At 30.3% G+C, this 66,728-nt stretch overlaps 2 protein-coding genes across 2 annotated transcripts; both read right to left on the reverse strand.

Annotated features, from left to right (window-relative positions):
* Nucleotides 1-23,956: 23,956 nt before the first annotated feature.
* On the reverse strand, nt 23,957-37,087 carry LOC129966022 (chitin deacetylase 8-like). Its single transcript, XM_056080363.1, has 5 exons — nt 36,642-37,087; nt 33,590-33,897; nt 30,970-31,189; nt 29,439-29,592; nt 23,957-24,205 (listed from the first exon to the last, which is right to left on the reverse strand). The coding sequence occupies exons 1-5, from the start codon at nt 37,046-37,048 to the stop codon at nt 24,086-24,088; spliced, it is 1,209 nt and encodes a 402-aa protein (XP_055936338.1). The 5' UTR covers nt 37,049-37,087; the 3' UTR covers nt 23,957-24,085.
* Nucleotides 37,088-40,600: 3,513 nt separating this feature from the next.
* LOC129966835 (uncharacterized) lies at nt 40,601-51,296 on the reverse strand. Its single transcript, XM_056081419.1, has 3 exons — nt 51,238-51,296; nt 48,195-48,432; nt 40,601-41,490 (listed from the first exon to the last, which is right to left on the reverse strand). The coding sequence occupies exons 1-3, from the start codon at nt 51,250-51,252 to the stop codon at nt 40,604-40,606; spliced, it is 1,140 nt and encodes a 379-aa protein (XP_055937394.1). The 5' UTR covers nt 51,253-51,296; the 3' UTR covers nt 40,601-40,603.
* Nucleotides 51,297-66,728: the final 15,432 nt, after the last annotated feature.

The following is a 66,728-nucleotide window of genomic DNA, read 5'->3' on the forward strand; positions in this document are numbered from 1 at the left end:
ATTTGTCATTGCATCTTTGAGTTATCATATTTACATGTTTTTGAAAGTATAGACCGACAGATGGTCAAACTCTAGTTGAATTTGGCTATGAATATGATAGGTATTTAGCTATTGATACTAAATATATGTACCTATTTTTTTTATCAAATTCTTTCCGTTTTACAGTTATAATATTAACTTATACTCGAACCGCTGGATAGACAGATTTCCTCTTAACTGAATTTGCTAGAAGTCGAATCCAGAACTTAGCATAAAGACTGTATACCAAATTTTATCCGTCTAGCTCAAAGCGTTGTCGGTTTTATCACAGACAGACAGAGAGACAGACGGAAAATTTTTAAAAATTTGTTTTTCGAACTCAGTGAGATCTGAAACAAAGATTCCTCAAAATTCCGAGTTCAAAATTTTTGACGATTATTATTATTCTTTTTCTTTACTATGAATACCAGAACCCAATGAACCCAAATTCTCTCAAAGCTTCCGTCTGCAACACATGATAGATTTCTTATACCAAAATTAATCATTTCTTTTGTAACCTTATCCTAAACTTAATGGAATTAATAACAGAGGTAAAATATATTAAGAGAAAGCGTGGCTGGCCAATTCCAATCATCCAAATCTTCAATCAGTTCCTTGTCTAAATCGAACAGCAATTTGTTCTTCCTAGAATGCGGAAGCCTCTCACCTTTGTTCCTCTCGGATATGAGCAATTACGAGATCTATTTTTATCCGTTCATTTCCTCGCTGCTCTTTCAGGTGACTCTCGGTAATTCATCGAGCAGATTTCGGGGTAATCTTGAAAAGTGGAAGAGCTGGTAAAAGGCAAAAATCAGGTAACACTAAAATGACGAGTGAGACCACAGGAGTGACTTGATATTTCACTTTCCGCACCCCGCTGTGACAAGTGAAGATCTCGTGCGCAGATTTCGAGAAAGAAAAGGGGGAAAGATAATATGCCTCTTACTTATTTTTTTACATTCGTCCTTCGGGCCATAGGTAAAAAATTAGTCATTACACTTTATATGCTTCCATAAATAATAGTTTAACAAACAAGCTGCTTGTCTTGCGAGCCTAAGTTCAATTGTCTTTTCAAAGTCTGGCTCAAACTTTCAGTTGGACACGCTACAAATGCGCTTGTCATGTAATTTTCAACAGTAGATTTATGACGCTACGGGTGTGGTAATCTACGAACGATTAATGGTAATATTTCGAGAAAATTTCTGAGTCAAAGAATTGGATAATCGGAAGGTTTACAATTATTTACAAGCTTGTGCTGTCTGTCATTCTATTATTTCGCTTCGGTAAATGTACATAAATTTTAACAATATCGATTCTTTTTATCAGCAAGAAAAGTAAAGGAAGTGAATATAGTCATAATGCAATTTTTGATAGATTATAGTTTGAAAAAGAAAAACAAATTCTATTTAAATTGTTACGGAAAAGTAATACAGCTAAGAAACAAATCTAAAATTTTGTGGTCTTTTTTTGGTGATTTTTTTAGATGTATTGTATTTATATTTTTAATTCACCAAATATAGAAGAAAACACGTCAGCATTTTCATTTATCTATGCCTGTGTCTATAGAAGAAAACCTTTTATTTTAATAATTTATTAGATTTATAAAGAAGTATTTAATAATTTAAAAATAAATGTAACTTCTAATAAAATTTTTACTTATTTATTGAAATAAATTATTTCAAAATATTTGCTTCTTGAAAACTAGCTTCGTGCATTGCCTAGATGTTAAGCTTTCTGCGAAACTGGTGTACTCTAAATAGTGCTTTGTGTGTTAACAAATTTCGCATTCATTTTCTTGAAATATAATCAAAAAGGTGGTTCCCTAATATATTCTAAAAAGTTCTTCAAAAAATCATGTTTATGTTTTATTTGATTTTCTTATTTTATAATATTTTATATTTTCTTACATATTAAATGGCGATTTTAAGTAAAAAAGCCTGAATTATAACAGAAATTTTCAGCTTCAAATCATTTATTATATAAATTTCCGATTTCAAATTTAAATTTGTTTGAATACATTATTTTTTCAATATTTTCACATAAGCTTTAGGAAAAAAAATGAATTATTATTACTGCTCATCGCACAGGAACCCATTTCTTCCTTTAAAAATTTTTCAAGGCTCCCATTTATGTTCATAAAATATTTTGTAAATCAGGATGCATGAAATAATGCGGAAATATTTCCTATTTTAAGTCGGTATCAACAGTCTAAATTGTCCTAATGCAAAAGGCAAATAAGGCAGAAAAAGTTGCAATAAGAATTATTTTTATTTGTCTTCAAATAGTATCTTTTACATGTTATTCAGCAGCATAGAAAAGTTACAATATTCGTCATACTTATTATTTGAAAGATTAATTAATATCAGCAAATGAACATCGACATCTGCTGTTAACAAAATGAAAGATTGCTACTTTACTTAAAATCAAATCGTTTATATAATTGGCAGATATAAGCTGATTATACGTACAGTTAAAATGCAATTTAGCAACGAAAAGAGACATGATTAGTTTTGAAAAAACAAAACAAACAAAACAAAAAAACCCTTCAATGACCGAACCCTTTTTCAGTGCTTGATGAAGTTTTCTTGTATTGCTCGTAATTGCTACCCGTAACAAGACAGATATCACTGACCAGCTCATTAAGAACAAAGATCGCGATATAACTGCGGGCACTCCTCAAACACAATTAAAAACTTCTGGACTTATATTTTCCCGAGAGTCCCCAGCTGAAAGGCAATCAGTACCTGGGAAAGTTGTATTTTCGTCTTGCTCGGGCTGCGTCCCGCTGAGCGAGCCGGTGATTGGCGTGTCAATCAAGCTCATTGGGTGTTCACTCCGTGTTGTTGTCCACGGATAGAGAGACCACACTCGATCGAAGAAGGTAAAGTGCACCTGTTTTCTCCAACGCTACCTGCATACCGTTCCCAAAGGAATAATTCTTCAAGGATGAGGTGGGCAGCCAATTACCCAAGTTCGCATTCTTTTACCTCAGAACGCATAATGTCTGTAGCTTTTATGAAAGGGTGCATACCAAGGGCGATGCAGAATGGCGAATACTTTTTACACACGTGAATAGTATTATGCACTCTTATTTTCTTCTACACGATGTTCGAAGAGAAAATATTGCAATTGCTAATTAGATCTCGATATTGTAATGAATCTTCACGCTTTAAACTTCTCTAAATCAGAAAAAAATAATAATTTTGGACTTTAAAAATAATAATTTTAAGCTTTTTTGTCCGTCAATACAATAACTAAAATAAAATAACTCAAAGGGGTATAAGGATGAACCATTATACCCCCTTGCCATGACGTTTTTGTCACTAAAACTGAATCAAATTTTGAACCAAATCAATCAATAGGTTGATTGTCATTTAACAGGTCTATTTGAGCATATTTAAAAGAAATAACTTAAAAAAGCATAAGCTAAATCCATAAGTTACATTATTAGATCTCATACCACTCCGTTTAGAATTACAGTACACTCCCGATTATCCGCGGAATTGGGTGGCGCGGCCGCCGCGGATAACAAAAATTGCGGATAATCCGAAAAAAGCTAAAAACGGGTATAGCAAAAGAGAAAACAGTCATCCCAACTTTGAAAAATCGTTTTATGTACAATAAAACGTAAAATAAACAGCAGGAAATGTTTAACTAACGCTTAATATTTTAGCGTTATTAACTAACGCTTAATACTCAAAACTAACCTAAAATGCATTTTGTTAATGAAAACAGAAAAGTGCTTTGTACTTACGAGAGGCGTCAAGGTTACACAGAAAAATTAATACATATGTACTGTTTTAATACTGTAATGTATTACGTAATTACAAAAACATAACTGTAAAACTGCACCTTTTTGAAAAAAAAAAAAAAAAAGTGCGGCAGGCGTGGATAACCCGCCCGCGGATAATCGGGAGTCTACTGTAGATTTTGGGCTGAGCGTGTAGAGGCACTTTTACGAAAAGCTCACTATACAGGGAAGCTAAATACAAAATAAACAATTTGGGGGAATATTCCAGGAAAATAGAACGAAGAACATCACTGCTAATTTAAACTATGAAATATAAGAGAAGGTGCTATATTTTGTTGTATAATATTTTTTAAAAAATTTGAATAAAATTTAAAGTTGTGCTATTTAAACACTGTGAAAGAGGCCAACCATAAGAAACGTGATATATATATTTTTTAATTGATTATTGCCATATATAAAAGGGGAAAATAATGTTTTATTTATTTTCACTATATTTGCAAGTTCTCCATTGTGCTATTGCTATCTCTTTAAGCTAGGACAAAAAAAGTAAAACTTTAGTAAAATAAAGTAAAAACCTTTATTAAAAAAGACAAATATTTTTTACGATTTTATAAATAACTAAATACTGTAATCATTATTATTGGCAGTTTTGATATTTTTTTCAACCTAAAGAAAACAATAACTTTTTTCATTCATAACAAATTATTTAAGAAATTATTTATTAAGAAGCTTTTTTTAATAAACTAAATCAGTATATGTGTTTTGTTATGAAACCAAATAAGGCATATTCAAATTCTTTTGTACTTTGTCGCATCCTTAGGTGTAACGTATTACTTGTCCCCAAATGCAACAGAGTGCCTTCATACAAAAAGTGGCGTGAAACATTATATGGAATTTACTGCACGGTAGAATTAATCCTATCTTTATATAAAGCACATTTTAAAATTATAATTCGCTATTTAATACTGCACATACACAGAGCATTAAAAATAGAAAAATCAAGGTTTAGTGACAAAATATTTTCTTATCATCATGTAGATTTTCATTTTCTTAATTGCAACAATAAAATATGCGATAACAACTATAACTTGTCAGTTGATTTCGTACATTCTAAATGACTGAAGAATACCTCTTGTTCAATACAACAATTTTTTAAGGTTCTTTAATTTAAACAAAATTATGCAAAAGGCTTTAAAAATCTTGAACTATTTTACACATTCCTATTTACATCTTTCTGACTGTGTTAAACTAGAATTCAAATTTTTTATATTATTGACACAAAATAAATAAATAAAATATTTTAATATTTCTTCTTCATTTCTTGTTAATACATTTTGCTATTACTATTTTGCACTATGTCGGTGGTTCCTTTCTTACATTTGTAATAGGAATCGTCCTGAAAGCTGTAATTGAAATATTTCATTTAGACTTTTGCTTGTGATTTTCTTGATATCAGTACAAATATGCAGTTCTCTAACAAGTTCTGAATTCTGTGAACGTATTATCATGAAACAGAAAAGAAAAGAAGTCAATTTTCCAATTCTTGTTTTAAAAAAAACTAAGAAAAATAATAACAGCAAGAATCAAAATTTTTAAAGCCTTCTGTCTTAAAAGCAAAATGGTATTAGAAACATGCGCAAGGAAAATATTCTTGAAATGATTCAGATTTGCCTTTTGCATATTTTATTAAAAATATTTTATTTTCGAAAAAAAAGAAATGAAATAGTTGTATAGAGAACTTAGATCCACAAAATTCATTTTCTGTATTATTTAGAAAATTTTCTAATTCTTCTATATACACGTTTCCTTCACAATTAACTATAAGATTCGATGTATCAAAATTACACACATTTTGTAACAGTCACTATATGAATTCTCTTTTACAATTTTGAAGAACATACATTTCTATATATCCACATCAATTGATTTCTTCTCATTGAAAAAAATATATATATTTTTCTTTTTTATGTCAAGATTCTTTCGTGGATATTTTTAGAATAAGACAGAAAACTTGTGAGAAAGTAATGTATATTTTGGTAATGGCGATTAAGATTATAATCATAACTCGTCGTCTTGGAACGAATTTTATACCATTACTAATTCCGTCTTCGTATACTAGTTCGTTAACCCCCCCCCCATTATTTCACGGTCAATTATGTTTAGTGTTAATCATATTAATAACTCTAATGTCCATTAATAACGTTAAAGAAGCATACCACTGAAGACTATAGAGAAAAAAACTCCTACCTTTTAGTGTTTTTTATGAAAGATTTACGACTCTATATTGGCCACGCTACAAAGCTGTAAAAAAAAAAAAAAGTTCCTTAAAAGGGGATGTTCCAAGTCACCACGCTTGAATAATCTCCAGAAAAAGTAACGAATTCCAAAGAAAAAGCCATTCTGAAGGCGGGAAAGGGGCGGAAGATTTGATAACGGTCGATCCATTTATTAAGAGCTACGCAATAAAATAAAAAAAAAAATCCCACCGAATATTTCATAATTCAAATCTCATTTTCGATAAGCTCTTTAGTAAATACTAAGTGGTATCGAATTTCGTATACGAAGGCCTCTTCCCTCCGGTTTTCCGATCCCTCCCTCCCCTAGCGGGGTTAAAGCGTCCTTCTGATGGAAGAGGGAGATAGCTTCAGCGTCTCTTGGCGCAGAGTGAATTTATTAAAAGAAAACAAGTCAATTAACTTCGAACTAAACTCCAGTTGACGGGTCAATGGTTAGTTTTCTTGCAGATAAGAGGGGATTGGATGTTGTTTCGGTAGCCTAAACGTGAACGGTACTTTTGTACCCAGGTAGGACAGGATGCTTTGCTCTGTAGGTACGGTTTACGAGAAAGATGGGAGATTTGAAAAGACCCCCCTTTTTTCCGTTGCATCAGAGCGGAATCTTTCTTTTGTATCCTTGGGTTTTTCTTATTCTTTCATATATATATTTTTTTTCCTTCTTTCTTTTTTTTTTTGCTGTTGTATATTTTCTCGCGAATACTCATTTTGTTTTTGCATGCATTATTATGCAAGATTGAATTTCAATTATACCATTCAAAGAAACATTGATGCTTTCATGAAAGTGTTATCTTCACTTTGGTAATAGGTGTATCAAGTTCTTAAAAAGTATTGTTTCAATCAAGTTCGTGATTAGATTCTGATAATTTAAAAATCAAACCATCATATTTTGACTGTTTCATATAAGAAATATACATATACATTGTGGTCCATAAAGTCAGAGATACTGTATTTGGTTAGAAAAAATGCATTTTAACAGTTTTATGCTATTAAAAGTGCAAACAGATTAGAAACAAACTTGAGCAAACTTAAAAAATAGCCATTTTTTAGAAATATGCGTTAAGTACAGGGTCCAAAGAAAAATTATGTTATTTATGATTTTTGGAGAGAAAAATTAAAGGAAAACATGAATTTGCTTACAGTTTCATTTATGAAACTTGAATAAGATATGTTCCAATCTTTCATTGCTTTGCGTTCATAATATCTATTTCGCAAGGCGTTGACCAGAGTAATCAGAAGAATTCAACGTAAATTCCGCCAGGTCATGTTTACTACGCTAAAATACTAAGTAATGATAGTAGCAAATAATTTACAAGGCTCTCTCTCAAGAACACCCCTATGTGTTCTATGGGAACAAGTTCATATGAGTATATAAGCCACTCTATTCGAATTTTTAAGAAAATCATCAACAAATGCTGCATTATGACATCAATCACTATCATCAATAGAAAGGAAGAAAATTCGAACAGTATCACAAAAATTGCATTCTTGAGGTAATTGAATACCTGGTAATAGTACCTAATACAGAGAGAAAGTTATGTAATCATTAAAATAATTAGAATTCGAGATTTTACCGAATCTTCATGTTTCAAACTTCCCTCAGACCGAAAATGCATTTTTGAAATCATGTCTTTCTATGAACCTGAAAACTCAATAATTCTTTGAATTAGATGGATGAAATCTGGTATTGATCTTTACACCGAGTGTATTGATTTCTATCAATTTTTGAACAAACTCCACTCAAGAGAAATCTGTCTGTACTGTTGCCCAAGTACTAGTGAACTCAATAACTACAAAACCTAAAGAGCTGGATCGATAAAATGTGTGCAGCGATTTAGCACCTAAAATATAGATTCGTTCGAAATTTTGAACTAAATCCGGCAAGGAGTTAATCGTCGTCTATCTGTACATTTACATGCATGCAAACGCGACATTTAAAAAGGTAAGGTAAATGAAATTTGATGCGCAAATATAGCCTCTAAAAAGGATTTTTATAGTCAAAGCTATCCGATAGTTAACACTTGTTCATTTAATGTTGCATATATCAAAAACGCAAACTCTTACATAACTGTGTGTGATCTCGCGATTACAATTCTGATTTTATGTCAAATTTTAGTTTCAATCGGCTGGAAAGAAGGCTTCAAAATAAATGTTCGTTTTTCTGGTATTTATGTATTAAATGTATGCCAGTGATTAATCGCCAAAGGTCACACACTAGATTCAGTAGAAAAGAAAAATTCAAGCCAAAGATCGATATTTCAGTATTATTATTTGTCACTGCCAGTGCACTATATTACAAAGCGTATACGACTCTCATACGTGGGAATTTTGGACACAAAAATCTGAATAATCGTAGTATTCAAGACCTTGCGAAGGTCACCAATTTTTTGTGACGTGAGAGGTTTATTAGAGAAAAGATTTTGGGAGGCCACACTCGCTAGTTTATCATTTTGTCCTGTTTCACCTTTTATTCTGGTGAAAGGACGAATGAGATGCCTACCATCCAAGTATCAAAGTTTAAAATATTTATATATTCAATCAAGCAATCAGTAAAGTTCAGTTCCCGACTAAGAATGATCTCCGGATGTACCTCAAATATGGGGATGAGAAACTTCTGGGATTGTGATTGATTCTCTCCTCCCTGGTGGGAAAAAAAATGGTGTGAGGTGACTAACTCCTATCGATGATGGGACGTGCCTCCTATCGATATTGTGGCCATTGATGACCATTAGGATTTAGTGACTTCCTGTCTATGCTGTCGTGGTATCTGGTCATCTATATTTTTCCGTGCGCTTTTGAAGGGTTGTAATAGTCAAATATGATTCTCTAGTAGGCATTAATATCAGCTTCCTATAATATTCTATTCACAAATTACATTTTTGAATAAAAACTTATGTGTGTATCTATGATATTCCTTAATTTAATTTAAATCTTAATTAATATTCCAAATTGTTTGTTTCATACAAAAAAATATCCATTTTATAGTTTAAGAAAAGTTTTATTTAAAAAACGTACTATATTTAGATAATATAATTCATAATTATATGAATATATTATTTGTTAATATCATTTCCTTATTTTTAAATATATATTTACATAATTATATGAATTATATTATTTGCATATACGCTAATACTTATATGCAAATGACTTAGTATATAATATTATATTTAAGCAAATACTCTACCTTATTTAATAATTACAACTATTACTTGACTGATATTAGTATGTTCATTTTAATTGCAAATTTTTAACTTCTTGAATATTTTTGAATTTTCGTCATTACATATTTACAAAATATAAAATTACGAAATCATTATAACGCTATAAAATAGACAACTATCTATTTACAAATTCTAATTCTAATTTTGTTTTCAACTTATTAAAGATTATATTAAATAAATTTTTGGTTCAAGATTAAAATATAATCAGTATCTTAATTTTTTTAATTCTCTGTAGCTACAGCCTAATTAACCCATTGATAAAATGGTCTTGATAGAAAAAGAAATATTGTAATCATAAAAAATTGCGATCTTGAGTTTTTAGCATTTCTATATTTTACATCGCCTTGAGTCCGAATTTTATCAGTCTACTTCTAAACAAGATAGGTGGATGAAATTTAGTATATAGAATTCACACCAAATTTAACACAAAATGTGTCATTTAATGGAATTATACAAAATCAAAGGAAGAATACTAATGGTAATGGAATTTATCACTTAGACAAATGATTTTATTAAAGCTTTTTTTAGAAAAATAATAAGATTTAAACAATGTTTCCTTATTCATAACTACGCAACATTGATACTAGAAAAAGTTTTCATCTGAGAAAATAGCTTCCTCTGAACTTTGCAACTTTGTTTTGACTTCAATTAAGTTCATTTTCTAATAAATCTGCATTGTTTGACTCTGGTTTTAACTAAGCTCAGTTATAAGATGCTAACCACATGTGCGGTTGTCTCTTAAATTTCAATTTTCTTTTAGAGGAAGCATAATCATTTAAGAAAAATAATATCCACTGTTTGCGGAAGCCTAGATTTTCTTAAAGATTTAACATTATAATGTTTATATACGAGCATATTACCTAATAATTATGGCCTATGGCATATCTATATAAAATATATTAATAAATAAATAATAATATATAAAATATTTTGTAATTAATATGATTCAAACATAACAAATAGCTTCCTAATGATCGTTATATATGGACAGACCTTGAATATAAAATGTATTATAAGATTATTTCAGAAAATGTTTAAAAAATAAAGTATATAAAATTGGCTCAAAAATTTTTATGCTACATTTACGTTGCTTTTTTTTTTTTAATTTGGGAATTTTATCCTCTCTACTTTGGATAATATAAATAAAACACAAATAAAAAGGAAAATAATTGTTAATGTGGGAATAAAATTAGAGGAATACAAATCAAAAATGATTAATTTTTATATCGTACTTAAAAAGAAACATAAAATGTTCACGAATTTCTTAATCTATCAAAAATAAAAGAATATGTGCAGAAATAATAATGAAAAAATTAAATATATTGCTTTTTGCTATTAAGCATTATTTTAAAATTTGAAATATTGAAATAAATCCCTTGATAATACATATAAAATCGTCCGGAAACCATGATAATTAACTTAATAATATCTGTAATAATATGCAGAATTATTCCATGAATATCGTTAAATTTATCCACAAAAATTTACAATTATAAATGTTTAATAATATATCTAGTATCCTGTATTAAAATGCATTGCCTGAAATAAAAAGGTATGCAGTTACACAAAAAACTCAGAGATCTGATTCAAAGATTAATTAAAATTAGCACACTATTAATTTGTCTGTGACATCTAAAATTGCACTTAGTTATAATTTCAGTAAAAATTATTCTCTTGCATTAAAAAGAAATACGTTGCTTCCGAAAAATTTTGAAGGTTTTAAGTGTTAGAGCGGATGTTTCGGACAGGAGTTTCGAATCTCCTTTAATTTTATATAGAATAAAGGTATAAGCTTAATCGTTTTTATTTACGCAGTTGTCTTCTAAGTTATTTTGGTACAATCCCTACAAAATTTGTCGCACTACTTTTTATTTATTTTTTTTTACTTTGAAAATTTTATATATTGGTATTAAAAGCTTATCATTCAGCTTATCATTCCCTAAAGATGTTAAAATGAAACCATAAGTACGAGGGTTGTTTTTTTAATTCTTATGTTGCAGAAATGAGGTATTGTCCATAAATTCATTTTATACGTATTGTAAAATGATTTTAAATTTATCAGTTCTCATAATTTTTTTCTACACCTGCTATTTATTAAATATTAGTTATATTTCATATTATGTATTCTATTTGTATTTTTAAAGGCACTTTGTATTTAATAAGGAACTGTAACTCTGCTGCCATTTCTCCTCTGACTTCATTCATGTTTGGGGATTAAGAATCCTTGAATTCAAAAACTCTATCACCCAACTGCACGTCGCTAATATTTATATAATTATAATTAGATTGATATGATTAAACAATTTTAGCCAGTTTTATTTTGTGTTTAATTTACTAGTCATTAATAAATAATTAGTCGTTATTTAATAGTAACTCTTTGTTACTAATATAGAAAGATTAATTTTTCATATTGTATTTTTCTCCGTATGAAGTAAATATTTATTAATCGACGAATAAGAAAAGACATGTAAAGTATTACAAATTGTATTATGTGCTCAGAATAAATAAATATATTATACTGAATATATATAAAGAAAACATTAATTTCTATATTTAAACAATTATTTTATTTGACTTGCTTCATATTTGTGAAGAGATAATTTTAATGCTTATTATTTACTCACTTCTTGATGTACGAAAGAACTGACCCTTTAAATATTCTCGATGATAAAATATTATTTTAGTAATTTCAAAACTTAATTAGCAGTTAATTACTGCTTAAAAAATTTTTTAATTCTGCCCAGAAATATCACCTAATAGTGAGTAACTAATCGCAAGATTTAAAAAAAAATGATAAGTAATTTTTAAAAAGTCTGCCTAAATAAAATTTCTTCTTAAAATAAATAAATTTTCCCAGTAAGAAAAGGGAATTAGCTTTTTATTTTCTCGTATAAGAAATAAAGAAAAAATGTTACAAACGTGAAAAAAATTCGAACACGAGATTTTGCCGATGCTGCATATTTCAGATCTCTCTGAATTTCAAAAATACATTTTTGGCATTATGTCTGTCTGTCTATAATGCCATAACTAAGCTACGAAATTTAGACGACGAAATTTTTTTACGACGGACGAAATTTAGCATATGACCTTTACACTAAGCTTGTAGAACCTATCGAATTTGACCCAAATCAATCACGAGAAATTGGTCTGTCCGGTTGTTCCTGTATAAGCTAACACGATAACAACAAAACGAAGAGATGTGATGGTTAAAATTCGGTACACAAATTTACTATCTAAGGTGTAAATATCTATCAAATTTTGAACCATATCCAACAAGGGGTTGAACGTCTGTCCATTTGTATTTTCACTACCATCCGGACGTGATAAGCAAAAATGCAAAGATTCAATTATGTAAAATTGTGTAATTTTGTGACTACAATTGTAGTTAAGTGTCAAATGTTGGTTTCGAACGTTTGGAAAAAATGCATCTAAAACACAAATTGGTTTTTCGATTATTATTTGCCGCATATCAGGGATTAATCACCAAAAAATATTGCTGAGGATGACACGATAAATTTAATAAAAATACTCAATTCAAGTCAAAGATCAATATTTGGTATCTATTGTTTGCCAATGCCTCATCTAATGCCCGCACTTTAATGAGGAGGAGGGTAACAGTACTTTTATTGGAGAGTATGCGATAAAGTTTTAGTGAGACCACTTCGCTGGTTTTTATTAGATTTATTTACATCAGACTAAATTCACTAACTGCGATTTATGTAACATTTTAACTCAAAACTTTGATGACATGAAATGAAATTAAGCAACATATGACGACAGTGAATCCAAACATATGTGAAAGTAGGTATTAAAATGAACTAATTCACTTGTTAACGTGCATTAGTTTTACTTTATTTGTTTCGTTTTTCGCTTTTTAGTTCCTAATTAATGTCTAAACAAATTTGTTTATCATCAATTTTTTTTTTTTTTTTTTTGATTTTCTACTTTTATTTTACAAGTTTTAAATAGCTTTTTCATAGTTCCTCTTATTGTTATCACTGATTTTTTAAAACAATTAAATAAAAAAAAATGTTCAAAAAATTACACTTCTTTTTCCCATCGCTATGATACCTTCAAACTCGGAGCAGAGTAAGGCAAGACCGATAATGTTTTTAAACGTCTCTGGAAGTAAAAAATTATTATTATTATTATTTTCCTTTTTTTTTTTTTTTTGCTTTAGTAACGAAAATTTTATTCTTGATTTTATTTTATAATAAAAAATTTTATGGGTGGAAGTTCAGTGACATAGAAATATTCTCTAAGTCCTATGAAACGTGAAATGCAAAGGTATGCATGATATTTGCACAAAGTTCTTCAATAAAAAAAAGTTGAATAAAAAACAAATTTTATAGAATCGCATACATTTTTTTTTTGTTGCTGTTGTATGAGAAAGTTTTTTTGCAGGAATATGAAATATGCATCGCCTGTAGGGTATTTCGAGACGTGTTCAAGCTTTGAAATATATGTATAAGGAATTTCAATGATTTCGACAGTCGAATAATTACCTTTGTCTATCTTTAGGCAGTTTTTTTTTTAAGTAAGAAATTTCATTTATCTTTTGTATGAATAATTGCTTTCATTGCAATAAATTAATATAAAATTTATTGCATCCAAAATTTTAGTTTAAAACAAAACGTTAAAAAATCGTACTACTTATATTTTGTAAGTAATAGCAATCTTACAAGATTGCTATTACAAAAGAAAAACTTCTCATCTTTTGTAAAATGTAACAATTTAAATAATTTAAAGCAAGCTTTCTTTAAAAATAAAATTTTAAATGTAACGATATTGCACCATTTGCTTGTTTATGTATAGTGTAGTATTTTTTATTATCTGAATAAATTATTTCTGCAAATGTGAAATTATACATTTTCGACCGACTTCTAAATTTCATTTTTTTGGTTAACAATAGGGAATTATAATATTTTATAGAAACTCATCGGGTTAATTTGTATTATATTTTTTAAGTTTAAAATTTAATTTTTTATATTTCTCCATTTTTAAATTTTTTTTTTTATTCTAATTCCTTTCCATACTATTTTCATCAAACAAAAAAATGAAGCTTTTTGAAATACGTTTCTAAACTAGGTTTACTCTGCCTTCGAAAGAACAATATAGCTTGGCCTCCTCATTTATCTGCCTTTGTACAGTGTAAATCATCTTTCATTTCCTTTTGTACATATATCAATAGTATTTTTTCACGTATGAGTTAAACTTTACTTCAGTGTGTTTGCCTACATATATTTGCATATATACTTTTGTATTTGTATTTTGAATATTTTATTTGATCATGCTTCTTCAATTGTTTTATATCATTTACTGTATGTTTCTGTTACTATGTGAGCAATTTTGTTTCATTTTGCTTTTGTTTGTGTACCTACTTGTTTCCCCCTATTTTTCTTTCTTCTATTTTTGCATTTGTACCTGCGACCTTATATTTGAAATTTACTTTACTGTCGATTGCGTACTGACTTACATCTGTAAGCCTTGTGGTATACTTGTTGGCACACAAGGAGTTTAAACGTAGAGAACAAAAAAAAAAAAAAAAAAAAAAAAAACTAGGTTTACTATAAATAATTACGGTTTCATGATTTTTTTTCTAAAAGAAATAACTCACTGACTTAATAGATAATTTTTCAGATTTATATGCTTATTCCTTTGATTTGAATTCTATATAAATAAAAATTTGTATTTTTTTTTTTATATAATTCATAAAATGTTTTGAATTTTCTACTAGTTTGGATGAATAAAAATTGCTTCATTAAGTACATTTCAAAAATCCTAGAAATTATTTTTAATAACTAAAATATTTGTATGCATTTTTAGTATCAATTAAATGATTTTAAAAAAACAATAACATTTGTGGATGAAAAAAGAAATTAAAAAGAAAATGATGAAAATAATACTATTTATGCTTTTTAATCTATTAACTATACACAATTGATTAACCTCGAATTCTTCATAAAGTTAAAAACGTTTTCTTTGTTGTGTTATTTTTGTGTACTTTTATTATTTCATAAATTTATCAATATTATTTTTTTATTTATGGATAAATAAGTAAAAGATTTCATAATTAAATGTAATTTTGTTCATGGTAATTACAGTGAACACTCAAATAACCGGACTAATAAAGCTGGAAAATATACCTGTAATTTTATAAAAATAAAATACAGGCCGATGTTTCATAAATATTCAATTCTTACTCTACACATACCATTAAAAACGTCTTTTCTATATCAAAACAGCTCTTCACCGTATTTTCTGATCTTCGATTACATTCCAGCACTTTATAAATGTTTCTTTCACATACTGCATCTTTTAAAAATTTAAAACAAGGGAATATAGGAATCACAATACAAAAGGTCTTAAGATAAATTCTATAATATTTGAATAATTTGAAAGAAATATATAATCGCGTACATTGAAAAATATGAATATATATAAATTAAAAGTAAACACTTAAAAATTATTTAACTTATTGTACTGTTTACCTATAAATAATTATACTAATATAAAGATAGGGCTAAGATGAAAGAATCAAAACTGACTGTTTTTAGTTTTAGGAAAACTCTGTCTTCTAGGAAAAATAAATTATTCCTCATTTTATTACGAATAATAATTTTTTAAGTAGCCGAACAATATGGAAACTGGTTGGTAGGGAATTTACCGTATTCATGTTTTTAGATGCAATCATTTAAAAAAAAATTATTCTTAGAAAGTAATCTTAGAAATTTCAGTAAATTCCTATAATCTTTTTTTCGTATGTGAAAAACAATTAAATGAAACAAGTATTTCCAATATCATGATGAACTAACTACCCTTTGAAAAAAAATATGCATTGAATACATAAACATCGTATTTCTTCTTCACTATTTTTGTGATAAAATTGTTGATCATAGTATGACTTTGAATATCAATTTAAGTTTCCAAAATGAAAAGCAATAAACAAAATGCACGTTTGAAACGACTCATATAAAATAACAAATTTCATTTTTTTTTTTAATTCTGAAGTTTACTCATTCATAAAGTTGATTTCTTTTGCATAAATCATTGCAATTTGAGAAGATTCTTATCTAGAAACACCTTCCATACGTCATAAACTTAAGACGTCACGCAGCAAGTGGTTATTCTGTTCCTTAAATAGAATTCTATAAGCTTCAGAATTAAAATTAATCGAATTCATGCAAAATAAATACAAATGTTGAATTTACAATTACAAAAACATCTGTGATTTTATCATCCTTATCTTAAGAAATAAAATACTGTAACTGATAAACAAGTGACAGATGACTAAATGACAAACGACTGAAAGATAGAACAGGTGTCAAATGTAAAAATCTCCGATTAAATATTTAATCATTTTCAATCAATTTAAAAATGAATTTCTAATTGGATTTTTTTTAAATTTATGTGCTTGGATTCTTCGAACAACTTTATTGCAAACGTTTTAATTTCGGATTCAGCAAGGAGTGTAAACAAAATGGAAATTGAAGATTCTCATATAAAATTCTCAAATTTGAAAGATAATTTTTATGGCAAATTTATAAGACTTAGTTTTTATTTCCATGGTTTTCTCTTTGTTGTAAATCGATTACTTTCGAATTGTTTTATTTATCGTATTAGCCACCTTTGGTAAATCAGATGGCTCGTCGACATTGACGATTACTGAGAGTTCCATTTAAATAGCTCACTATTGATGGCTTCTCCAATAAAATATATTTTTAAACTACAAATATTGATAAATTTGTAACTTGTATTATTTAGAAGCATTACATCCTGCTAAAAATTTTCTAATTTTCTGTCATCTCATCAAAAATTCAAACGTTAGTTTGAAACAGAAATGTAACTGCATTGCTAGTGCTTCAATTAATATTTTTAAAGCTATTTGAATGGGGAAGTATTAATTATTTTTTCTTCATTACTGACTCGTGAAGTTAAATCTAAATTGTAAGTATAAAAAAAATTCAAAAAGTTCTTGATCATCATGGGAAATTAATCCTCATCGTTACACATTCTTTATTAGAAATCTCAGCAATCAAAAATTTATTATTTTTAATTTTCAAAAAGATTGTATAAAAAATTCTAATAAAAGACGTTAGAGACTATTTGATTTTGGATTTCTGAAGAAACTCAAATTTACTGATTGAGACATTTAACATTTTTCATGTCAATAATTCCAATACTGAAAACGCCCTTAAATATTTCGAAGAAGGACTCCGGGTTGTATGCATTCAAAATTGGAAAAATAAAAATCACAGATAAGAAGTACGCTATCTGGTGGAATATTATGTTTGAGATGATGAAAAGCAACCTGAAAGCATAAAGACGATGATACGTACTTTGTACATACATTAATGAAGAAAGAGCTAAAATAGAAAAGAAAGAGATTACTAAATATAAAAACAGAATATTCAATTTACGGAATAACTTTAAAAAATTCTTCTAGATACCATTTATTTGAGAATATTCTCCTTACACCATTTTAAAGAGTTCAAAAATGTTATTGCTTGCTTCTTTGACATGACTTATTACGACTAATTAAACTGCTTATGTATCACCTTATATAGCTCAGATTAGATTAATAATATGAAAATTGTGAATTTTTATTTATTTATTTTATTAACCAGTTTTTAATTACTAAATAATACAGTTTTACGAACTTTCTGTGTTAGGAGAAGGTCACATCATTTCATCTAAATGGCAACAAACAAAACAAATAAGTAATGTAAGCTTTTCTGTATATTCAACTTCAGATATTATCAAAATAGTAGATATATAGCATGCCTTTTGATAAATTTTCACGAAACGTTTAATAAACAATAACGGCAACAAATATGATTTTAAGATTAAATCTCAATTTCCTAACAACACCGTTGAACTCTCTGAAATTTCATTTTATAAAAATTAGAAAATAAATACTAAGCAAGATCAATATTAAAATAATAAGATTTTGAAAAAAAATTAGAGAAGGTGTGAAATAGATTTAATAAGTTATATATCAATTTATAAATATTGCTGTATGATTTTTTAATCATATACGAGCCATTTATGGTTATATTCTTATAAATAGACTTTATGAATTCGAAATTTGTTCAAGTTAATTTAGGATTACTATATTTCAGTCATTTCTTTAATGATTAATTGTCCAATATTTCTACTAAAATTAAGTAATTATTAAGAGTAAACTCTGATTTTGTAATAATTTGATAAATGTAAAAAAAAAAAAGAAATTCCAGTTCGATATTTAAAAATTTCCATTCGAACCGTAGTAATAAAAAAAATGGTTTTTCAAAAATGGAAGGAAGGCTTTCCATAGGCTTCAAAAAATGTTGTATTAAAGTAGAAAAAAAAACTTATTCTTGCGCTTTTTGCCTTCTCTATGCTATTAATGTTTAATCTTAATGTTCTTTTTGTGGATTTCTCTCTCATTTCTAAAAATTTTTAATCCATTCCACACAATTTCAGGTGATTATGACAATAAATCTTTTTGTCGTGGCGCCATCTGTAGAAATATTTAATAATCTCTTTAACTTTCAAATAAATATCTGTGATGTATGAGCACAAGTACAAGTATACATGAACCAAAAAATTGCGTTCATTCAAAAAAAAATTTAATGAAAGTGTTGTAATATATGTTATTTGTGAAATTATTATTATTAATGTGAAATGTATAAAATTAAAACCAATGGAATTTGTATTATTATTGAGGATAAAAAATTCCGAATTCGTGATTAATCATTATTTATTGTACTTTTTTTAAAAAAAATTACAAATATAAGGTTAAAGAAAATCTTACTTCTGCTTCTTATTTAATTATAAACGTCCTGTAACCCAGCATTGGCTAGTGAAACTTTTCCAAAGGGAAGACAATGCTTCAGCCTTGAACTTTGGGCACGGAGAAAAGGTACTTTGTTGAAGAGAAGAATTATTTTCTTCTGTTGGAATAAATGACATTCAAACAAAGTTTGTAAATTCCAACCTTAAAGACATTTATCTGCCTTATTTGTTTTTTAAATATGTAATGAGTCTTCCATATTTATCTTATAAAAAATAAACAAAGTTATATAAACTGTGAACTGTAATTGTCCAAGTTATGAAAAATGGAAATTTAAATAAGAAAATATACACTCTGATTGGGTAAAAACAAAATGTTACGTTTAAAAATAGGTAAATATAAACAAGTTCGCATCAAGGCTGTTTTCAAGCTGTCAATTTACATTAGCTATTAAAGGTTGAGAATCTCTCTTACAAACATCTGCAACGTGACCTTGTATTAGTAAATATTAGTAATTCCATTATATCTTTATTAACAATCTATTGTTAATAAAGATATAATAGAATTGAAATTTTGCTTCGCCATTATTAATATTTATTTCAAAAAAATAAATACAGCTGTCTATTTAAAATGGTGTTGTCTTTGTCTTATCCTTAACCCCGAAAATATGAATAATATTTTAAATTAATAAAAATGATAAGTCACGGCGAGCGCTACTATAGGAACTTAAAAGCATTAAGATAGCAAATATTTAAAGGATTTTTAAGTTTTGATTGTAAAAACCCTTGATGTTTTTTCGTATCATGCTTTTACTTTAAAATAATCCAGTTTTAAAATTTACTTGAAATTGACAAACATTTTTTTTAAATTATATTTTTTCATTATATTTAGATTTTTATTTGCGATACTAATTTTTGCAAAGGTTTGGTCAAGAATAAAATATGAAGTAATAATTCTAAAATATGCTCTGTTTCAGTAGCTGTATTTTATTATTTCACGATTCAAATAATAGATAAAATAGTTATATTTATTAAACGTAAGAAAGAAATGTTGTTCTTTCTTTCTTTTAATAAATAACTTACTTTTAATAAAAGTAAGAAAGAAATATTGTTCTTTCTTACTTTTAATAAATAACTTACTTTTGATAATTAAAAGTAAGATAGAAATTAAAAGTAAGAAAGAAATATTGTAAGTAATACCACTGGGGGTACTGGATCAGGGGTGATCGTTCTCTGATTCAGGTCTAAATTACGATCTGTGGATGAGTGAATGAAATGCGTGAATGAAGTCCGACCCGTAAAAAGGGTTGTGACATGTGTGTAGCTAAGTCGTTCTCTTGGCCCTAGATGGCGCTACTATAAAAACAAGAGACGCTCCCCCACCGGCTTAAAAGGGCTGTTTTCGTAATAGCGAGCTTGTCCATAGCAAGTGCCATAAGAAACAACAACAACAACGAAACAACAAGAAATATTGTGAAGTGATTTTCTGCTTTCCTTTTGTCATTTCCACCATTCTGCTTCTCAGTCCCCCCCCCAAAAAAAATAGATCACCATGGATAGAAAGTTCCATCATTGATTTATTGTCAACTACAACACTGCTTCTGTGACAAAATTTTTCTTATCTGGGTAACACAAATCTCTCTCAACGAAACAAAAATATGTAGAAGGAAAAAAAATATATATCTTTTGGGTAAGCACTAAAATAGGAAAGGTTGTTTCTTATTAGTTTTTAATCCATCAAATGTAATTTCTTATATTTGAAGCTTCTGTTATACTGTAACTTAAGTATTCAGCTTCTAAATATGATAACTTAAAGATTTTGTTTCGATTTTCACCTAGAAGAATTCAGTGAAGTTCAAACAAATGTAAATTAAAATTCAAATAACTTAATTTTCACCTCAGACAAGCTTTCATTATTGAACACGGAGCTTCTAAATTTTATTTTTGTTTCTAATAAGATCGTTCGAACAAGTTGAAATTTGTTTATCTTCTGGAACAGCTTACATATTTAATTCAGGATTTAATGGCTTTCCTAATAATATTTTGAATACGATAGGATCATTTTGGCGATGTCATTTTCACAACTCAATAACAATATAAAAATGATCATAAGATATTAATATTTTACTGAATAGCAAACATTCGTGCACAACTTCTTAAAAAAGCAAACAGACGTGATTTATCCAAAACGTTCTTCCATACATTCTATTAAGGTGTTATCCCTTTTCCCATTTCCACTTAAAATTGTGGAACTTCGGCAAATCCGAGAATGCCCAAGAGAGAATGGCGAATAATAATTACACAAAATATTGGTTTTTGCGCCAAATCTAGCATTTTTACAATTGTGACAATTTTTTAATGATTAATTCTCGTGGTTAATATACAAGTGTTCGAAAATCAAATTTGTATTTTGGATGTTTTTTTATGTTTACTAAAGTATCAACCTACATAACAAGACGATCGATCCCAACATATTTGGCTCAAAATTTGATAAGAATTTCCGTTTTAGATGCTAAATTTGTGCACTAAATTTTATTTATCCAGCTCTTTACATTTTGTAATTATCTTCTTCACTTGCACTTAGAAAGACAGCCCGAATAATTTTCTTCGAATGTATTTCGTTCAAAAATTTTCTAGAAATCTGCAAATGTGTTGTAAAGTCCATATATAAAATTTCATCAGTCTAATTCTAAACCGTATTATTTTTTTCATCCTTAAGGCATTTTATTTTTTAATCAATTAGTATAAATTGTTCTTAGAAATTTCCCTCCGATGTTCTTCAGCAATCTTCTATTTCAAACAATAGATGGCAGCACGAAAATGCATATTCAAACAAATTTTTTCCCGTGTAACGATAATCGATATTCAATTCTATTCCACTACCAATGCGATTCAATGATTACTGCATTATTTTTATATTATAAATATATCATTTTGTATTTGTTTAATATTAATAGAGTTTCTTCAATAGGTGTATTCAAGGAATAACCATAGTATAATAATTAATAACATTCACCAACGTTTCAAATTAATTATTAGTTATTAGAGTTGTTAAAATTACTGTCTAGAAACTGTTAATAAGACCGATCGCATTCACAATTGCCATTTAGTGTGTTATTTAGGATTTGGAAGCATTCTCATTTAATGGATGGTCTCAACTCATGTTTGCATTTTGCCTTCAACTCTAAACCATGCATTTTATTGTCTTTATATATAAGCATTTTATAAAATTGTATCCCCCCCCGCCCCTAAAAAAAGTAATGCATACGGCTGAAACCTGATGGGTGGGAGCGAAATGCTAGGCTTTTTTTAAAACTCTAATTGCTTTTCTAATAGAATTTTTCAAGATAGGTCCTCATATCGCAATAGCAATCTATTCTATTGTAACTGCCTTTTTTCATCCTTAAACTTCTCGTCCACTATAAACTGAAACAATCATAAAAATTCATGAAATTCATAATTCAAAGAAAAGAATCCCATTAATGCTCAATTTGTATTTTCAAGAGAGCTATCAGAAGTGAAGTAACTATCATACAACTATGGCCTGAGCTATTAGCTGAAAAAAAAAAGCATAATTTTAATGCTCTGTAAATTGTAAAAAGAAAAATTATTACAATAAAGATATTAAAATTCCGATTACTGACGAAATTTTGCAATTCTATTTATTAAACTGATTTATAAAATTTTGATGTGCGTTTTAATTATTTAGACATAGTCATATAACTTATATTACGCCACACCCTATGTATTGTAATTGCCACACATTAAACATATTTCTTTAAAATTTTGAAAAGATTTATGGTGCGATATTTTTATAATTAATTTTTTCCTTTGTTATTAGAAACTAAAATTTTCTAAATTTTAGGAAGTCGTTCTACTGTTGAATCAATTTAATACAGTCGGAAATTCATCATAAAGCACACTGATATGCATTTGCATAATGCATACTTTGCTTGCCTGTGCATTTCGATACCGAAATGATGTTAACTTGCGGTCTACAGCAAGAATGAGGTACATGAGCAAGATTCAATGAGCTCTACACAAAACACATTTTCTAGAATTCCAATTTTTAGGCGTAGATTCTCTAATCTCCAGATCTTACCATTAGGTCTGCAGCCTCTGTTCGTTTTCAAAACAGAGGAAAGAAAATTTTAAAGTTCTTTTTGAGAATATATTAATTATATTCCAATCCTATAGCATTTTTATTTATTTCCAGACACTGGTGTATTTAGACAGATCTAGGCAATGCACATTATGAGGCCCTTCTTTTAATAAACTGGCTCAGTTAGTTTAATATTTCAATGTTTTTTTAACATTGACATTTTTAACATTTGTTATTCCTTTTATTTTAATAAAAGGAATAACAAAAAGGCAAACGTGTTTGTTTTTATTTATGCATTATGCATGGTATCCATGTTTGTACGCAATGTTATTGAAGATGATTTTTGATGTGAATATGAACGTAATGAAATGTTTAAAAGCCTGATCACTCATATTTGATAAAGTATTATTATTATCATAACATTTCATAGAATTTGTGATTGCTAAAAACTTATTTAATTAGCAATTATTGATAATAAAGGTGTTTGTTTTTTACTGTTGAGGTCCCTTCTCAGCATAGCAGTCTTAAGCGTTTGCCTAGTCAGAAATCCGTCATTGCTTCCAGAACTCTTTAAAAATTATTTCTTCGATGTAATGCAGCGTCAGTATTTGCTATATGGAATTTTAGGACTGGAATCATCCCTGCCTTTTCCCATTGATTCAATCTACTTTCAATAAAAGTGTTTTTTATATAAAAAAAATTACGAGAAATTGCGTTTATATCATAAATAACATAGCTTAATCCCCAACTTTCCATTACTTTTCGAAAATTGCAATAAAAAAATAACAATATATATTTTTTCAATGTCAAACACTTTATTATCTATCTTTTTTGTTTACATCATATTTAGTTAAGTAATTTCTGAATCAAAAAAATCCACAAAAGGTGTTGTCACGAACACAATCACCGTACACTTCATTCATTACTGAATCTGTCCTTCGGGATTTCCCAGCCACGGGTACCGTTTGGGGCAAGGGATGCAGCTCTTCATCAAGATGTTGCGCTTGCGAAAGTTACACGTCACCGGCTTGCAGTCGCCAGCCTGCAAACAAAGATACGTATTATCATTTAAAAGGAAATGTCTTGAACTTGCTTGAGGAAAAGATAACTTTTCCCAGTTTAAACTTTATAACTACAGCTTTTTTAACAACCTTGACCTTGAAGAAAGGAGAAAGGGAATTTTGCAATTTTTTTCGTCTCCTTTTTTTTTTTTTTTTTGGTTGGTATTTAAAACTAATAGAGGAACGAAGAGGATAAAATACACCTCCAAAATTCAATAAAATTTGGTGATTCGATTTTTTTAGATTAATTATCAATAATTTTAAATATGAGGCAATAAAATATTAGATAAATTACATAAATTTATTATCATTATTTCCATATCTACTTTTTTTTTAAATGAGACAATAACTTTTAGCTAATACTTGATAACATTGCTTGTCGAAAATTTGATTCATAAATTATTAGTGTTAATGTAAATATATTATTAGTGTTATATCTCTCGTCTTTTTGAATACTTTTGATACCAACAGTTATAAAATCCTTATAATTAAGTACAGTACACTTTCGAATATCCGGTTCGAGACTTTTCCATACTATCCTGCCGAATTTTCTTTCATCGTAATTAAATGAGGAAGAGAAGGCGTTGCATTGGCAACGTTGTTTCCTGCATTTAAGTTGGGCGTTACGGAATTTATGTAAGAATGTGAGCAGTTTATGTCCTTTAACTTACTTTTTCTCTAATGAATTCCTGAAGAGTGCAGTACAATATATAAACATATATAAATTACCTGTGCAGAGTCTTCTATCTTAACTCGACACGTTACCGGCAACTGCTTCTATGATTTACCGTGTCGCGTCCATATTATACGTGACTTGAGATATATGGAGGGTTTAGTACTCGAAGAAAGAAAATACTTATTATAACAGTGAGTTTGGATACAAAAAACTTTGCCTACTGGTAGGGCAAATAAATGAGTTCATAGAACTCCGGCCTATCCGGCTTTTTTGCTATCCGGCCTGCCCTTCCGGCACATTAGGCTGGATGCTCAGTAGTCTACAAAATAAAGTAGACAGCAAGAAATTTTTTAAGGATTCCGAAAAATTTTCTTACATTTGATGTTATTTTGAATAGTTGTAGCAAATATCTATCAAAAATAAATTCGGATAAATAAAACAAAATTCTTTTGTATATATATTATTCTTTCTTTCTCTCTCTCTCTCTATATATATGTATATATATATTGCTGGAATTTTATTTTCGCTGACGGAAATCATTAACTTTTTTACTGCATTTCCTAAGACGAAAATATAAATTGTTGCTCTCCCAGGAAATTTATTACCTTGATCGAGAACTTGGTAACCTTTTTATGTCTTTGATTGAAAAAAAATAGAAAAATCATTTCCTCCCATAACAAATTTATGACGCGCCTACTTCCTTCCGTCAGTGACATTACATTTTCCGAAACAAGAAGAATCTTTAAATCCTGCTATTTGGTGCTATTCTATAAGTTTCTTAATGCATGCTTTAAAGCTGATTAAAGAAACCAAATAACATTTCTTTTCATTTGAACTGAGTTAATTTTGCATTATTTAATAATATGGGACAACAATCAAATGGCAACCTTTTCAAAAAAAAAATGCCTCTCAGTTTAAAATCAAAAATTGTTGCTAGTATATTATCCTAAAAGTATATTAAAAATTGTATAGTATATTATTGGGATTCTTCATTGTCGGATTACATTTCTGGACGGACAATTGCAATATATATAAAAAAATTCTTTTAATAATTAATCAATTTAGTATCAATCATATTTCAGTACATTTTAACTGAGTCAACGTATTAATGATTTATTTAATTTTAATTTTTTTATTTTAATCACACTAAGAAAAAAATATATATTTATTTATTTAATAATTAATATATGTTACGATCAATACAAAAAATAGGTTGTTATGTAATTAACATGATTAGTATGAATTATAATCCATCACTTTGGTCGGTTATTATAAATAATAACCGACCAAATCGGTTATTATAAATAATAACCGTTTAATCACATACTATACATGTGATATGAACATAAGTGATATATATATATATGGTATGTAACATATGTAATAGATATGGTATTTATTAATCATTTGGTATATATATCAAACATACAGTATGTGGTATCATGGAAAAAATGTTTAAAAGAAAAACATTCTTGAAATATTAATTATAATTATACGTTAATGATTTCCTTATTTGCATATGAGAGCCTTAAATATTATATTAAATTACAATAAAATAACAAATTTCAAGCAAATGTGACGCTAAAAATTATTTTTACGGGTCCTCTCCTTCAATGAATAATATATTATAAATAAATAGCCATCATAGTATATTATAAATAAATAATTTATGCATTAATTTAAGCAATGAAGATTTTTATAATTGCATACATATTGTAACCGTATGTTTTGTAATTTATAGAATTTTTATTTTTTACAAATGCTTTATTTAGTTGATAAGTTAATAATATTTTATCGTCTTCCGCATTCAACGGCTTCCAAAAGAAAAAAAAAGAAAAGAAAAAAACCATCACTGTCACAGATGGAAAATGAAATTTAAAAGAATATAAGCAGAATATAGTTATTTGAATTCACGAATAAAACTTTTTTCTTAATACCAATTAAATTTCCTTGTTGAAGGAAATATCCTATGTTGATTGCTCAGCAGCTTTAACATCAAAAGGATACGATGCTAACATAATAATAAAAAAGTGTAATGAAATCCGCTGCGATGAATTTTTAAAAATATTTTTATTTCTCAATTTTATACATTGATTATACTTCCTTATGATAATAATAATTTATACCTTACATAAAAGAATAAAACTCTTAATATGGTGTCCGGAATATAAATTTTCATTTGGCCTTTTTCTTCTCGTTAACGAAGCAATAAAAACTATTGTACTTACATAAAATAACCGTTATGAGAATTAGATGAATTTTTGAATCCCAAATGTCCTTTTTGGAATTATATTCTGTCTGTGAATATGGCTACTCAAAAACGGAAAGCAGAAATCGAATAAAATTCGAAATGTGGAGGCTTGATTATCAGAATGACAGACTTTTAGAATTATTTGAAATTTGGATAGAATGATTCAATGAATAGATTACATGGCTTTAAAAAATCGATAACTGAAAAATCCAGAATGATAAATGGATGGATTTTAATACCTGATCTTTACATCAAAAACTGTACACTTGTGTCGAATTTCGGAATTGATTTTTTAAATGGCAAAAGTTCAAAATACATGGCTTGAGAATCTTAATTTTACGATGAATTTCAATACAAAAACGATTAAAATAAGGAGATATACGATAAAGTCTTCATTACAAGCTTGGAATTGCATTTTAGTTTTTACTTTTAAGATATATTAAGTTACCTATTGACTTTTTGACATTTGTTCTGCATTTTTCATATTAAATTATTCTACATTGCAAAATTCTACAGAACTGAATTTTAATTTTTATTCTACATTTTTCATATTATATTATTCTACAGTACAGCATTCTATTCTGTCCTGTGCTTTTTATATTAAATTGCACAATACTGCTACCATTTGCCTCTTGTTCTACAGTTTTCATATTAAATTATTCTATAATAAAAAAATCTACTTATCTGCATTTTGACTTTTTTGTATTTTTTATTAATTGTCAAATTATTCTTTTGTACAAAATTGTATAGAACTGCCTTTTGATGTTTTGTATTTTTCATATTAAATTATTCTAAAGTATAAAACTCTACAGAGCTGCATCTTGACTTGTTTTGAATTTTCTTATTAAATTATTCCACAAAGAAAAATTTTACAATTTTTTCTTTTGATTTTTTTTTTCATTTTTTTTTAATTTCTACATTGCTTCTTCTGACGTTTGTTCTGCGCTTATTATATTTAATTTCCTACGGTGGAAAATTCTATAAAGCTGCATTTTGACTTCTGTTTTACATTTTTTTTATTAAATTGTTATACATAGAAAAAATCTACAATATTACCTTTTGATTTTTTTTATTTTCATACTAAATTATTCTACATTGTCTCTTTCTGACTTTTGTTCTGGATTTATTACATTTAATTTGCTACGGTGGAAAATTCTACAGATTGCTTTTTGACACTCGTTTTGCATTTTCCTTTAAATTATTGTAAAGCGCAAAATTTTATCACTTAATAAAAAATAGCACACATCATAATTTCAAAAATAAGTTAAAAAACATTTTTATAAAAGACAAAGAAGATGAAGAACTAGAAAACGAATTTTCAATCAGAACATAATTTGCTGAATAAAGTCATAAACAACTTCGAGAAACGGTCGTTCTAGATTCCAATCTGGTCTTGATATTCTATTATCTCAAGATATTAGGAAATTTTCTTCCTACTAGTGTTGGGAAATAAAATGAAAGCCTTTCTTTCTCGCGAATTGATAAAAGAGAAGAGCTTATCTTCTTTTACTTCCGTGTTTCGAAACTTTTCCGATGAAGTTCGTACGATCAGGATTTCCGCACAAAATAAATTATAAAGGATGTCACAGAAAATATTTGCTGTAACAGAATTGACACGAATTCTCGTTTCAACTTTTTTTTTACCTCTATTTTATTTTTATTTTTTACCTCTCTTTTAGAAATTTAAATATTTGTTTTGAATTCAACTAATTGTTTATGATTGAATTTTAAATATAGAGAGCAAATTCAAATGCGAGAATTTACAAAGATAAAAATTTCATGGTCTGCAATAAGAAATATAAACAACACTTATAAAAGTGTCTCAAATTTAATATGTTTGTCTTCACTGTTCTTAGTAACCATCACGACTTGAACATCATTTTAATGTGTTACCAGATGAAATTTTTATTATTTATTAATAAAAATAATACTTTATTTATGATGAGGATTTAAAAACTTTTAATCTTAATCAATCTCTGCTAAATGACTGAAGATAAATTTGAGACATTTCATCACTATTTATGATATTGGACCACAATTAGAATCGATGCATATTATCAAAAGTAAACAATAGCATAGTTTACAGAATTTAAATCCGGAAGTTAGGTTAGCCATTTATTTTTATATTTATTTAAGACTGTTTACCTTTCATTTTTTCAGCCATAATTATTTTCAAAGTAAAATATTATTTTGTGATAAAAAAAATACCACTGTTCTTTGACTTTTACTAAAAAGTATAATCAATTAATCTTGTAGGAACATAGTGTACAATAAAAGTAAATTTTACCTTTGGTCTTGTATCTACCAAACATTTTCTTTGTGATTTATACGTCTCTAAATCAACGGGATTCTTCATGTATTCTAAAACTTCTCGCATACTAACAACGAAAACATCTTCTTTTTGAAGCACAGAATCCAAGAAAGCTTCAAAGCCTTTAAGTCTGCAAAAAATTAACGTAACTCGCCTTCATTTAGATGGCACAGAGGACATGTATTTTATTAGCAATTTTTTATATGAAAACCGTTACAGTAAATAATTTTTAAGAAATAATTTTTTAATTTAAAAAATTTTTCGAGAGAAATATTTTCAAATATTTTTTAAAATTTTTAATTGCTTTGTTAGTAGTATAAAATCGAGAAATTATCGAGAAAAACTTCGTTAATTCTGATTATTTTTAATTATAAAGAGAAATTAATTAAAAGTTTGAAAAAAATGCTTTTACAAAAATGCTAATTTAATCCATTGATTAAAATAAATTCCTTTGTGTTTTTATTCATAGTTGTTTCAGGAAGGTTCATAAAAATAATTATTATTTAGAATTTAAAGAAATAACTTTTAAATTTAAATTTTAATATTGTTAAAGTATTATTTTTTAAAAATTTTTAAATTTTAAATTGCATTTTTATTAGGTAATTTATAATAAAACGTCATTAACACCGATTTTTTTTACTATAAAAAGAAATCAATTAAAAGTTTGAAAAAAAATGTTTTCATAAAAGTGCTAATTTTGTCAATTAAATTTAATTCCCTTGTGTTTCAGTAAAATTAAAACATAGTTTCTTCCTGAAAGTCCTTGAAAGTAATAAACGTAAACCTTTCTGTTGAATAAGAAAAATGTTAAATAAAGCAGTGCTATTTTTTATTTAAAATTTTCTTAACAATATTAAATAACTAAATATAGTATAACTGAATAAATTAGTATATAGAATATATACTAATTTATATAGAAGTATAACTGAAAAAATTATTTTGAAATTATTGAATATAAAAGCTCGGTTTATAAAAGAATCTAAATACTAGGTGTTTTTTTGTTTCAACAAACATATATGTTTTTCAACGAAGGTACACAGACTTAATAGCGTAGACTCCTGTCAAATTTTGAGCCAAATCCAACTACGATTTGACAGTCTGTGTGTCTGTACGTACATGTAAAAGCGATAATTCAAAAACGCAATGGTATATTTTAATAGTATAGATTTGGTATATGATTTTGTGACTACAAGTGCAGTTTTATATCGAATCTTTGTTCCAATCGGTTGAGGAAAATCGTATCTAAAGCGCAAATTCGTTTTTCGAATACTATTAACAGCATACCAGCGATTAATCGCCAAAAATCTCGCCAAGATGACACGATAGATTCAGTAAAAATCCTAAATTCACGCCAAAGTTGATATTTCGTAAGTATTGCACACCAAAGCCATGCAAGAAGTTCTTTGGCATGACAAATTTATTAAAAAGAATGCGAGAAAGTTATGGGCTGGTTAATTTACGTACTGATTCATGTTTATAATTGTCTAATTTAAAGACCTTCTTTTACCTTTGTTCATCTCGTAGCCAAGCTTCGTGCAAAAATACGGGAAGCGGTGCTTTGTTGCTGGTGTAGTGCCTCTCGAAATTATCCAACATGTAAGCAAATGTTTCCTTTTCCGTCTTGGGATATGGAGTGCAAGCGTCCAGCATCGAGCAATGGAAATCAATGACAGCATTGCCCACTTTGGATGTCCTTTTCCACTGTATCATTGGAAAGAGCCACAAACCTTAAAATAATAAAAAAAAATTTTAAAAATTAAAAAAGGAGCTAATGACTTGAAACAACGTTTAGACATAGTTCATCTGATTTGATAGTATCATCTACTATATTCTATGAACAACAATTTTTACATCAAGCAATTAAAAGAAAAAGAATGTCAGCCTGAAAGCTGCCATTCTTTCTTTACGTTCCTGGCTATCCCACTGGGGGATACCTCGTAATTGAGGAAGAAAAGCTCCCAGTATGTTGGTTGGTTCTCGCCACCTTGGTGGGTACAGAAAAAGATGGGGTCTGCTGCCTCACATCGATGACGCGACGTACTTCCCGTCATCGATGTGAGGTAGGGAAGGATTGCACCGTCGCCGGTGATGACAGTTCCCGCCAGTGTTGCTGTTGCGGTGGTCTGGTCATTCAAATTTTTCTTCGGGCAGGTCGGATTAGCCAGTTAAAGGTTACGTTCCAGGCTTAGATTGGTATTCTTTTGAAATGCCAGCCTAAGCATTATTATGTTTAAAAAAACTCAGCATTTTGAAATGTATTAAGGTAAAGTAAGCTTAAAAATTTAATAATAATGTTAATGTTAATGTTATAAGCTAAAAAAATATGTAATATTTATTTTTTTCATCGCGGAGAAACTATTAAAACAATTGCATTCATTTTTCCCAATATTGCTATTTTATTGCACGCGGTTACTAAAAAAGAAGCAATGTTGGAAAATTGTTTTACATTTTTTTTAATAATCTTTAATTTTGAAAATTTTTCTGAAAATAAACGAAAAAAATTGCAAAAAAAAAAAAAAAAAAAAAAAAAAAAAAAAAAAAAAATTGGAAGAGAAATTTTTTTGAATTTTAAAGCGATGCAAGAATGATTTTCGTGTGATAATATATTCCGAAATTATTGGAAGAGAAATTTTTTGAATTTTAAAGCGATGCAAGAATGATTTTCGTGTGATAATATATTCCGAAATTATTGGAAGAGAAATTTTTTGAATTTTAAAGCGATGCAAGAATGATTTTCGTGTGATAATATATTCCGAAATTATTGGAAGAGAAATTTTTTGAATTTTAAAGCGATGCAAGAATGATTTTCGTGTGATAATATATTCCGAAATTATTGGAAGAGAAACGTAAAAGTTTTGATTAATTTTTATTAAATGAAGATCTTGGAAAAACTTTTCTTGGTGAGCACCTATTGCTCCAGAAATGACTATCTGCTTACATATATTTGACTTCTTGGTCCAATTACCGGCCCCGTGGCGCGTTTTGGTATTCTAATCTCGCCAGACAAATCACACAATTTACTGATAACATTCAGCCAATAACCATAATTACGTTAACATGTATATTATAGTTTCGTAGTATCTGTTTTTAATACCAAGAACGATAAAGATAGACTGAAAATGAAAGTATAAAGAAACAAGTCGGAAAATTATGTCTATTTTTTAAAATTCAAATCTTTTTTTAATAACTGATGGCTTAATGGATGATGGAGTGACTCTGGACGGAAATACATTCTTGATTAATTTTAGCTTCGTAATATGCCAATACTAAATATTAGCGTTTAGGGCTAAAAACACGATGCGATTCTGTCACAAATTTGCAAAATTTCTACCAGGAGGTGCATTTTAAATATTATAAATCTAATACCACATTTCTTTAGCTTGTACTTGAAAAACATATTTTTTTTGCAGCGACGTGTTTTTGAGTTTAGTCAAAGCTCATACTTATACAAGCCACTGTACAGGAGCTTTCACATGCGTTTATCTGTTCTTTATATCGATACAAAAACCCAATGTAAATGTAATTGTAAGCCGTATATTTTTTTATATTCAACCTCAGAAGAAGAAGAAGAAAAGTCAGGAAGTCATTAGACCCTTTACTGTAATTAATTACTTAATTAAAGGTTTAGGGTAAGCGACACTATCTCTTTTAAAATATTTTATTGTGAGCTAAAAATAATAATAAATAAACGTAATTGCCGCTGGAGAAATTGATTTTCTAAGTTCATAATAGCTTTTTTAAGTGATTCAATTTTAAATTAAATATACTGAAAAAAAAAACAGCTGTTTAAGGGCTCGTTGGTCTCAAATAATAGTCCCTTGATTTAAACCAAATGCAATCGTAACGAATTATGATTAACTCTGAAAACCAAATTACATCTATCCCGGTCAGAGCCCTCTAACTCATCAAGGTGATATTTCCGTCTATACTTACCTGTGTGACTTAATTTTATTTTTGAATTTCTTACTTTACGATACAAGTTTATACTTCGAATTTTAAATTTTTCTGTATATGATACAATGCACATGGAATAAAATTTTAAAGAAATAATCGATACACCATCTTGGACATCGGGAGAAAAAGGTCATCCAACATACTTCTACCATGTTTACTATTAGCTTACTTACCAGGATAAGAGGACTCCGGACATGGCGATATTTGGCAGTCTTGCAGATATCCATGGTCTAGGGTATATGGCCAAAACGGTGGATCCATGAAGGCTCTACTTGGCATCGAGGAATCGTATGCAAATCCATTATCTTTCAGCATAGCAAATGTGTTGTCCCCAGCAGTCTGTAGGAAAGGAGCTCTGTGGCCTTGAATTTCGGAAGCGGGAATTCGAGCAAATTTTGACAGAATCTGGCGCATACCTGTCATGTCAGCCTGCCAGCGGTCGTACGAAGCCTTCTTCCACATTTCAGTGCTGCTTTCATGTCTGTTGTCGAGCAGAAGGTGGTTTTCAGTCTTAAAATCATGTTGTAATAATGGAAAATATGAATACTATGCTTGTAGAAGTGTAAGATTTATTTTAAATTCCTTAAATCATTTGAATCAATGTGTGTTAATAGCAGTTATTTTTAGCACAAACATTCAAAAATTTTTTACAGTGCAATACTATTTATAATTTAAATGGAACGTTTTCTTAAAATTATTTATTTAATAACTAAGGTGATGAAAACTATCATGTCTTGCACAAAAGATTTGTTGTTTGTTTTAATTAAAATATCTGGATTAAAAAAAAACTTTGGAAAGATTCACGAAATTTCTTTTGAGAATTTAAATGAAATAAACTGTTCCTTTAGGAATGAAATCTATTTTTTAGGTAGTATAATCTAATTTTATATATTTATTAATTGTTTGAATGAAATTTAAATATATTTTCGTAATGGCTTGAAATTAAATTTCTACACTTCGAATTTGAAAAACGAAGATGCAATACATCGGCTGAATAAAATTTTTCTTTGATTTGATTCTTAAGCAAATCGCGAAATTAAAATCTATAGTAAGTTCATAAGAAATATTTTGAAGTTAAAAAGCTGATATTGTTTAATCCAAATTAAAGTATTAAAAATGTGTATACATTTATTTGGGCATCAGTGATGGATTTAGGAATTTTGTGGATCTAGGCAATGATGTGCTTTATGAGATCTCTCTTTCAACAGCTACTCAATTTCATATTTCAGCATACATTTTTTTTTACTTAATCAATATATTAATGATTTATTTTAGTTAAATTTTTAGAAACTTTTGTAAAAATATATGCTTTTACTTATTTTTTTTATATAATAGAGAAAATTGTTAAGTAATTCATTAAAAAAATTAATTATACTTATTATTAATCATTTATTACTAGTTACATTGTGAATGAAAGAGTATACAGAAATAATAAATTTCAAGCAAATATAAAATTAAAAGCTATTATTTTGCAAGATCTGCCAAATGAAATATAATATCACCAGTTAATGAATTTTTCATATTGCAATATTTACAATATTTGCTTATACTTTAATTTATGGAATAAGGATTTAAATAATTCAATATAAGCAGTCGTTATAGTTTTAATATTTTATAATTCATAAAATTTGAATTTTTTTACAAATTTATTTATGGGCAATTAGACTAAAACATTTTTTAATTGACCAGCATGCGCCTTCCCCTTTCAGTCCAGCGACCCTAGATAGCTGCCTAGTTGGGAATTATTTACTGTTTGGGATATATAGGCTGCGTTTTATTGTTTATACTTAAATTTTTGTCTGCAACAAATGAATTTGCTTTTAAAGAGACTTTGAGAGCATTCATAAATAATTAACATTAGTAACAGAGTAGCGCTTTACAAAAACAGATATATTTACTTTGACGCATGAAAAATATCCCAAATCTTTTAGGTATTATAATGCAGTGAAAGTCAATTAATGTGATCGAGGTTAATGTTATCGTTCTCTTTATATAATCAAAATTCTCAGTCTCAAATCGACATATTTAAGAGCACACAAAAGTATTTATTTAATTTGATCACAACATCGTTTAATGTTATCAGGTTTTGAAGTAAATGATACTTCATTTCCAACCAGCGTTATTTCCTACTTCTTAACCTAAACCTAATTTCTTACTCCATATGTAAGGAAATATCTGCCAGCTATCATTCCCTTGCGATGAAGTTCATATGCTTTTATCTAGACTGGAGCAGTCAAGATTGGTTTAAACGAACAACAAAACTACCAGATCTGGCTTGAAATCTATTGAACATTCACAAACCATTGTTACCTGTGATTGTATTACAATAGCAAAATGAATTGAAACAAAAAACAACAACAGAGAATTGATTTAAAGTCAAAATTGAAGTTCTTAACAGGCATAAAAGTTTACCTGAAATAAGTCATGCAAACTTGCCACGCATTTGAGAATTTTGAAGGTTTTCCTTTGTAAAATTTTAAAAGGCGGGAACTTTTTGTGAGCAAATTCGAATAATCAAAAATGATGATCCCGACACGGAAGAATATATTGAAGAAAATCCCCCAATGGATGCCGAAATGCGTCAGGTTGCAGCCTCGTTCGGCGATTTAAAAAAAAAAAAAAAAAAAAAAAAAAAAAAAACGAGTACGAGCATTATATAAATGAACCTTTAAGGACACCGGCGACCTGGCATAGGGGTAGCGCGTCTTCCCCGTGCCCTGGGTTCGAGTCCCGGTTCGGGCATGGTTGTTCTTCATCTGTTCTATCTGTGAGATGTGTGAATGTGCCGTCCTGTAAAAAGGGGTTGTGCAAGCGAATGAGTAATGCGTGAGTAGCTAAGACGTACTCTTGGCCCTAGTTGGCGCTACTAAAACAAGAGACGCTCCTTTGGCTTAAAATCGTTGACTTCGTCAGCGAGCTTGTCCATGGCAAGTGCCATTATAAACAACAACAACCTTTAAGGAATAATTGTCAATCAGCAATAATTATACAATACTATTGATTATTTTTGGGGGAAAATTTATAGGTCGCTCAGTTGTAAGTGTTTTTTTTTTATTTGATACCATATAATAGTAATACTACGTAGTTGGTTTTAGCTTTGTTATTGTTATTAATCGGTTAATGTTATTAATATTCTTAAGTCACATGATCACAATAAGCGGCTACGTTAAATGACCAAGCGAAGAAAAGAATATAATAAAAATGGATACTATTATAAATACTTACGTTATCGAATGAACAGCTATATCATTCCCCTGTTTGTACAGTTCGTTCACGAATTCATAGTCATTGTATTCGTGGCAGACAAAGAACGTAGCAGTGACTGGACATCCATTCCAGTTTTTTCGCCCATTCAGCAATTGACGGTAAGTTTTGATGTTGAGAGTGGTCACTGCATCATCGAATGTAAGAACAACAAATTGAGGAAGCTTGCTGGTATCACCTTTCAGCGGCACCACGCCAAAGCAAGAACAATTTGGAGCCAGACATTGGTTAGGGTCACAGCCATGATTGTTTAACACTTCATCTACTTCTTCTGAATAATCTGAGTACACATCATAAACGTAGTCTCCGAATATTGCGGGGATTACACCCAATGAGAGAGTTACGAACAATGTCGACGAAAAAAACATATCGCAACAGTAATACTTCACACAAAGAAGTGTTTTAACAATGTGAAAATATGGAGCAAATTTATAACCACTTTTTTATTTTGTTTTAAAGGAGGTTGAAGAAAAACGTAGACATAATTTGACATATTTATCAAAGCTATTTCAAAATGTTTGAAAAGTTGACAACTGTGGATTTAGATGATTGACTTGAAGCAAATACGGAATGCATTGCCTTAATCACAAGCAAGAAATATACGGAAACTTTTATCAATAAATTGTATTGTGTAAGTAAATAATCCTGTTCCGATAAGTAATAGGAAAAAAACTGCGCTCTAAAATAAGATGATTTTTTTTGCCACATACTGAAAAAAACTAATTAAAAATTAATTAATAGAAGGCTGTTTTAAAGAGCAAAGCTGAGAAAAGTGATATGGTTTTCATTTGTAGTTTTCTGTATATTTGTAATCTTAAATCGAATGCAAAATACAGTTTATAAATTTTAAACACACATTATGGGTAAATCTGTGAATAACGAAGCATTGTTTTAAATATTTAGTTCTCAAGAAGAGTTGACAAAACCTAATTTATAGCTCCAGATTGTAACTTATCGTTTTCTCTTCATCATAGAGTTTTGCCCTGAAAAAAAGTGATGCAATCATCCTACTTTTTCAGTGACGAATTAAAAAAAAAAATTCGGTGGCGAACATTTTTACATATAAATATTTAAATGAATATTTGTAAGTATATAAGGTTGATGCTCAATTTCTCGATAGGAGATTTTTTTTTTTTTAACAATTTTACAAAGGTATTCAGAAATATAGTAATATATTAATTTAAGGATTAAGGAACCACCTTAAAAGAAATAATTACAATCTAAAATATTATTCCGAATTTTAAACTTGAGCAAATATAAAGCTATAGAGAAAATAATCTTAGTTTCTTAAGTGACAAGAGTGAAACAAAAGAAAAAATCAAAGTGAAACTACGCCATCTCGCTTGAGTGTTCCTATTATGTGCCTTTTTATTTATTCATGCTATCATTTTTATTCATTTTTTATCATTATTCATCATTATAATTTTTCATCGTTATCATTATTCATCTTTATTTTATGCATTCATTTTTATTTATTTATTCATGCTATCTTTTTATGAATACGAGACTGAACGAAAAGGGAAAATAGAAATTAATTGATGTCGCATATTTCGAAATAATAAACAAAATAATGCATTGAATAGTGTTTGTAAATTTGTCCTACAACGAGAAGGAACGGGATTGAAATCTGAGATCGGGATGAGTTTAGTATAATGATAGTATACATTTAGAATGTTCATTCGTGAAAATATTAAATTGTCCGATGATCCCGATAGCATGGTTGTCTAGGTAACCATCTCGTATATGGAAGTCAGGGTTCGAACCTGGGTAGGGATTTTTTTCTTTTTCAATAACTTTTATTCAATTAAAAATTTACAAATACTCTTAATTAATATGTTTTTAATTTTTTTCATCCAAAATAAATATTTATTATCGAAATACATAATAATAAAATTATTTAAATTTAATTAACTATTTACAGATAGTTTTAATTACTATGCAACTTATATTTATGCAAGGATAAGTGTTTATTCTTTTAATACTTAAATTATAACTTAATGTTTAAAGGAAAAATAATTAAAAACGTAACATAAATGGTTACAGATAATTTAACTGGCTTGCATCATTTTCAAATATTTATTTCTCAAATTCTTGGATTTTAATAATAATAAATTATCACTCCTAACTCAACGAAGCTGCATTTATATCAAAAATTAAAGGGAGCAGCTGATATTTGTTAAATGTGTAAACAAACATCCCCAACTGCAGTAATCAAAAGAAATAGTAGAGAGCAGATGTTAATTTATTAATTTATTGATTATAAAATAATTATATATTTATAATTATTTTAGGCAGATGGTTCAAAGCGTATTAAGCGTATACAAAATTCTTATTTAATCGAACATGATAAGAAATAAATTCTTGCGAAGATAGTGTAAAAATTCAATCAATTGTAAACCTGCCATCGTCATCACCAATTTTTAATAAGATGATAAGGTGATGCATGGTACGCTGCCTAACTTTCTGATGAAAGAGATATATTTTAAATGCAAATGAAGTTTGTTTGCCCATAGATCTCTTAAAGAAACCTTGATCTTATGGACAATCATCATTTATCAGTTGTGCAAGATGTTGAAATATATATTGTTTCCAATGTTTTTACTATAGTTACCATTCTGGTTCTTCTATATAATCGAAAATAAATGCATATAGGATAATTTTTTTGAAATATTGAATAATTTTTTTTACGATGTGAGTATTTATAATTAATAATTATCACCATTTATGTTATATTTATTACTATTTTTTAAATATTAAATTACAATGTAAGTATTAAAATAATAAACATTTATCCTTGCATAAAAATAAGTAGCATATTAATTAAAACTATCTGTAAATAGTTAATTAAATATAAATAAATTCATTTTGATTAAAAATATACATCTGTATTTATAATTTTTTTCTTTTAAAATTTTAATTTTATTATTATGTATTTCGATAATAAATATTCATTTTGGATGAAAAAAATTAAAAACATAAGAGTATTTGTAAATTTTTAATTGAATAAAAGTTATTAAAAAACAAAAAAATAATCCTAGCCATGTTCGAACCCTGACCTTCCACATACGAGATGGTTACCTAGACAACCACGCGATCGGGATCATCGGTATGGGAGTCAGTAGTATAAGATTTACCAAAGTTTGAGGACCATTTTCTCGAAATTGACTGGCCATTGGGTTTTAATATTTTCATGAATGAACATTCTAAATGTATACTATCATTATACTAAATCTCATCCCAATCTTAGATTTCAACTCCGTGCCCTCCCTCTGTTAGAGAAAAAGACTTTTGGAATTAACTTGTAATGTGAGTTCGAACCACAGATATATTGCGTAAGGGGCATTATTTCTAATCAAACACTTATTGAAAATGAGCATTTTTCAACTTCTGAAGACCAGTTTATAAAATTTTTTGTTAAGATTTGAACAGTTGTAATGCAAAATGTGATGTTTGGCTACTGTTGGCGATGGTTTAGGAGACACTTGGTGCAATCTTCCAGCGCAAAAGATTGCATCTTGTAAAACAAGAAGACGATTGACGATCTTCGGAGACAAGAAATGATACGTTTTATTTGCCTTTTTCGCGTGTTACTTTGAAAGGGTTCTATTTTCTCTGTGATACTTATTACAGTAAATTCGGAAGTGTGTTCTTTACTATTTTGAATATATATATATATATATATATATATATATATAATGTACTTTACTAAAATCGAATGTCATCATTTCAAAATAAAAGGAACAAAACTTTCGTCTTTTCTAAAATTAAAAAAAAAAAATCTTTCTCAGAGAAAAACAATACATGAACATTAATAATAAGAGATATATAGTGTATATCGTAAAGATAAATATTAAAGAAACACAATTTTTTCTAACAAGTTTAATGAAAAATCTATTTACAAAATGAGAATGCTTATCTAAAAATTAAATTTTTAAAGATGCATTTTTGTCAGTTCCTATGTTGTAAGACAGTCTTTCAATATCAATAAAAGGCGGTGCATTATCATAATATTCATCTTCTAGTTTCGGATCGTAAGTTGAAGCCAAATACGCCGCATCTTTCATCTGCAAATTCTGAGCCTTGGAGGGCGCGTCAACTTCAGTTTGCCTTTGTAGATTTCCAGTTCTGAATGATTCCATGAAAGGCGTCAAAGTCTTCTGTTGTTCACTGGAAACTCCATATGTATAAAGATGAGGAGCAGAAAACATCTTTTGATGAGCAGCCGCTATCATGTGTTGGTTAGTAGTAGTCAATTGTCGAGTAGGTGCCATCGCATTTTGCTGAGTAGAAATAGATTGTCGAGAAGAAGCTGCCACATTTTGTTTCTGACCGGAATTGGAATGTCGATCAACTGTAATCATGTTTTGCTGAGAGCTGGATTGCCGAGGGGGTGCAATCACATTTTGCTGAGTAGGAGTGGATTGGCGAGAAGCTATCATATTTTGCTGAGCTGGATTGGATTGGCGAGAAGTTATCATATTTTGCTGAGCTGGATTGGATTGGCGAAAAGTTACCATATTTTGTTCAGTTGATTGTCGGGGAGCAATAACGATGTTCTGCTGAGTAGGAGTAGATTGCTTTAAAGCTGGAGTTGTTCTTTTAAGATGCAGATAGTTAGCTAGATTGAAAGATGCCAGTGGCGATGTAAAATGTCTTGTAATAGTATTCAAGTAAGGCTTTAGAGCCGATGGAGCAGTAGTTGTAGATAAGGTTTCTTTTGCAGGTTCCTCTTGAGAAAGAAATCCAGGTTTTCCAGCTGAGAAGTGAACAACCCGTTTGTGGCCAAGTTCATCAATTACACCATAAGAACCTGAAAGACAAAATTTTGGTGTAAACGAGAATCAAAGCATTCTTCAATTAGTAACGTTATTCAAAATTATTATAGAATAAAGTGGAATTGTTCTAGATAGGCTGATAACACATTTAATTGCTTACATGTGCACAATACCATCTACTAATGAAGTCTAACAATTTCTCAAAACACCATCAATTAGCATCCTGGTTATGAATTATAAGCTTTCACTGTTAATAAGTATAAGTGACTCAAATGGTCACTCGCTTTTAAACTTTAAGGGCAGGTCAGAAATATAGAAAATAGAAAGAAATACTTTTTTTATGATAGCAACCCCTACAGGGGGCTACAACTATTTGTCAATGTAAAAAGAAAGAATAAGTCATATGAAGAACACAATATTGATTTACTTGAATAAAAAACTACTGTTAACTTTGGAATGTATTTTCTTATGCTTCTCAGCTTCAAGACTAGCACCATTAACAAATATTAATGACGCCACTGATGAATGGTGAAAGATGTAAATAATTTTTTTCTTTAATGATGTGTCATGAGAATTATCAGTTTGCTTCTATAACTTTAACCTGTGAACAGCAAATGATATTTTTACTGTATATCGATGGCATCGAAAGTGTTAATCATCCTACCTTAATCTTCTTTTGTAATTCAAGACTGTGTAAGTAATACAGTCAACGTTTTTACTTTTCTTTTATCATCTTTATTTTATCAATAAATGTGTTCATTTGAAACTACTTTCGGTTTTAAAATCTTTCATGTCACTAAGCAAAGTTCTAGATCTGCATGATGGTTCTGTCAAGCCTTGCCGCCTTTGATGTCTCAAAGATAAGTACACAATAGTGCAAAAACACAATTCATAAATATTAAAATATGAACAGAATATAAAAGCTTCAGGTGACAAGTCCTTTGAACGCTTATTTTAGGCACTCCAAAGATTTGTTGTTGATGCTGCACCTTATTTAGCATTGTATCTGTTTTGCTGCAAATGATTTGTATCGTTGCTGTTGTGAATTTTATTCTATTAAAACTATTACTCTTTAACTTGAACCATTGAATATGAAAACCAAATGGAAAGCAAACTGCACGCAATATCGGTAGAAAATCTTCGGAGTGTTGAAAATTAGCTTTCAAAAGATTTACTCATCGAAACTATTATGCAAGGTTCAAATGCTGTTTCCCATGAACTGTACTGTTGCGCTATTGTAAATATTTATATCATTAAACTTGCGTTGTATATTTTATCTTATGTATCCTTTTATTTTCCTTAATTCACTGACAAAAAGTTTAATGCAGCTGTTCTTTAGATTTGTACCCCTTCTTCCCACAATACTCTACTGCAAAAATGACTTTTTTCTGTATATTTGACCTATCCTTGAAGTTTATATACGATCTTTTGGGTTACTCTGTATTTATAAATAATAAATTGTTGAAACATTCTAACCTTCTAAAGGATTTATCAACAGAAAAATCTGCCATTAAAATTCAATAAATTAATGCTTTCCATTCCGACGCTGGGATTTCGAATGCAGAACTCATCATTGAAATAACCATTAAATAGAAATTTACGAAGAAACTTGTAGAGGTTCTTTGAAAAATAAATAGAAAATCATCCTTGTCACTTTGTATTTGTTGAAGCATCAGTTTCACTTCCTGATAATACTGTAATGGTTTAAACGAATGAAAATGACGCCTTTTGCACAAAATGGTATTGCAAATAGAACTTTTTAAAAGATGCTCTTGAACAGAGATAAGAGCTCAAAAACCATGTGGGAAATAAATTCTCAACAAATCATCCTTTTTAATCAGCAGGCACATATACTGCAAATTTATTTAGATTTTTATTTTCTCATATATGAAATGTATAAAGAGAAAATATACAAGTCTTCAGAAAATTCAAAATCGAGATTTTGGCGAGTCTCTACATTTCAGATCTCACAGAATCCTAAAAATGTCTCTCTGTAAACACGCTAAATCAAAAATGTTTTGAGCTAGGCAAGTGACATTTGACACTTGGTCTTCATATTAAATTTGTAGATTTCTATCAAATTTTGGACGAAGTCCATTCAAAGAAAGTTTGCTTATCTAACTGCTCGAATCAACAGTTACCACAAACACAATAATATATTTATAATTTGGTACACAGATTTCGCATCTAAATTGCAAATATCTATCAAAATTGAAATCAAATCCGTCTAGAAGTTGATCGTCTGTCAGTGTAGGCCTTTAATGCAATAACTTATGTAAATACAATAACTTAAAAGCGAAATGGCTTAAATATATGAAATTTGGTGTGTGAGTTTTGACTATAACTTTAACTCTATATTAAATTTTGGTTTTAATTGGCCTGAAAAAGCATCCTTCAAAATATATATTCAGTGTTCACAAGGGAATCCCAAAAATGGGAATGAGAAGCTTCCAGCATGGTAGCTTGTTCTCGCTGCAATGCCAGGTACAGAAATAGTAAGGGGATGTGCATCCTATGGGGAAGTTCTTGTTTCTTGGATGTTGATGATGGCTCTTAAGACTCAACCATAGTTCCCGCCAATGCTGTCATGGTGTTGAGGTCATTCAGTAATTCAATATGCCTTCGAGACGAGGCAGAGCAGCGAATTGTGATATCCTAAAGATTAATCTCCCAAAGATTTATTTAAAGATAGAACCTTTTTCCGTAACTATCAATGGTATTCTATCAACAGTATTGTAACAGCCAATGATATTCTTTTAACAGTCATAAGTACATTTACTAGAGAGCATAAAAGAAAGTTTCGGTGTAACCATACCGGATTATAAATGTAAAACTAATTGGCAAATTTTAAAACTGTCCGTGAGTTTGAAATTCATGAAAAACCTTTTATATGTTGTTGGGTGTGGTTGCATTAAAGATGGATTTCCAGTAAGGCACCGAAAAGAAAAACAAATATTCATTTTTCTTTTAAAAACAGAAAGTAAACCGGTGTTGTGGGGGGAAGAATTCTCGTTAGTGGCCTGGAAACATTCTCTTAGATGTAGAAATTTTTGATGGTCTGTAAATCAACTCCTACGTAAGACATTAGCATTGAAAATAATATTTTTTGTGAGTGTGTCCGATTTCAAATCAGTATTTTAACTAATGATAGTGATTAGATTGTTCACTAGACTGCAACTAATGTGTAGATGTCGAAAACACTTGAAACTTCTATAGAAACTGAGAAATTTAAGTAAATAATTTCGAATTGAAAATTAAAATTGAAATCCTTCGATTTAGATAAGGATTAGTAAAGCCATGGTTGCTTTTAGAATCGGAAAAAAATAAACAAGAAAATGCAATTATATATCTTAAGAAATTTGTAATGAAAACAGAAATAAGTAAATGAATAAATGGAATGTCTTACTGAATTGCTTTAGTTAAGACATTTAAAAAGGAGTAGTAGTCTCAATGAAAAATTGTCGAATATTTTCATCTGAGTTTTTTAAAAAATTGAAGGCTATATTAAATTAAAAGCGAAACCGTGGGAAACCTATTAAATATTTTTCCTTGAAAAACCCAAAATCAATCCGATATGTTATCTAAAAGAGCAATAGAAAGAATATTTCATATTTTATTTATCTTAATTCTTAATGCCAAACACTTTTGAAAAAGGCTTCGAGATAGATACAGGAAATTTGATATGTGGTCTTTAATTCAAATTTGTTGATTCCTGTCAAATTTTGAATGAAATCCATTCAGAGAAAAAATGACAGAGTAAACAAAGACAATAACTACAAAACTCAGAAGTAGATGTATAAAATTTACCATACAACTTAAACATCTTAAGTATAGATTAACATCAAATTTTAAACCAAATTTGTCAAGATTGACCGTTTGTCAGTCTGTATATTCCTATGCGGGTAAAATTGCAACTCAAAAATGCAACAATTCAGATAAATGAAATTTAGTATGTGATCTTTTTTAGTGAAATTCTAATTTGGGGTCAAATTTTAATTTTAATTAATAGGAAAAAAAATAGCCAAAAATGCATACTCAGTTTTCTTTAGTATATTAGGCATAAAATGGTTCCGAAAATAAATATCTAAAACACTTGCGGAGTTCAGGACTTCACTTAAGGTCCGCAGTTTTTATGCTGCTCAGAATAGTATAACACCTTTATTAACACTCTGCGCACTCAACGCGCTTCCAGGGCCCATCCATTCTATTGCTTGGCAAGCAATAGAATGGATATATGCACCTTTTTAAGTTGCATTTGGTATTATATTTATATAAAGTATTCTTAAATATTACTATATATTTTATACATGTATATAAGAATTTACTATATATTTTATACATTATTTTATAAGAATTTTTACATTTTAACTATTATTTATTTCACAGACTTGAATAATGCTTTAGAGTGTGATATTTGTGCAATGGTGTTCGGCACGATTTGCAGTAGTATCTTGTTTTAAGACATTAAGGACCGCTCACGAATTTTCTCGTGTTTCGCGTCCCATCTGTTACGGAACGCTCACACGAGTTTTTTTCGTGTTGCGTGTCCCGTCTGTTATTGCTTCATAAATAACAAAGTTATGATGATTTTAGAACTTACAAATTTTCCCAAAAACGTGCTGTCCCAGGCGTATGTCTTAAATTTCTTTGCAGTCCCTAATGTGTTAAATATTTGTCTCTGGTTGGTTATGCATCGACTTAGCCGAAAAAATATGAAAACGAGATATTTCGTGACCTGGTCATGACGTTCGGCCTGCTAAAAACGTGAAATACTTTCAAAATTGCTCCATCTGAATACTATTTGTAAGTATTGTTCAATTATATTGCAATTTTATATCATTTTTTTTTTGTTATTAACCGAGATAAATCATTTTATCACATCGAATAGAGCGCAAAAAGTTTATTTTTAATTAATGACTAAATGAATAAAAGTTTTTTTCTTTATGAATAAAATATAAAGAATGGTTTTGTTTTCTTTATATGGAGAAATCTGCTTTTCTTGTGTTTTATGGACTGCAAATAAGTTTACTTCATCAGTAGACATTAGGAAATCAATAGACTAGGAAAGTTTAACACATGATGGTCAACAGCCTCAGCATAAATTCAACATGAAAACAGGGAACAGGTTTATTAAATCTATTCTACAAAGTATAATATATATAATAAAAAGCGTGAACTATTTGAATTTTTTTATACCAATCGCGCGCATTCGAGGCGAATTGATATTATCTGCACTCAGTTCTGTAGCCACAAACTTGTCTGTAATTTCTCGAACTAATAAAATAAAATGCGGAAAATTATATTATTGTATGGAAAACTAGTTCCGCTGAGAGACATGCAGCCTTCCTGCCAGTGGTTGGAGGCCACTTCCATTTTCGATTTAAAACAAACGATTTGATTTCTGATTTTCTCGATCGCAAAAATGAACAAGTTCGAAAACACTCAATTGACACAATTTTGGGTTTTTCCTTACCCGAAAGTTCGTTAAAATTTCTGCTATTCAAAGAATTTACGTATCGTTTTAATGTTCCGGGGTTTTTACTTTGGAGAGTGTGATGATCTTTCTGACTTTCTTCTCAGGATCACTGTAGAAGAATATATGTAAAATGCATTTTTACTTGAAATTTTACCGTTTAATATTTAAAAATGTAAATCGCCATGTAAAATCATATATGAAATTATTTTCCAAAATGTACTTATAAATAGGTACCCATTTGATCAAGGTATAATAGCTAATTTTTAAATAGTTAGAGTATGCTTTCAATTGAAAAAGTGCATTCAATAATATAATTTTGTTTATAATTTTATGTTGTATGAGTCACTAAATGTACTATTGAAAAAATTCGAAGTTAATTTTTATACAATTTTCCCTCCCTATATTAGATATATTTTGTAAAATATTTTTAATATTTAATTAATATTTTTAACTTTTCTGCTTTCTGATAGTAAATGAATCAATATTTTTAACGAATCTACAACAGCTGGCTGATTAGCGGATCTTCCTCTAGAGACTATTGAAATTATTTAAAATCGCTTGAGATAATGATAACCACACCTTCATTACTCGGTCAGTTTTAATCATAGGAAAGTGGAATTGTTTCTGGCTTAAATGTCTGATAATTTGAAGGTGTCATGAACACGAAGTTATATCTAAACAATTTATTTGAAATAAAATATAAACAATATTCTCAGCGAACAAGTTGTTTCTTCCGTGACTATTTTATAAACAAAATTATTAATTATTCAGATTTTATATAGAGAATGCATATTTTTTTTTACTTGCGCAGCATGACCGATTTTGGCTCGTGTTCTATAAAAAAAAATTCCAACTCCGATTCCAGAGGGGTTTTTTTTCTAAATTATATCAATTAATATTTGCACAAACACATGCTTCCATTACTGTTTATATTCCTCTTCATATTGTTAACTGATGTATAATATTTTCAACGTTAATTCAAAATAGCAATTTCTTTTATATATTTGTAATTGCAAGAACAGCCATGTTAAATATTTTCTTTCTTAAAAAGAATTCTATTTTTTTCATTAATTCCATATACATCTTTATTAAATTTAATTCTTGAAAATACAGCGCAGTCAGATATAAAGAACTCTAAGTTTTCAAAATGTATATTACATATACAACAAAAAGAACTTTCCGTTCCTTTTTCAGTTTATAAGAATTTTATTACAAATGTTTAAAAGCTTCCTTTACTTTATTGGATAAATTTTGTTTGCTTACCAGATATTGTTCCATCAGCCAATCGAATTTCTTCTCTGAAACTTTGTCCCGAAGGTCCTTTTCCGGTGTCGTATCCAAACTTGTAGTCTCCGTCCAGTTTGCGCCCAATGTTGACATAATGCAAAGGAGCGGCTTGATAGACATTTTTCATTGTAGTAGGCTGAGTTGGTTTCGTGGAACTAGGATAAGGCATTTGAAACTGGCAGGACACTATCTTTATAAATACGCTTAGTAAAACCTAGATAATAAAATACAAGGATAGTCACCAATTAATCTTCAAAGTTTTCAAGTTTAATTGCTTTTTTTTAAATTTAAACGTCTTAGGTAATCAACATGATTGCGCAGATTTTCATTCGAAATTTTAGAGGCATTCACCAATTTAGAGCATCTACGAATTCTTTAGCAGAAAAAAAAAATAACGTAAAGCCGAAATGCGAATAATATTAGCCATATAACCTAGAATTACTACTAGAATATATTGCTCCGAAGCAAATGCAACATGCAATGCAATTTGTTTAAGATTTACAATAAATGAATGTATTTTTGCGGATTGACTAGTAAAATCTTTTACACCTAATTGATTTTGTGCATTCTTCATGCCCCATTTAATAGTGTACATCTTCTTGAGCTTATATATAAATTATATTTCAGGCTAGTCATGGACCATATACTATGATGCATCATGTAAGTCTGTACCACATGATGTATTGTACCACTATCGCCAGACATTTTTTAATCTACCAGTTTTCATAGAAATGGGCTGGAAGTGGTGAAGGAGCGTAACTCCTCATATCTAAGCCACTGCGTTTGCTTCTATTTTTAAGAAAATGCCAATGGCATTCTTGAAAATCTGATAGTTTGAATATTTGTTTTTTGCAGACGGTATAACAACGCGTATTAGCTTTATAGCTATATCTTGCTGTTAACACCTGAGCTCTAATTAACAAGATTTCCTTCTGTTGTTTTGGAAATGTCTATGGATTGAAACTATATGTTAAAGGCTAAATGAATTAGTTGACTTTTTTTTTACTATTCAAATTTTTAAATTATAAATTCACTGAAATTTTAGCAAGTGAGGAATTAATGACTGTTTTCATACATTATCATTAAAAAGCATGGAGATTAGTAAGAGTTTTAAATAAAAAATATTTATTAAAATATTGGTTAATATTCTGTTTTCAGTCATTCTATTAAAGGATAAAATAAAATCTAGAGCATGGAGATGATAAATTTCCAACAGTGGTTTACAAAGCAGAAAGACTTAGATAAATCGTAATTATTAGGAAAGTAAAGAAGTCATTACTTGTTTAACCTACAAAGAATCATATATCCTTAAATGTAAATATTTATAAACCAAAAAACATATTAAGATAATAAAATTCATACAGCTGGAAAGCTACGAACAAAGCATAAGTTGAGCATACGTTATATTTTAATTGTTGAAAGGTATTAAATGTTTTAGTTTTCAATATAACAATAATTCATTCTTTCATAGAGATGACAATAATAAAGATCCGCTTTTAGAACTGCTTTCCTTTGACTTGTGCATACGAATTTAAATATCTTTTTAATATAGATCTCAATTCGATTTGGAAGAGTACTTTGGTAGCTTGCCTTTAATGTAACTAGGCAGTCGTTCAATAGTACCTATGTATTTCAGGCATTACTTAATATCTAATTAACATTTGATCACAATTTGGGAAAGCGTAGTAACTGAGGGATAAAGAAAGGAATAAATAAATCAATAAACAAAATATTCCATTAGTATTGTATTCATATTCAATAACATTTTGATGAGATTTTGACATGTTGTTAATTATATACATCTGCTACATAATAATTAGGTTTATTAAATGTAAATTTTTCAGGAACAAAACACAAATTTTAGTATAACACTGACAAAAAAAGATTATCTAAAAAATATTAAACTTGGGAATGGTGCGAATAAATTTCTTTTTGTTTTGAAATTCTTACTCTTTGTTGTGATATTTTTACTGTGGAGATCGTGAGCCTAAAAAAATTATGATGGAAATTTAAGTGAAAAACTGTTGGAAGGTGACTCATTCTTTTTGATGTAGCTGTGTTTTAACAGCAAATGAAAAAGATGTTTCGAAACAAACTCAAATTTTTTGCTAACAACTACCCTAGCATATCACACTACGTAAAATTCAGATTATTCCAAAGTACACTATGCTAACGCTAATTCAGATTATTCCAAAGTACACTACTCTAACGCTAATTCAGATTATTCCAAATTAGAAATTCGTTAATACACATCTCTACACAGAAAGTTATCATAGATTTAATTGTTTCTTAAAGTCATACTATATTTAAGTTGCACGTTAAATTTACACTTTTATATCTTGTTTTGTAAATGCCGTATAAAAGTCTGAGAAACACTGCTTTTAGTTTTTCATGACCAATTTATATGGGGCAACAGGATGCAATGCATTAAAAGCAAGAATCCTATTTTTTAAAAATTTCTTTCATCGGGAAAAATAATTTAGATACTATGAATTTATAAAAACAATGTGAGATTAAAAATAGGCTTTATTCATCATAAATTATTTTTATAATGCATTAAACTTTTTAGTAAATTAAATAATGATATTTCAAATGCCTATGCATGTTTGCTAAATCACAGCTGTAATAATTTAATGAATGCAGTAAAATTCACCAGAATTTACTTATAATACAACTGCAGAAAATAAGACATTTCTGTCAAAGATAACCCTCAGATTAACTTATTTAATTTCAATCAATTAAGCAACTCAAAATATTAGAAAATATTACCACCTTCTAAAAATCCTAGTGTAAATCTTTTTAAATAAATTTTTATTAATACAATTTTAATATTACAAATATTCTTATTTAATATAACTATTGATATAAATTGATTCCTCCATAATTTTTCACTTTATTAAGTTAATTAAAGGATTAATTTACTATTTGAAAATAGCAAATTAAGGAATTAATTTACTATTTCGTATTTGAAAAAATACAGTGAGAGTCGATGTATTTTTGATTCAAGGAAAAAACTTACCAAAAGTAAACCCATGTTGTTGCCGAAGTAAATGGGGCTTCGAAAGTGAGTCACGAATAAGTGCGATGCACCCCGAGTCTTTCGCCTTTATAGCTGCATATTGAATATCATTGTCACTTTCTTCAATGCTCCAGGTATTCAGGTCACTATTTACCTCGAATTTAAATAAAAAATGGGCCCAGTTACCGAAAATTCAGCCTGCCGAGAATAAGCTTTGTCATGCAAATGGCTGCTCAGATTCGTTAGCTGCCTCAGAAATATGGAAAGCATTTTTGTAATATTTTAGATATTCAGATATGTATTTTAAAAATAGATTATATATGTAGTATTTTTAGAAATTTTTTTAAACGTTAGTTAATGATAGATAAAAATTTGGTTTTATTATTATTATTTTTTCCTCTCTGTATTTATTACAATAATATTTTGTTTAAAGAATGTTCGGAAACAATTTTTTAAGTAAAAATCCGCAAACGATAAAATGTTGTCATTTTTTTTTATTTGATTAAAAACTGAGAATTTTTAATGTTTGTAATTTTATTTTCTAGAATTGTGAATAAATTAAGTAATTTCCTGCTTCCTAATAGAAATTAAAATTTTAATTGATTGTAATCGTTGCATTTATAATGAGATAAATTTTTGGATCGAATTTATTCCAAAATATTTTCTAAATAAATTTCACAACCAGGAAATTATTTCAATAATTATATTAACTGTAATTGTAAGCTCAAATTTTTTTATCTGTCTGTCTTATTATGAATACATATATACAGAATAGAATGTTCCGATTTCATCCAAAATTTTGCATAAATTCTCAATTTAGGCATTAAGAATGCACGCTAAAATTCTATCTTCCAGCTATGGAGGATTCCAGCTACTGGAGCTATGATTTATTACATAATTATAATTCTGGTGATAAAACATTATGCCGAATTTCACGCGTTTAGTTCATTGCATTTTTGAGCATTAATGGGCAGACTGATTTTCTTTAAACGGACTTAATGCAACAATTGATAGAATTACACAATTTTGATGTAAAATCAACATTCACACAATCAATAAATACATAGTTACTTATAGTTCATTAAAATCCTGCGATTAAATTTTTTGACAATTGCATCACTTCCTGTTTCCATGTTTCAAATAAAATAAAAATTATAAACTCTGAAAAATCAATATTTCATTATTTGATTTTTAAATGCCTTTCTTCGTGCGTATTGACAAAGATCATGTGAAGATCCAGGATGAAAAATTTGTGTTAACAGTCTGTAATCAAAAATTATGCTAAGACATCTCAATTATTCAACATTCATTACATAATTTAGAACACAAACACAATTTCAGAAGAATTCTGATTCAAATGATTTTTTTTAATCATTTCTGTCCAGAATTCTAGAACTGCGATGATAATCGAAATGCAAACCTGTGTGAGAAACTTCCGGTTAAATGAAGGGCAAACGAATCATTCGGCGGGAAATAATTGCTAGAAGATTTCATGATATATATATATATTTTTTTAATTTTGCAGAAGGTTCGTAATTTCTTTATTTGTTCTTATACTCCTTGAATTCTTCTGCTATACAATAAAATTATGTTAAAAGCATTATTGAATATTCATATTTAGACCTAATAATACAATTAAGTTAAAATTTATTAAGTCACATTAATAAATGATTTTATTTATTTGAAATAATAACTTTATGTTAAAAGCATTCTTTTTATAAATTGACTATTCTACACAGATTCTTACAGTAACTTTTCTGTAATAAAATAAAGATTTTGCTCATCTTACATTATTCTAAATAAAACCTACTTATTTGTTAAATATTTGTTTATACTTGCACTTATTTATAAAAATATTTGTTCTTGGTGGCTTTAAGCCTAGTTGGGAAAACGTTGCATTCCAAATAAAAATAGTAAAAGAAGTTATAACTATCTTTTTTAATTTTTCAGATATCAATTTATTTTGTTTTGAATATTGATCTATACGAAATCAAGTCGATTTCCGCTTTCGTTGCAATATTGTTTGAAATATCAGTGCATTTAATTTAATTTTTTATTTATTTACCTCTTAAATTCGCTTCAAATACACCGTGCCAGCTTTTATTTAGAAAACTTTTCATTGTTTTTATAATACCAATATTGAAAAGAACATTTTTGAATTTCTCCTAACGATTTTGTTGAGAGGAGATAAGATCATTCCTTGCCTGTTTTTTCAATATGCATAATATAGTATTAAAAATAGTTATAATAGCTACACTTTTGTTTAGCTTTTAGTAGAATTTTACTTAATAAAAATTTTACTTTTTTGCAAGAATCTTAATATATTCCCACAAAATTCTTATTTATTGCATTCAATAACTTCCTATCTATTGTATACATCAGATTTTTTAAAAAACAAATAACTGTATCCATGCATTTTGTGGAGAAGGTGATTAAATGATACCATTCACTCAATTTAGGTGGGGATTAGATTTTTTTTAATCAAATTAGATATATAGAAAAAGTGCCACGTGAGCTAAGAAATGAAGACCTCAGCCATTTATTTGAAATATTTCCAATTGAAGAATTTATTTTCATTTATTATAAAATAGTTTCATAGTAAAATATTTTCCACTTTTTATATTTCCCAAAGACGCATTCATATCTTTACTCGTTATTGTTCTTTAGATATCCGAAGTAAAAGAAAAACATCTTTGTTTCCGATTGGAATGGATGTAATTTATTTTTTTTAATATGGAAGTTAAAAGGAAGTACAGTACCCTCCAGAGTATCCGGTCTAATGTGCCGGAAGGGCAGGCCGGATAACAAAAATGCCGGATAGGCTGGAGTTCTATGAGCTCATTTCTTTGCCCACCAATATCAGAGGACAAAGCTTTTATACCAAATCTCACTATTACATACATATATTATTAAACTATTATTTACTTATATTATTTTTTATAAGATAAAAAATAATATGTATTTTCTCGCTTCTTATTGAGTACAAAACCCTCCATTCATCTCAAGCCACGTAGAATGTAATCGCGGCAAGGCCCGGTGAATCATAGAAACCGTTGCATGTAACGTGTCGATTTAAAATACAAGGCTCTGTACTGGTGGTTTATATTGCAACGAAGCTAGCCACATGTCTCCGTGGCTCGTTGATAAAACATCGGACTGCGGGCAAAGAGATTGCTGGTTCGATCCTCGGGAAAAAAATTTGTTATTTATTAATTTATTTTCCTTTCAGTTCTTCCAGAAGTTTCTGGAATATTCAAATTATAATTTCCTTAATCCTTGTACGTCATTTCCTCTTTAGTTAGTTCTAGGAATGTTCTAGAACATTCTACATGTATATATAAGAGCTTCATTTGTAGTAACCGAGGTCTTTGGTTGACTTTAAATAAAGTGATATTGTTCAAAAGTGTTCTCTTCTTAAGCCTATAAACGTGACAAGTTTGGTGGAGGCGCCGGGTAACTTCTCAGTCTGGAAGCGGAAGAAATACGGCGAAGCCGCAGACTCTTAAATCTTCCTCCGGAATTTGGACCTTTCGTTGTTGCCCCACGAAAACTGCCCAATCGCACGGAAATGCCGGAAGGAGAAGAAAAACCTCAACCTATTCTGATTTCTCCTGCCCTAATAAGGGAGCCTAAAAAGCCAACAATTTTTACAGGGGATCCTGGACAAGATCCGACCAAATGGATGAAAGAATACCTTAGAGTATCGAAATTCAATCAATGGGATGACACACTTTGCTTAGCTAATGTATATTTTTTCCTGGATGGGACCGCCCGGACTTGGTTTGATAATAACGAAGATAAACTGAACTCGTGGGCCGAATTTCAAGAAGAACTGACAAAAACCTTTGGTGACACCCAACTGTATATAAGGCGAGCAAAAGATCGTCTGAAAGGCCGAGCGCAAAATACTGGTGAAGCTACACAATCCTATATTCAAGACGTACTGGGACTTTGCAACCAAATAGATCCAAACATGTCCGACGAAGAAAAAGTGTCCCACCTAATGAAAGGAGTCGCAGAAGATGTGTACCAGGCACTGTTACCTAAAGAGGTAAAAACGACAGTCGATTTCATTAAATGTTGCCAGTACATCGAGGAAATGCAACAAAAAAGAATTAGACGTCAGAAGTTTTCTCGTTTACCCAATGTTATTCCCATAGCTTCCGTGGATGAGGAGCAACCGTTAACATCGCTGATACGCAAAATTGTTCGGGAAGAAATACAAAGAATGACTGCACCACAAGTCGAAAGCCAATATTCCGAACTACAATCCATCGAAAGCATCGTACGAGAGGAAATCGAGCAATCGTTGGCTCCTATATCTCGTGAAAACTTGGGAAGAGTCGCTCAAGCACCTAAACGCCGCATGCAACCAATATATAGTAGGCCTGCTCAGACTTCATGGCCTCAACAGAACCAGATGCCGAGGAAAACCGACGTATGGCGTACCACCGACAATCGGCCAGTCTGTTTCCATTGCGGCCGCCCAGGTCACGTAGTACGCTATTGCAGAGATAGAAGATCTTCATTTGTTGACCAATTCAAGAACGACAGACGTGACGCAACTTCTTACCGGACATACAATCGTACCGCTGACATCAATCGAGAAACGGGCAGAAATCCTTCACCAAGTCCGAGTCGAGGACGATCGCCTACCCGCCGTTATAGATCGCCGTCTCCCTACAGAAGATATAGCCAGTCGCCGAACCGCCGAAATGAGGAAAACTAAGTTCCGCGACCTGTGTTGGAGGTGAGGCCGCGATTTCTCAGAATCCTCCATTTGCCGCTAAATTGCACGGGAATCGCATCGACGTTCTTCTTGACGACCATCCCGGCAAAGCGCTGGTAGACTCTGGTGCATCTTTTTCTGTCGTCTCCGAAGCATACCGGCGGAAACGGCGGAAAGTCATGTTCAGCGACTCGGAAAACATTATTCTGAAGGTCGCCGACGGCAATTATGCAAAGCCGTTAGGAACTTGTGTCTTTCAACTTACCATAAATGACCGAACACAGCCCTACCAGTTCATTGTTATGCCGAATTGCAGCCATGACATCATTTTGGGTTTTGACTTCTTAAAAGCATCACAAGCTGTCTTGGACTGTGGCCGAGCTGAACTCGCATTTGATGACGTTTTTCAAGAACAGACGGCGCCTCAGACTTTCAACTTGTATGCCGTTTCGGACTTTATCATACCTGGTTGTTCCTTCAAACGTATTATAGTGCAATCACCGGACGTACATGACGCCACTGATTTAGTTGTGGAAGGGAATAAAAGTCTAAGCATCAATCAAGGAATTGCCATTCCCTCCACTATAGCCTCTTTTTTCCAAAACAAGGGTATGCTCTGGGTGGCCAACGGGCAAACACAAGCACGCTACATCCCAAGAGGCATGTGTGTTGGTTACGCTAATTCTTTCAGCACCGACGGCCTAAATACTCTGACCGAAGTGCCTTCATTTGCCGATGTGGAAGTCTCGACGTACACTGACCCAATCGACTGTTCCCAAATGATGGCCGCGACCCTGAGTGCTGAGCAGCGGAAGCAGATGCAAAATCTGCTGCGAAATTTTCAAGATTCATTCCATGGTGGACCACAGCGCCAAAACCGCAAGATCAACGTAAAACACAGGATAAACACCGGAAACCACCCTGCGATCAGCCAACGACCTTATCGGGTATCGCCAGTGGAGCGACGCATAATCAACGACGAAGTCGATAAGATGCTGATGCGAGATATTATTCAACCATCGGAGAGTCCATGGTCGTCTCCAGTGGTGATAGTTCGTAAGAAAGATGGCAGCTGGCGTTTCTGCGTGGACTATCGTCGTCTGAATAGAGTTACTAAAAAAGACGTCTATCCCTTACCCAGAATCGACGACATTTTGGATTGCTTGAAAGGAGCTCAATACTTCTCATCGATGGACCTGCACTCGGGGTATTGGCAAATCGAAGTGGACGAGGCAGATAGGGAGAAAACGGCCTTCATCACTAGTGAAGGGCTGTATGAATTCAAGGTAATGCCGTTCGGATTGTGTAACGCACCCGCCACGTTTGAAAGAACTATGGACAATTTATTACGTCACTTAAAGTGGAAGATGTGCCTCTGCTACTTGGACGATATAATTGTATTTTCGAAGACCTTTTCTGAACATTTGCATCGGCTGCATTGCGTACTTTCTTGCATACAGGAAGCCGGACTTACCTTAAATCCGAAAAAGTGCCATTTTGGAGCCAAGGAGATCAAAATACTTGGACATCTTGTTTCCGGAAAAGGCGTGAAACCTGATCCCGATAAAGTGTCCGCTGTCACCAACTTTCCTACACCGAAGACTGTGCACGATGTAAGAAGTTTCATGGGACTGTGCTCTTATTACAGACGGTTCATCCAAAACTTCTGTTTTCGGGCTAAGCCTCTCCAAGAGCTCTTAAAAGGGGACGCTAAATTCTGCTGGAATAAAGCTCAAAAAGACTCGTTCAGAGACCTTAAATCAGCATTGACTTCGCAACCTGTGTTGGCACTTTTCGACGAAGACGCTCCCACCGAACTGCATACCGACGCCAGTGGGTACGGTATTGGAGCTGTGTTAGTCCAGCAGCAAGACGGAAAGGAAAGAGTCATTGCATATGCTTCAAGGACCCTATCTAAAGCAGAGCGAAACTATTCGACCACTGAACGCGAATGCCTTGCAGTTATATGGGCGATAGCAAAATTCCGTCCATATCTCTTTGGGAAGTCCTTTAAAATAATTACGGATCATCACTCGCTATGCTGGTTAGCTAATTTACGAGATCCTTCTGGTCGATTAGCAAGATGGGCTTTGAGGCTTCAGGAATATGACGCCTGTATTGTTCACAAAAGTGGAAAGAAGCATGCCGACGCTGATAGTCTGTCCCGAAATCCTGTGCCTGACGACAACGTGCTGAAAACAGAGACCCTGGCGGCAATGATTGATTTGGTGTCGGAACAACGTCGCGATCCATCACTGGCCCAGCATATCAAAGCTTGCGAGGAGTCGCCAGATTTATCAAGTTCGGGGTTCTCTATAGTGAATGACATACTCTGCAAGAAAAATTTTGACCCATCCGGAAAACAGTGGCTTCCAGTCATTCCTAAGAAAATGCGGTTAGAAATCCTTCGTCATTTTCACGACGAGCCTACAGCTGGACATCTTGGATTTTCAAGGACGTACGATCGTCTTCGGAGGAGGTTCTTCTGGCCCCGACTTTTTCGAAGCGTCTGCCATTACGTAAGGCATTGCAGGGAGTGCCAAAGACGAAAGACGGTTCCTCTGAAACCACCCGGATACTTGGTTCCCCTACCTCCAACCGAAATCCCGTTCGAGCGTGTAGGGATGGACCTGCTTGGTCGATTTCCGAAGTCTCAAGAAGGAAATAGGTGGATAATCGTGTGTACGGATTATCTTACACGATACGCCGTCACAAAAGCCATTCCCACTGCAGAAGCACCAGAAGTAGCAAAGTTCTTCGTGGAAGAGATTCTTCTAACTCACGGAGCCCCTAGAACCATTATCACGGACCGAGGTCAAGTTTTCCAGTCAAAGCTCGTAGCCGAAATTAACAATCAATGCAACGTGGTGCATAGGATGACTACCGCCTATCACCCGCAGACGAATGGACTCACGGAACGCTTCAACAAGACGTTAGCGGATATGCTGTCGATGTACGTCGATATCGAACATAAAACATGGGACCTAATTCTGCCGTTCGTCACTTTTGCTTATAATACGGCTAAACAGAGCACCACTGGGTATACTCCATTCTTCCTGACATTTGGGCGGGAAGCCGAAACTACACTCGATACTATGTTCCATCACCCAATCGAGGATACAGGACAAGACTATGTCACGGGGCTAGTAACCCGCGCAGAAGAATCGCGTCAGTTGGCTCGAATCCGCACCTTTGATGCCCAAGAGAAAGACCGACGTCATTATAATTCAAAACATCGCGCAGTGCTGTATCGGCCTGGTGACTTAGTGTGGATCTTTATTCCTATAAGGAAGGTGGGCCGCTCCGAAAAGCTTCTCAAGAATTATTTCGGTCCGTATGAAGTCCTGCGTCAACTTTCGGAGGTCACTTACGAGGTCCAGGACTTTGATCCAAATTCTAGGAGACGTAAGTCAAAGGACATTGTTCATGTGCTGAGGATGAAGCCCTACTACGCTCCAGAAGCCCAAGAGGATATATTTTCAGATTCCACGACCGTGGGACAGGACATACGGAATCCTGATCTAGACGAAGTGGATTTTCAGAAGACGACCCCGCCCTATACCGGACCCATGACAAGATCACGCTCTAAGGACCTTCGTCTATAACATCGAGACGCTGTTCTCTTGAGGAGGAAGCAATGCAACGAAGCTAGCCACATGTCTCCGTGGCTCGTTGATAAAACATCGGACTGCGGGCAAAGAGATTGCTGGTTCGATCCTCGGGAAAAAAATTTGTTATTTATTAATTTATTTTCCTTTCAGTTCTTCCAGAAGTTTCTGGAATATTCAAATTATAATTTCCTTAATCCTTGTACGTCATTTCCTCTTTAGTTAGTTCTAGGAATGTTCTAGAACATTCTACATGTATATATAAGAGCTTCATTTGTAGTAACCGAGGTCTTTGGTTGACTTTAAATAAAGTGATATTGTTCAAAAGTGTTCTCTTCTTAAGCCTATAAACGTGACAATATTTGTTTAGATACTGTAATGTACATTTGAAGAATTTATAAGATAAAAAATAAGTTAAAGGATATAATCTGTTCACATTTTAACATAAATTCTGTAATGCCTACCTTAAGTGCTGGAAATATAAACAAAACATTAACATTAATCGTGGGTCAATTTCTTAAGAAAATTGACTCAAATTAATTTCATTTTTTACTGATAAACGGTACACAGTAATGAAAAAGTAATTCTGAAACAGTAATTAAAAGTAAGAATCAAAATTTTTAATTTTTTAAAAACGAAGCCGGATAGCACGGAAGACGAATAGTCGCGAACCAGATATTCGAAAGGGTACTGTAATTAATTATTTTCAATATCAATAAAAATGGATATGCTTATTTATAACTTTTCTGTTAATTTCTACGAATTTCTCATAAAAACTTAGTCGATCATTTATTAGCTTTCCTTGTACATGATACTTTTTTTTCTATGAAATTCAGGGTAATAAATGCATTCATTATTCATCGTGACCACCAATTATTCGCCATCATTTAAAAAAAAAAAGATGAAAAATACATTTTTTATTTATATTCTTGGTTACGGAAAATTAGCAGCATTTTGCATCTGGATACTTTTTCTATTTTTGTATAGACGTTTTTTTATTTATGTTTTATTCATTGCGTGACAATAGCGAAGATATAAGCTGCCTTGCCACATTGAAGAAGTCAATTTTTGTTTTCCTTTCCCTTACCAGTTGGTATAAAAGATATAATCATTTCTGTGGCAACAACAGGTTAATGAAACAAGAATGAATCCTATATTCATAAGTATGGGTGTATCTAAACTTTTCAATGGCAAGCCATTAATGGCTTAATTATTGAAATTGAATATTCGGTAATTAGGACATTCGTCTTTGAATTAGCAATTCAAAAGACTGTCTTCTCAAACTGGACCCAAGTGTTATTCTAATCAGATTGCAGCTGAGCTTGGTGTAGTGTTTCAAGGTTTCTTTTTCAATGGATCTAATGAAGCGTTAATGGGAAACGCATCAAAAATTAAAATGAGGAAAGCTGAGAAATAAAAACTAAGGACGATTTACAGACTATGTGAATTGAATAAACAAACAATTGAATGTATTCTTATTTTTTATGTCGAATAAACACAATGAATTAATATTAGATAGCTTAAAAGCAGCATTTGAATGGTTCATTTAACTATTTATATGTAATAGGCTTGGAATTATTGAAAAATGTATCTAATTTCAAAATTTTTGGTTTAAAGTGAGTCTCAGTAATATTATTTTTAAATTCGTTCGCACTTTCTTTATCAAATACTTATTCCAAATAAATGCCATAGCCAAAAGTAATTATATTACTTTTGGCTATGACATAGGTTATCACTCCAGATATAAAATAATTTTCTGTAGTCGAATATGTTTTTGAACACATTGATACCCATTCTCCTAATTGAAGCTTAAAGAATTATTCTATTGTTGTGTTAAATAAAGCTGACGCATTGAGTGATAATTCATTAAAACATCGATATTCAACTTTTATTTTCTTTCGTATTCCTTAATAATTATCTTTGAGTACTCCTTACTCTCATACCTGTCCTCTAAATGAAAATTCATTTAAAGAAATCATTATTAAGAATATTAAGAGGTAGGTTAGTTGAAGAGCTGAAAGCCTGGAATTGTAGGCTTTATATTCGATTTTATTTTTATTACATTTTAATAATACTATTAATTCTGTTTATATCGCTATTTGTCCTTGTTACATACCTACTTAGTAAGAATGTTGTCGGTTTAAATTATGTGTCCATGAAAAATAAATTAATTTAAAATCCCCCCCCCTTATACTGCTTTTTATACCTCTTCTTTTACTGTTACCTAGTAGTTCGCATAATTTTCAAAACAAAATTCTATAGTTTTTTAAATTCTAATTTATTTGTTTTGCACATTATGCCATAGTCAACGTTACTTTCCTAACGTTCCTTACTAACAATGCCCTAACTGATCCACCATGCATGCATTCATGCTACAGGTTGGGATTTGTATTAAATGAATGAAGAGTTTTGAAAAAAAATAGCCAAGGGAAAAATCAGCTGTTCCATCTGTTTCGAATAAACATGATCTATTTCTTCAATAACAAGTACAGTTTCAAGAATTTCATGCTTGTTTGAAGGAAAAACTAATGAATCTTTACTATTCCAGTTAAAGTATCTATCCAGCCTTTGTGGCTTTCACACTCTTTAGGCATAGATGGAGCTTTTAAATCATAAAGAAAATCTTTCCCATAACTTTCCTTTTCATAATAATATAACCTTAAAAAAATCAAAAGAAAATCGTTCAATTTAAAGCAGATTCATGACGCATTGGAAAACAAAGTGATCATGTTTCAATAAAATCCCATGTTCTCTCATTTCAACGTTTATAAAATGTGGCATTTTTGCAAGGAATCCTATAAAGGAACTGCGATATGATATTTCTGTCCACCCTACCATCTTTATGTTTTTTTATCCTATTAACATAAAATGCCTAATAATATTTTTACAGTATCTTCACGATACTTTCCAATAATTATAATAACATTGTCGAGACTGAAAAATGTCTTATGCTAATATGATGGCACCCCCCCTTTTTTTCTGCTGCTTTGTAATACAAGGGGGGGATACACAGTTCCATAAGATATAAAAGAAATGGATATTTTATGATAAAAACATAATTAGAATGAATACTACTTCTAAAACTTATATTCATTAAACGTTTTATGAAATTTTTTAACGAAGAGTGTATATAAACATGTAATTAAATGGGCACAGACACTTTGAAAAAATCAATAGCCATTCCGAAATTCATTATGCGTACACATTAATCCTTTTAAGTGGTTGCAATTCATGGAAATTTTGGAAAGTGGAACTCAAAACTATATATACTACTGTGATTATTGCCAAGCATAAAATCGTAGAAAGAACATCCAAATTATTGGCTGAACTGCCAATAACTTCGAAACAGAGTATCTTTAATTAAAAATGCTGATAATGTATTAGAAATTTCCATTTCGAAATTTGAAAAGTTTCCAGAAGCTCATCGAGAATAGGCTGAAAGTATGAAAGATAATGATTTTACTTTGATATACAGAGGTTAAAAGGATTTATTTGCACATATATTTTTCAAATAATGCTTTTCTAGTTATCGGTTGAGTGTCAGATAAATGTGTAGAAAATCGATTCCAAAAACAATAATTCAGATTTATATTTTGTTCATAAAGTAATTTCTGGTCGTACAGAGCTGGATATCTTCAGACAGACAACAAAAAAAAAAAACTTCCACTAGAATATTGCACGAATAAGAGCAATAAAAACAGAAGCTTTCTTATGAATTATTAATGTAACATATCCTTACTTATCACTAAACAATGTTTCCTTGCACCCATATCACGTGAATAAACAAAAATCGATCAAATTCCAATGACGGAATACGCGGTCGGGTTTTTATTTCACCCTTGAGCCACACCGGTTGTTCAAATCTCAGAATTTCGCTCGTTTAGGAGAAGAAAGATTCACTGCAAAATCAGTCTAGGGTGGGCGTAACCCTCTATTGAGGGCGAGGCCATTCCCGTGTCACGTGAACAAAGACCCGAAGCACCCCCGTCTCTGTGTCCCAAAGATACGGAAGTGTCCTTGCAGTGGCAGCCATTTTGTTGCCCGATGCTGGTAGAAGACGAGAGCATGCTCCAGCGTGAGACCTTGATGTCCTTTTGCTCGTGTGGGGCGAAAAAAGTGGAACAAAATCTGCAGATGATCGGAGATTTCTTCATAGCTTTTTGAAATGAAATTTCGGCAAGATGAAATGGTCTCGGAACTTCAATTGTTTTTTTATTTTATTTTTATTTTGCCAAACATGGTCGTCGATGTTCTGAATTGAAGTGGAACTGACGTGACTTGGTAACAAAAGTAGGCCCGAGAGAAATTGTGAAAATCGCTTAAAGGAAATTAAGGCCTTTAGTTTTTATGACAGCAAAAGTTTTTACACCATGCTTTGTCTTCAAGACAGAATTGTTGCTTTTATGACAGTGATGGAGGCCCTTGGTCTTGTTAGTCTGATTGCTTTACCTGATACAAAATACAATCCTATCACTTTGAATATATTAATCTTACAGAATTTTATTAGCAATTAACCGTAATTTTATTAATATTATGATTTTATTTGTAATAGGAATATTGAAGTTTTAAGCTTATATAAATTTATCTTCCTATAGTAATCTTTAATGTGACACACATTTTATAGCGCTTTTAGAATATAATGAAATACTGAGTATTAATTTCTATCTCGGATTTCGTTTGTATTATTACAATCAAATTCATTGATGCACTAAGCATTTAATTTAAATGGCTTTAATCTAAAATTCACTGGCAATTTTTAAATTAAAATGTTTTAGATATCAACAAAAACATTGCGGTTTATGCATTTGTAGAACAAAAAGCGGGAGGGGAGTTGGAAACTGATAAATAATTCCTTTATCAAAATGTAATCACTTTAAATGCACTTTAAAGTAGCAGTAAATATCTATATCCAGAATCATTGAAGTAAAGCTACTTTCAGAGGAGATGTTGACTCCCACGGGGGGAGGGGCACCTCAAAAATGAGACTGAGAAGTTTCCGGTATGGTGGTTGGTTCTCGTCTCCCTGATGGGTACAGAAAGAGGTGGAGGTTAGCTACCTCCCGTCAATGACGGGACTTGCATTTCAAGGGAAGGATTGCGCAGTGTCTGGTGATGGCCCATAGGACTCAATCAACCTCTAATTACCTTCAATTGGGGCAATTTGGAACCTCAAGGATCAATCTCCGGAAGGATCCCCTAGTTATTTAAAAAAAGAGGGGCATTTTGTTCGGGCAGTTGGACAAAATGGGAGAGGAATCTCCAAAACGTTAAAAAAAATAAACTATTAAAAATTTTCAAAATGATGAAAATATAACTGGGAGGGAAAAGAATATATAAATGTTTTACAATTTTTTATTACTTTTTTCTCAGATCGATTCTTCTTCAACCGTTATATAACCGTAATCATATTCTCTGTGCAGTAAAAGGTGAGAAGAATAAGTCCTTTAAAACTACTTTTTTATTAAACCTCATTAGTTTTAATTAGCTACTCAAGGTAAGAATCTGGAATGTCTTGGAGAATTTATTCAAAATTTTTTCAAATCCGAAACCTTTTCAATTCCGGACAAACTTTTAAAAATGAGTATCTGGTCAGTTTATCAGGAAGGCAACCAATCTTAGTTTCAATTTGCTGCCAAATTATTAAGCCTAGATTTTATTTAACCCTTCCTAGGGCCGTGAGAAGTGTTTGCTTTCCACCAAATTTATCAATCTTTGTATGAAATTTTATAGGTTGGCATAAGTTCTGACAAATTTTTTTAGTAAGTCAGAAACTTAGATGCTTCATTCCTTATCTCAGACAAAATGATGCGTCTTGATTTGTTACTTAATTATTAATTAATCAAATCAAATTAAATTTATCTAATAAGCTTAAATAAATCCCTTTTCTTATTCTAATTTTAAGCCTAAAAATATTTTAACATAATATGACTAGAAAAAAAATGGCCCTTTAAAGGGTTAAAAAATATTATGAGCAAGTTGGGTTTGACCATATTTTCAAACACTTTTCATTTTTTTTGTTTGTTTATACCATGAGTTTATATCATTATATTTAGCGTGTTCTTGAAAATATGTGTTTCTCATTTTTTGTAAATGTTACTCATAAAAAATTTGTCATTGAAATTAATTAATTGGAATTATTCCTACTTAGTTTGGATATTTTAATATCCGACGTATTGAAGGAAGGAAATCTCATTTTTTTTTTTTTTTTTTTTTTTTTTTTTTTTTATCAAGGTTTGTAATTTTCAAGAATGTCAAAACATTATTTTTCCAGCGTGACATTTCTTTGAACATTCGAAGGGCGGCATTTGCAATAATTTTTAACAAGGAATATCATCGAAATCCGTTAATTTGCGAACACGTAACTTTCCGCTCAGTTTCCTCAGGAAATGTCTGTTTTTATCTTATTAATCAGTTCGAAAACCGGTTAATCAGGCAGATCGCATTCATGTGTTTTTATTATTATTGTTTCAATTTTATTTTACCGTTTCCGTGCAAGCAAAAAAGAGACAAGTTGTGGCTGTTTCTTTAACGCGGAAAATTTCCATCGACACGTTATTGAATCATTTCTGAAACGTGATAAGCGACCTTGCTTACTGCGTGAATAATTAGCAATAGACGTAAGCGGAATGTGTTTCTTTTCACAAGTTGAGCGTAGGATTGACCTCTGTGACGTCACAGACAATCGCCGGCTTCGGTGTCTATTTGCTGTGGGTGCACAAAGGCCGGTGGAAAATAGGTTTTACAAATCCAGACATTATGAAATTTACAAATCCAGACATTATGGACAATGGAATTTTACACTTTCTACTAGTTTACGTTTGGAGAGTTCTGAATTCGCAATTCATTTTCAGTTTTCTATTGAAAAGGTTGAAAAAAGCACTTCGTGAAATTCTATTCCATTTATGAATTCCGTTTAGCAGTTGCTTGAATAAAATCAAGTGTAGAGATATCCTTCGTAACTGAAGGCTCAAAGCACTTCTGACAAACAACAAAGAATACAATTTGTAATTCTTTCTAAAATGAGTTCGTCTATTTTATTTTTGTGTGACTTTTTTCTACTGTATTTATTATGAAAAAAAAATATTTCAGATACTTTTCATTGGTTTTCATTTATGTATATAAAATATAAATGGCATTTATTTAAATGGGGAGGA

The sequence above is a fragment of the Argiope bruennichi genome, chromosome 4 (genome assembly GCF_947563725.1).
Source record: "Argiope bruennichi chromosome 4, qqArgBrue1.1, whole genome shotgun sequence".
Taxonomy (NCBI): domain Eukaryota; kingdom Metazoa; phylum Arthropoda; class Arachnida; order Araneae; family Araneidae; genus Argiope; species Argiope bruennichi.

Bases quoted from the DNA above. Each gene is read 5' to 3' on its own strand.
- LOC129966022 (XM_056080363.1), bottom strand. From the start codon at position 37,048: ATGTTTTTTTCGTCGACATTGTTCGTAACTCTCTCATTGGGTGTAATC. The intron at 31,190-33,589 runs GTAAGTAAGCTA...TATTATTTTAAG, and splicing joins TCCGGAGTCCTCTTATCCTG to GTTTGTGGCTCTTTCCAATG. The intron at 29,593-30,969 runs GTAAAAGAAGGT...AATTTTTTGCAG, and splicing joins TGGCTACGAGATGAACAAAG to ACTTAAAGGCTTTGAAGCTT.
- LOC129966835 (XM_056081419.1), bottom strand. The intron at 41,491-48,194 runs GTAAGCAAACAA...TTTGTCTTTCAG, and splicing joins GGCTGATGGAACAATATCTG to GTTCTTATGGTGTAATTGAT.